The sequence below is a fragment of the Sebastes umbrosus genome, chromosome 7 (genome assembly GCF_015220745.1).
Source record: "Sebastes umbrosus isolate fSebUmb1 chromosome 7, fSebUmb1.pri, whole genome shotgun sequence".
Taxonomy (NCBI): Eukaryota; Metazoa; Chordata; class Actinopteri; order Perciformes; family Sebastidae; genus Sebastes; species Sebastes umbrosus.
The window spans coordinates 25,967,024-26,039,112 of NC_051275.1; the positions used below are offsets into that span (position 1 = coordinate 25,967,024).

The window sequence follows — 72,089 nt, forward strand, 5'->3', positions numbered from 1 at the left end:
ACACACAGTCAGCTTAAGAGGATGTCATATACCCCTGTGTGCACTTACAGCTTCTAACATACTGAGGGACTTCTCAATTATCTTGATTGACGTTTTCATCTCATTGGGAGAGTTGTCGTCACTGTTTTGGCATGTTTGTGTCATTTCAGAGGGTTTAATTTGCACTCGAGTTGTCGAGTTGGTGCTGAGATCGTAAGCCAAGAGTAAATGTGATGATTGCACTTCCAAAAACCATTTGCCATACTCTGTGAAAGACTATGTTTTATTTACATATGCACATATTTACACTTATCTGGTGTATTCAAAGGTATTTAAAGGCACTGGAAGTCCAAGGCATGCTGTGACCAATACTAATTTGACGTGTTGACGTCCCATTCACAACATGCTGAGCTGATGGTCCCGTCGGATTGATTTATTTTGGCCTCTGTGGAAATGTTCAGAGTGCCTTAGTAATCTATGGTTGAATTTTAAAGCTTATAAATCATCATCAATGAGTCTGGATCCAGTCTGACGTCATTAAAACACAAATTTCAAGTAAAGTCGGAACTCTCTTTCTATTCAAATTGAGTATGACTCACGTTTGAATGACCATCTCATGCATGTTCTGCCGTGTGTGGCGGCTGAATACCCTCACCAGTGCCCTTGAACCTCTAAATTTAGAAGCAAGAAGAACTTTTGTGTGCGTTTGTGTTCGTGTACGTGCGTGGGCAAGCATCTGCATTTTGCATTTTTACGTCTTTATTCATGCGTTAGTAGTTTGCACTACTTCCTCTGCTGTTGCCTGCTGTGGGATTGTGCTTGTGGCTATCCAACCTGCTCAAATTTCAGGTAGCTGCACTCCCTACCCCCAGAGGAAGGTCCTTAGGGAGGGCTTGTTGTTTGAACAAAACTTTCCACCGTGTCTTACTGTAAAAAGGAGGCTGCTTGCATATTGGTGTACACCATGCATGAAGGGAGTGGAGGAGAGAGAGAGAGAGAGGGAGGGAGGGAGAGCAGGACAGCTTTAAAAATATATCTGCAAAGGGCTTTTAACCAGTGCTGGAAAACTACTATAACACAATGAATGTATATGCTACTTTATGGATTACATTGTAACCACACTTACAGTGTTGCACACATATTTCAGTTCGATGCACATGCAACTTGTGAATATAATAAAAAACCCGACTACCCCTGCAAACCATACCATATTCTTCATCCACAGCTTGTTAACTCTTATCAGAGATGGTGTAATGAAAGAAAAGAACAGGAGAGGGGAGGTGGTAATAATGCTTCCTCCACCATATATTGGGAGCGGATGCGTAGCTAATGAAATGGACGACACAGACGACATGTTGCTGATACAGTGGTAATTACCAACTGCTGCAACTGCAGTACCTCCACTGCCTCGGTCACGTGCTCATAGCCCCGAGCATGACTTAGGCAATGCTCAGAGCAACTCTTCTCTCACTACTGCTCTCCCTGCCTGTCACTGCTGCTGTCCATCTCTGCCTCGCTCTACCTTTACTTTAGTTCTCTGCTGTCTACCTTTCTTTGCACAGGCTTCCATTGTGTGGCCAGTCACTGCATACCTGTGCCAAGTAACACTGCAGGGCAGTTAATAGGTTCCTTCTATAAATATTAAATGCATATAGAATAAAGTGTTATCTCATATGGGTCATTATTTCCAACACAAATGCATATTATTACATCCTGTAAATGGTACTATGTAAAGGGTACGGGCAGTGTTATTTTATCGTTTTATTATTGTTATCCAATCTCATTAGAAGACCAAAACTAACAATAAATTGATCCTATACTAAAAAGTATTGTCTACACAGCAAGGATCTGAAATAACGTATGCCTTTGTTCAAATGCTGTAAAAGTTAAAACCCCTGCAAACGTGGTTTCTAATCTTCTCTACCATTAAATACCCATTACTGAATAAGAAACGAGATTCAATTTAGTCACCATCTTTTATACTTTTTTTTCAAGTGCAGGTTCCACATTTGCCATAAAAGTCTTCAGTCGCCCTTCTCCATTCACCTATATCTCAATCAGACTACTATGATTTAAAGGTGTTAAATACGAGATTGGGAGTTTGGGAGGTAACGGTGCTAACAGCTGTGTAACAGAGATAACAGTGTTAATCTGAGGGGGAACCGGACTGTACGGCGTTATCAGCTGTAACCGCCGTATTAGAGCGATGCAGAACGGCGGCCGTAAACTAGCCAGTGGGGCACACTCGCATGCACTAACATGCACTAAAAGCACGCATGGCCCGGATATGTCAACAAAGCAAGGAGAAGCTCAGATTACAACACACACAGAGGGAGAGAAACTTCATCCTCTGCTCAGGTAGACATTACTCCTCTATATCTTTACATAACAGATAGTTGTTTGCTGCTACATTAATGCTCTGGATATCATATGTATCACCTTTAAGCTTGTGCCTGCACACTCTGGAGCCCTTACTTTAGTGCCCTGATTGTGACCCAAGTAAACAAAAGCGTTCATAAATCCAATGCAGTGCATAGATAGAAACTTGCTGATGCACATGTTTACTTTATAGTGCAGCAGTCTTTTGACAAATTTATTGCTGCCCTAGAGCCCTTAAAGCAAATATTCTCATTATAATGAAACATGTAGTCCATTTGAGGATCCCGTTGTCATAAACATGCCAAACATTGTAACCCAAGCCATTGCACATTTGTTTATCCAATACACAGAGACCATTTCTGTCAATTACAGTTATCGATATACGTACATGCATGTAAAAATTAAATGGAAATCTTGCTATCTGCATGCTACAGTAGGATCTTAGAATCCATTTGTGGATATCACACCATTAAGCTCATGCATTAAGGTCAGAAAGCATCTATACTTCTCCAGAACCGCTTTGTATTAAACAGTATAAAATATAATATAACCTGGGTGTCCAACAACTGCAGACCCCTGTCAAATGTTGTTACTATTCTTACTGTGTAAACTCCATTAGCTATGTGGCACACACACATCTCACTCATCCTAGTGTGATTAGCATATGCTAATATGGCTGCAAATACTTTGGAGTAATCACAGTGCCATGAGACAGAGGGGTTTTGAAATTACAATCCATTGATTATGTTAAACAGCAAAGATCTAACGGGGGGAAACGGATGCATGTAGGCAGTAGAATGTAGTTGTAAAAACCACAGAGATCCTGCACTGCAATGATTACATTGTGGGGTGAAAATGATCATGTGCTTGGACAACATAAGCGGTGGCACTTCTGAAAGGCAATCCCGTTTACCTTTCCAAACCCAACAGACGGCTCATTAAATGAAGAAACATGGTTTAGCAACAAACAATTATGCACAGAACCTAGCACTGTGAGTGGAATTGCAACACCTGCAGAGACCCTTAAAGCTAATTTGGGAGAGATCCTTTGAGTGAGACATTAACTCAGCACAAATGATATGAAAAGCTCAATTAACATTTAACCGAGTGATGAAATACAACAATACAAACAAGTGTGCCTCTGGGCGCAGTGGAAATAAGCCCTCATTAGCCAGATGGAAATTATCAAAATAAGGTAATAAGAAGACCTCCCCCAGTGCAAGGCTGTGCAGGGTTGAAAAGTTAAAGATGTTGCTTTTATTTACCAAAGATGAATATTAATAAGGTGGAAAATACTGTTTATCTCAAAAGTAAATGTAAACCAATTTGACAAACGCAAACAGGAACAAGGTTGCTTTATTTTACGGATAAGATTTCTCTATTTTAACGCTTTTTAATGGTGATTTCAATTTAAAACAAGATTCATTCCACTCTGCTAAACAATTCTTATGTCCTTATTTCAGTCACTGGGTTGCTGTGTAATAGATAGCAATATAGATCTCAGTGTTGATGGTCTTCGACCCACCAAACAGCTCACTTATCTCGTCCCTGCATCATAATGGAATTAAAACATTGGGAGCAGAGGTTGGGATCGCAGGGATCGCAGCGTTGCTACCAGAGTGGTGATGGTCCCAACCTTTTCCCCTCTCACGTGTCACCCATTAATAAAGTCATACATCATTGGAAGGACTGCTTATTCTGCTGTTGTCATTCCTGAACTGCACTGCCTCGAACATACCTGACACTTCCCTGACCCCACAGATGAATAAAGAATTGGTTTGGGATTAGCCCTCCATCATTGAAATCTCCTCACTCCACTCACTATATCTCAGAATCTGTTGAATTTGAATTTCAATCTGTTCCAGTCACTGATATTATTCTTCTCCACAGCCTGACAGTCTGTTGATATACATTCATGCTGCAGTTTATGGCTTTGTCCGGACTCTTTGTAAAACACAATAAAGAAAACAATAAATCAACGCTTTACATATCCTCCTGCACAGTGATGTGGTCGCAATATCCTGGTTGCCAAACTGGAATGCGCTGCCATAAAGTGAAGGCATGTGTTGCTATTAGAGCCACATGCAAGGCTATACAATATACAGATATGATTTATGGAACACCGCCATCGCCCCTCCGATTCCCATCTATATCCTCTGCTATAATTACACTCAACAGCATTTTTCTTGTACTTGCCGCACAGATTGATGTGCATAATTTATTTACTTTCAGACAGATTTTAAATAGGAAGCATCAAACCACGGAGTAACCTTGGCGCCTCGTCCAAGTGCAGCTACATCGCTGTCACTTCGGAGAAAACAATGTGTGAATATGCAAATTTATTTCCTTTTTAGACAGCCTTACAAGGGACACAGTTTTCACATGACTCCCTGTGTTGTTTTTATTAACACCAATATGAAAATGCAACAAGTTTATTGACACTACTCAGATTATAAAGTGTATATCCAGTGAGAATGGAGGCTTCAGAAAAAGGCTGAACTGATGCTCAAAGTCCCTGAGGTGTGACAACAGGTGCATAGCATCGCTTACATGCAGGGAAATGGACAGCAGCTTTTAGCTGACGCAACACCATGAATGAGCTGGTGGGGATTACTACTCAAGAACCTTTCAGCCGTATGAATGCACATGTTTTATCATGGAGATTGAATGTATAATGGTATAATTCAGTCTCTCTTATAACCCCGTCGCCTATATTAAAATGCGACTTTCTTGTAATTTGTTCCAACTCTGCCCTCCCTATAAATGGGATATAAGCCAGTGCCATCAATATATTTCCTACTGTCCAGTATTCCATAAACATTATCTGCTAGTTAATGTATGAACTGCTGCTTTCTGTTGCCAGAGGGACAGGACTTGCCCACTCATCTAGGGACACCAGAGAGAAAATATAAAATTAATATTTCATAGTGCTCCAACGCCCGTCACACAAATTTATGTGGACATCCCATCAATAAATGGTTGAAAGATTGATGGAATATGATGTCCCCGGGTGGAGCATGAAGCAGCTGGTGGCAGTGTTGATACAAGTGCTATTTTTGGAAGATCCCTGGTTCTTTCCGTTAATCTAGTGGGGCAGCCAACTCATGCATTGTTGCATGCATCAGTGTGGTTCTGGGAAAATGGAAGGCAGAGGGGCATGTCACAGGAAAGTCCCATCTCTGCCACAATGTGTGTAAAATTCATAGACTGTAAAAAATAAGTTCACGTAATCACTGTGACTTCACCGATTGGTTTGTGGACTATTTAGTTTTTTTGGGAGCCAGAAGTGACGCAAGAACGTGGAGCTAAGTACAACCGAATGCTGAACAACACATTTTTAGGCGACCAAAATGTTATAATTAACTTTCATGAACAGAAAACACACTCTGAAAGGGTTTAGTAGGTTGTAGACCATTATGGTCCCATTTAGAGTAATGATAGAGCAGGGTGTTCTTTAGGGCGTGGCTACCTTGTGATTGACAGGTCGCTACCACTACGTTGTCTGGGAGTAGCCCGTGTTTTCGTCTTACAATTTTAACCCTTTCGCAGTGTGTTTTCAGTTCATGAAAGTTAACTGTAACATTTTGGTCGCCTAAAAATGTCTTACTCAGTGTTTGGTTATACTTGGCTCCACTTCTCGTGTCACTTCTGGTTGCAAAAAAAACAACAGATGGCGACGGCCTAAAATCAAGATGGTGACGTCACAGTGATTACGTCCACTTCTTATAAACAGTCTATGGTTTGGTAATGCAATCAAGGTTTAACTGTTGCATAGCTAACTGAACACACTGACACAACTAGCATTAGCTTGCTAACACATGACCTGTTTATTTTGAAGAGTAATATCTGGCCGACACCTGAACAAAATGCTGTGTAAGAATTTATTCCTCAATTCATATCATTATTAATCATATTAGATAACTTAATACTATTACATCAGACTAAATGACTCAACATCATTGGTTAAAGCATAATGTGATATTTCCTATTCATTCTAGTTTGCATGGATGCTACTTCCTCTGAAGCACTTATTTCTCCATGTATATATACACAACAAAGTCACAACATTTACAAAGGATTGGCAGTTGAGTTTAATATATTGCTTTTTATTTTTAGCAGTTATGTGATATCTTGTGATGCTACGGTGACTTCCTGTTTACAGCCAATTGGTTTTGATAGGACAGCACATGGTTTCCTAGCAACTGACTGAAGTCTTTTACTATTTCAGGCATTTCTTAAGTTTTAGGCCTAATTGCACAATATAATATAGTAAATCACTATCTAGCAGCAACCCGATCCTGAAGTTGAGACCTCCAGAGACTATGTTTTAAAAGATTAATGAGCAGATATTATCATTTGCTCTCATGGCCTCTGTGACATTCGTCTTCCACCAGCAGGTCTCGGGGCGAGTGCCTAGAGGGTTGCCTGGAGGGCCACGGTCATCCATGAAATCTGAGGGGATTCTGAAATGGCCATTACAGAAAAAGTAAAGATCTAAAATCCTATTTGTTTATGCCGACACGGTGACTCAAGGCATGTTATTTCATAAACTTTAAATAGACTTTAATGATAAGGAAATGTTTTTGCTAAAGAAAATGTAAATCTGTGTTCAATTCTTAAGTACTTCTATATGTGTGCATCTGGTTTTGAATAATACATAATGTACTTCTCACAGAGTTACTGAAACAAGTTGAGTATGCAAGATAATCCATTTCTTTTTATCCTGAAAACCCCATATGAGACTAGCATGACATCAATTACTGTCTACCTGTCCACAATGTGGACGTTATTATAGTACCAGTGCACCTTTGGCAACGGAATAACGATTCATACACAACATCTGTCTCTCACCTCATTTTGTGGTAGTGTCACAGCTCGCCAACAACTCTCTGACATCATAAATAAAATAGTTGAATGTCTAGGCAAATGCTGAACGTTTGTACAGAGAAAAACCCACAAGCCAAAGATAGCGGGACCACACAATATTAGTTTTGACAATGACACATCCAAACCCCTGGAACAGCCTTCAATGGATCTGACATGGTCCCATCTTACCAGATCTGTCAAACTCCTCTTGAACTTTTCTTTCTATTATTTTGCGGTAGGAAACACAGTTGAGCCTGGAGCAGCTCCTGCATGGGTTTGAAGTAATGTGCTTTACCCTGACAGTGAAGATAAAGGGCCGGGGCTGGGGGTGAGGAGGAAAAAAACACACCAACTCTGAGGTCTCCAGAGAGCTTACTGTGAATCTGAAGGTTAGCTCTGCAGGTTTATGCCAATATAAGACCGGTATTTGATTCAAGCATCCCAGGAAGCTACTGCAAACAATTAATTTACACCATGAGCATCACACTGAAAATATTCTGAACTTCTTGTGCTCTCCATAAACACCCTTCACAGCCTCTCAATTAAATGACAAGGCTAAATGCGTTATTTCATTTGCATCACTGACTTCTTGGGGGTTGGCAATTTTAGCCCAAGCCTAGGGTATTTTAACAACTGTGAATATGAGCAACCGCGAATATGAGTTTTTTAAAACCACAATAAACAAGGATGATGATACCACCACTTCAGTGGAATTATGAAATTTCAGCTTCTCAAGTGCCATTTGATGGAGAGCAACTCCTATTTGAGAACAGCTGTGTTATCTCCTCTAAATGGAGGAATTTCCTTATCGACTATAAAACTAAAAATCTAAACCCATTCCAGTTCCTTCAATTTCTTCAACATACTGACACTACAGATGTTGGTCTGACTGACTGCAGGGTTATTTATCCAATGAGTGTCGTTTCCTCGGTGCAATTACGTAATTGATGGCAGTCAGAGCGCGCCAGCCTGAACTCGAGTGCAAATTAGAGGAAGAGTTCTAATCTGGAGGTTTTGCATGTAAAGCTAATATTTGCATCACAAGGAGTTGGCATAACATCCTCTGATCAGCTGATTACCATAGTGATGAGAATCTTCAAAGGGGAAACTTTCTTCTTCGGGGGTTGAGCTCAAAGTTATAGGTTATAAGCTGCAGTATTGACTGTCTCTGAGGGCATGTTCTGCTCAGCAGCAGGAATATGGGACACTCCACTGTTGATTATAATGAAGTGGGGAAAGCTTACTTTTGGAAGAGGAAAAAAAAAAAAAAGGAGAAGCAGCCTCTTTTTGACAGAGCTCATTATCTTCTCTGAAGGTGTTTGAGGTTTTAAAAAGCAGCAGCAGAAGCAGTAGAGAGAGGGCTACAGAGGAGAGGAGTTGGAGATCCAGAGAGGATGGAGATTGGTGATGTGATGAGCTTTATACTGTGGGGATCCATTTCCTAATTATTCCTCTAGGACAGCCATTTCCCCTCCACTCCCTGGCTATAAAACACCCTCCATATGGCACCTTTGGCAAAGGCCGTGATTCTGCTCCTCAACAGGCAGGCATCAGGGGTGAGCCTGGCCATCGGAAATGTGCTGACACCTCACTATTTGGAACAGTTAACGGGGTAGAGGTAATGGGAGGAGTGGGGGGTTAGAGGGAATAGTGTATGCAAAAGAAATGTCCCTTATTCTATTTGTTGCAACAGATGCTGCTTCCATGCTCTTAATCATATGCTGTAAGGTAATAATAGTCATTGGACACCCTCTGAAAGTGGGGAATAAGGGGGTAGCTGTTTGAGTTAAGTGATGGAAAAGTAAAAAGGGTTTTGGATGCCCTGCCGCAGTCCGTTTTGTGGTGTGGGGCTGATGCCAGACATCCTTCTCTCCCCCCTACCCCCCTCTCTCTCTCTTTCTGATACTGCTACTCAGCACTGCAGCACTGTAGCAACAGGATGGATCTCTCCCTTAATGTGTGTGTGTGTGTGTGTGTATGTGTGTGTGTGTGTGTTAGAGAAGAGGGGAGTCACACATATGAAAACGAAGTCACAGCATGTCAGGGCGGCAGCGACATGCGGCGCCGACATTGAGATAACAAGCATGTTGAAACGGGAGAGAAAACTGTAAAAGAAACGAAGCGGCTCGGACACCCCTCAGAAGATTTTTGCATCCATTTGTTTTAGGAGGGTGTTGAAACGGGGTGGCAGGCTGCCAGTGATGAGCTCTTGTCTGTGAGTGTGTGTGTGTGTGAGAGAGAGAGAGAGTCACTTCATCAGATGTGTCTTACAAAGTGAGGACAGAACATTTCCCTGAAGTCTTACACTTAATATCTGAAGCAAACCTGTAGAAATTGATTGATTGGAAATGATTATTACTCTACTGGGGAGTGGATGAGTAATGCTTAACTCTGCTCAATGTGTAGCTTTTCTCCTGTACTGCAATACACTCAGACCTGTGCTGTAATCTAAGAATAGTTCTGACTGACATAGTTAAGATTATAGATCTAACAAATCATATGCATATTGTATATTAAGTACATTACTATTGTTGGAGAGGCATAATGTATGCAGTATGTATATGCCACTTGCTCAATGTAAAAGCCAGCCTGTATGTATAGTCCGCAGTCCTGAATAATAAATGACATCCACCACAAAAGTGGTTCTCCTGTTCTATTGAATTAAGTATGATTGATCCACATTTTGCCACCGGAACCACTCAAACACCATCGCCATCAATGGAGTCTATTCAGCAGCGCAGGAGGTATAAAATAAAATAAGACTGCGTATAGGTGGAAGTTTGTTGCTGGATAAGCACTTATAAAAAAAATGTACAGGCCATTAAACGGTGCACTGGATGCACTGAATGGGAAGACGCTCTGCTGTGACATCACACCGCCAAAGAGGGATGGGTTAATTAAACTTTCATGCGACAAATATTCATGTGCGTTTAATGATCCTGAATCACTTCATTCCACATGAATTATGAATATTAATGAACAACAGTGAAGGGCAGCGGAAGGGTGTGTTGTGTATAGGTTGGAGCCCGAAAGCAAAGGGTGGGTGTCGGTGAAGGAGAAGGATGTGTCTCGCCACCAGTCAATCACTTCACAGTCCCGCCAAACCCTCCAGGCCAGAGGTCATAATTGGAAGTGAGCCTACACTGTGTGTGTGTGTGTGTGTGTGTGTGTGTATGTATAGCCTCATTACAGTAGCACTAAACCCTGATCTGACCAGAGCAGGGGTGGCTGCTGGTGGCCTATTTCTGGGGTCCGTCCCTGTCACTTCTCCCCACCGACAAACGCCCGCTGGCTGCCATCTTGCCCTTGAGCATTGCTCCCATTTTGTCATGCTTTTTTTTTTTTTTTCTTCCTCTATTAATTAAAACAATGCGGCCAAGTCTCGTGTGCAGGCATCCAAAGAACCCAGCCATGAAAACAGACACTGATGCACTCATGTTAATGACGCCGAGTGTAGGATGGGATGTGTTTTCGAGCTGAAGTGCATATCGCTGTTTCATATTTAGCTCCGAAAAGGGTTTCTGTAATTGCTATAAATTAGCACAACGGTTTTATGCTTGAGCACTACTTGTTTCCAGGGAGATTAAAAGGCATAACAGTGCTCTGATTGTCAATGTCTTGAATCATAAGATGAAAGTACAGCAATTTCTGGGAGTTTCAACAGTACATTAAGCTGAACAGCTGAATGCACGTGTGTTACGTAAAATATTGAGTATTCAAAAATAGTCTAGTGACATATATGATACGAACCACTGATCAAGTAGACTTTAACCTGAGATCTTTCAGTCAACTGTACAGTATGTCCAGTGATGTAATGTAACTAAGTATATTTACTTATTTATAAGTACTGTACTTAAGTACAATTTTGACATATAGTTGTACTTTACTTGAGTATTTCCATTTTATGCTACTTTCTACTTCTAAGTAAATATTGTACTTTTTACTCCACTACATTTACTTGACACTTATAATAACTAGTTACTTTTCAAATGATCAGATTATAAGATATAATGCAGTACTACTAATCTACCCAGTAGTATAAAAAGTATATCAAATTTGGCTCCACATTGACAAACTACAACATTATAGAGCTCTTATGTGTATTTGTTAATGATAAATGATAAATAATATTCTATGAAAATATAACACTGTGAAAGGAGCCATTCTGCATAATGACTACTTTTCATACTTTGATTACATTTTACTGATAATACTTTTGTACTTCTACTTAAGTAACATTTTGAATTCAAGACTTTTACTTGAAATGTAGTATTTTTAGGCTACTTTTACTCAAGTAAAAAATCTGAGTATTTCTTTTTTGTCAAATTGTATGCAAACTGGAAAACAAGATATTAGATGTTCTGATACGCGCATGAACAGCAGCAGAGGCATAATGGTATCCAAATATTACCATATTCCTGATGATGTCCAAAATGAGTACTGTAAGCGTAAATGTAAATCTTACTTACTTTCATGCAGGAACTCTGCTTAAACTAAAAAATACAATAGAAATAGTTCCATGGCCAACAATACCACCTCCCTAACAAGCCATTTAGGACCCTTTAAAGTTATGAGAAACCTGAAAGTGGGCTACAGGCTAAAAGAGGAACATGAAAAGAGGATATTCCTATGACAATTGAATCCAATTCCCTTCTCCACATAAAAAAACAACAACCAAACTCTTTAAATTCAGCATCTTTTTTCCTTCCATGGTGCATAGCAACCATCTGACATCCCTGCAGAGATGAAACCCCACTAATGCAACGCTGGCATAACCAGCATCACTGGATCAATGCTGCCATCTACTGCTACTTTTCAACCTCTTCAGCACAGCTTCATAAACAGTATTTAGAGTCTATTGAATCTAGTTCTGTTTAGAAAAGCAAAATGTCTTATTTATTGGCAAAGCAAAAATACATGGTGCTGTATTCAGTCAGTTTCTGTGGGCAGTAATGAGGGTTTTACAGATTCAGCAGGTCTGCCTGTTTTGTCTTCCAATTCACTTACCCCTCTCCCCCATTTCCACAATGTATACTTTGTCCTGTGGAACAGCACTTTCATAGTGCTCTCCTGAAATCCTTCCAATGGTTATAAAAGGGGAGGAGGAGGGAATACATCAGGGAGATGTATGGGGTAATGGCAATGTAGGGGAACCCAAAATAGATTCAAGGGCTTTAGTCATCAAATAGTGTACTGCACAGGTGTGGTTTTATGGTTTAGGCTTTTTTACTGCTTCCATTGCAACCTTGCTGTATTTTAAATCATAAACCTTTTGTGGGAAAGCGCCAATACATCCAATACGTAGTGTTAACAACTATGCACAGCAGCAAAAGGTCCCACAAGGAATGATGACAGCCAAGATTTTGGTGTTAAATTGCAGTGTTTATTGCCACGTGAGAAATATAAGTGACAGAAACAGCACCTTGCATGGAATAAATATGTCATATTGATCACAGGGTGTAGATTCTTCTATAATGGCTATAGCACGCAGTCCACTCCGGTCCTTTACGAATAAAACTAAAAGTAAAAGATTCAGATTCAGATTGTCGCTGATGTGCCATCCCAATTACTCTTACTTGAGCTTTAACAGGCCAGAATCTAGGAGGATATTTCCCAGGCATGAAGGAGAAAATCATTAGCTTAAATTGATCTAATTAATATGGAGTACAGACGCCGCGGCCCATCTGATTAGGGTGGAAGTCAAGCCTCTCATGCCGCTCACTTGACCTCCACACTCAATGATGTCGCAACCACCAGAGGCACTTGGTTCCAGGCGCTGACCCAATCACAGCGAGCCACAAGGTACAAAAAAAAGAGAAAACCTTATCGGTGTGCAACAGCCAGGCAGTCAAAGAAACTGAATTAAGCCACATAAGAGAAGAGAAGAGAAGGATATTAAAACAAAACATAAAACCATGCAGTCCACAGAACGGGTGCCAACAGGATGTGGCAACATGCATAACCTTCTGTGCTGACAGTCACACTACTGAGCAGAGCTGTTATTAATAACACCTGTGCTTTTCCTACTATGAAAGAAAAGAAAAGAAAATCACTGTTCTTTAATGAGGATTGGATGTTGTTTTGCAAGTCCTCTAACTGTACATTTGTAATTCAAGCAATTCAAGCAATAATAATAATTCAAGCAGTTTGGCCTTAAGCTTTAACATCAACCAAAAAAATAACCTGGTTGTAGTTATGCCATTTAAAAGACGTTCTCTCACTTCCACCTCCCTCACTTAAGCAAACGCAAACTGTGCGTTCCAATACCCATACTACCATACTATCTAGTATGCCAGAAAAATAATGAATATGTCCCAATACATAGTAGCCTATGTCTAATGTAGTATGCTAAAAATACCAGGATGTCTGACTACATCCACATTTTGCAGCAAGCCAGCATGCTTTCCTGGCCATTCTGACCCACAATCCTCTGCTCAGCGGATATACTGTATGAGCAAGAGGGTCAAAGTTCAAGGCGCAATATTATGACGAAGTAGTATGTCCCAATTGAATGCATAGCCCTACAACCTCTGTAGTGTGTACTACAATTAAAAAGAAAAAGTAGCCTATGCTATTTGGAACGCAGTCAACGTTTGTTGTACACATTAGAATTCAGACACACATCTATCAAACAATGGGATTTCTTATTGTCAGGAAAGAACACACACAATGAAAATGAGAATGCAGACACAAATAGTCATAGGCTATGCTGAACATATATGATGATGACCCCTAGAGCTACTATGGAAGAGTGCAGTCTTATTATTTATTTATTTATGCATTTATGCATTTCTTTTTTTTGTTCCTTTAATTATTTTCTACCCCCCCTTTTATTTTTGTTATTATATTATTTTGTTTTATAATTTAACTTATCTTTCCTATCCAATTGTGCCTTGTATGTTAGAAGAATTGAGTTTAGATTACAATGCCTTAATGTTTGTTAACGCTTTTGTCCATCAGTCCATCTTGTTGCTAAATAATAATGAATGTGCTGCTAAAGACATGTAAATCCAGAGGACAGATGGTCATTTTGTAATGAGTTATGTATTAATAATGGTGATGTGTTTTTTTTGTTTTTTGTCTGATGGGTCTTACTTGTTTTTTCTGTCTATGATAACAGTATGTCTATTGTATGTGTACTTTTTCTCAAACTGAGCTGCCTATGGATGCAAAATTAATTTCAGTGCAAACTGACAATAAAGTTGTATCGTATCGTAAATTAATTTTCTTTAAGAAAAAAAAAAGGAAAAAAAATTCTAGCATATATGTGACCTGCTCCATCATTATGAGTCACATTGACCCGAAACACATTTTGAGTTATCTGTCTGACTGTAAAGAGGAAAGTCTCAGCTTTATGGCAATACCAAGATTATCTTTCTACGACAAATATTCAATGAGATATGCTCTTTCAAAGTTCGACTGTCATGAAACATTACTTTTGAGAAAAAGGGCATTAAAGATAAGAATTCATATTCAGCCATTTTTTGCATTGATTAAAACACATTTATTAAGACTCAAGTCTAAATGAACACAATATTTCTTGGTCAAAAGTGACAACCAACATTTCATAATTTAGCCTACACATACTTTCATGCATACATGTGCACATAGTCACGAGCACGTGATGTGAACAGCGACAACTTTACGACATATACGGTATGTTATAACAGGCTCCAGCCACACGCGAGCGCGCATATGCGAACGCGCATGTGTGACGACCCGCTACATTTATGCGCGTACAAAGTTACAAATAGTCCCTTTAACTGGCTATGTTTGGAAAAACACGTTTGACTTTTGACCATCATGTCACTAAACTTGTCCCGACCTGCTTTCTCTAACTAAGAAACATTGCAAAAATCAGATGCATCTTGTCCTCCACGGATCTTGAACTATTAATTCACACTTTCATATTCTCCCGTCTAGACTATTGTAATTCCCTCTACACCTGCCTCAGTCAATCTGCTTTAAATCGCCTACAGGTGGTTCAAAATGCAGTGGCCAGGTTATTAACCAGAACTAGCCGTCGGTCTCACATCACCCCTGTTCTGGCATCCCTCCATTGTCTCCCTGTAAAATTCAGAACCAACGTTAAGATCTTGCTAATTACATATAAGGCACTGCATGACCTCGCCCCCAGTTACATTTCTGATCTCTCAGTTCCATATTCGACCTGTCGAACACTTCGATCCTCTAATCTCTGCCTTTTATCCATCCCCTGCTCAAACTGTAAAACAAAAGTTGATCGGGCCTTTTCTGTCTTAGCACCAACTCTCTGGAATCACCTCCCCCCAATCTATTAGAGCTGCTGAATCTATGGACAGTTTTAAGCGGTTTATAAAAAACCCATCTCTATAGGCAAGCCTTTCTATAGGCCTCATCCACATGTGTGTTTGTCTGTTTTTGTTTGATCTGTTTCTCATTGTTTCTATGTGTCATATTGTAATTTTTCCTTTTTTCAATCCGTGTAAACCTAAGTTTGATTTGACATGTTTTTATGCCATGTGTAATAGGACTAAAACAGACCTGAAATTATCACACTTTGCATAAAATAAAGGTTCAGTCCTGATCTATTTTATGTCAGACAATATGGCTAATATTCTGACTGTATGGCTGGTACTAAAATGATAGACTACTGCATCATCTGGTGAGTGAACAGCAGAAACATTGTAGGAAATAACAAGAAAGAAAACCCCACAATGGTCACTGAAATAACTTGAAACTGACAAAAGTAATAATAAATAAAAATTTACTGAAAATAACTAATGAAAATCAGCTGTTGCTTTTGAATTGTGGTTCAACAGAATCATTTTAAAAAAACAAACTGATGAAACTGGCCCAGACAAAAATGATGGTATCCATCATTTATGAAATATGTGTTCAGATTTTAACTAACCTCACACAAAGTTATGATACGCGGGAGTGTGGAAGCTCTTTTAAAGGAATCATTTAACGCACAAGTTGTATAAATCTTTTAATCTAACTCTGGGCAAGAACGCAAATAAGTTCCCAAACTGTTCAACTGTACATTTCTGTACGGCAGAGGAGCTTTTATATCACTGTATGGCTTTATTAAAGGATTCTTTCAAGTTAGAAATGGACAGTTTAGTTGTTTCCTTCTGAAACAAAACAAAAACAGTTTATAGCCAGTTGCTCCTGAAGCTCTCACATATTTTTTATTCTTAAAAAACAAACTTAAACTGACTTGATTTTTCTTTTCACACCACTGAAGCACGGGTTTATGAAAAATAATACTGTCACACAATAATGAAAATGAATGTCAACATCGCTTTTTAAGTTTTATGCAGATTTTCGGTATGTTATAACATACTGTATATGTCGTAAAGTTGTCGCTGTTCATTTACGACGGAAGCTCGGGTGTTAACGGCATTTCACTTTACGACAAACCTAGGCCTTCCGCTTATATCCGTGCAGAGCGCTTGTTGTTCTTTACGCAACACGTTTAGCATTCATATCGCTTAAAGAGGGCTCAAAACCCGCTCTAATACACAATGGGAATAGAGGAGGAAACGGACCGGACGCTGTTCATCAGGAATCTGGATCAGAGCGTGACAGAGGAGCTTCTGTTCGAGCTGTTTGTGCAGGTGAGGCTGTTGCTAAGGGGAGACACGGCTAGCAACGCAGCTAATGCTAACAAACCGAAAGTTAAAATGAAACAAAGTTAAGACGTGGTTCGCTCTTTTACAGTAAATGTGCCCCTTTTATTATAGATCTTGTAATGTGTGTTGTGCTGTAGCTGTGTGGAGAGATGTTGTTGATTCACTCACAGCAGCTACTCAGCTCGAGCTCGTTGTTGTTGTTGTTGTTGTTGCTTCCTCAGTAACGCTCACTGCTCAGTCTTTGTGTTTTTGTTTTCGCAGGCAGGACCTCTCATCAAAACGAAAATCCCCAAAGACGCGGATGGGAAACAGAAAACATTTGGTTTTGCCGTTTACAAACATGAAGTGTCTGCTCCGTATGCCATGCAGCTACTGAACGGGACGACAGTGCACGGGAGGACCATTCACGTGCAGTTCAGATCAGGTGAGTTTGTATTTTAACAGGTGAACAACTCTAGACAACATTGATTGATTGGAAATGATTCTTACTCTACTGGGGAGTGGATGAGTAATGCTTAACTCTGCTCAATGTGTAGCTTTTCTCCTATACTGCAATACACTCAGACCTGTGCTGTAATCTAAGAATAGTTCTGACTGACATAGTTAAGATTATAGATGCAACATTGACAACTCGTGTTTTAGCAAACATTCGTCACATAAAGGTAACCATCGGCTTCTCGAAAAGATATTTAAAGGGACTATTTGTAACTTTCAGAAATGCTTGTTAACAGCGACACCTGTGGCCGTGAAATCAACGAAAGTCAGCGTCGGGCTCGCGCTTGCTCGCTCTAAATATACCTGAACGAGCATCGCTCAAAACAGTGAGGCGACACACGTCAGCTAAAACCACAATATATATATATATATATATATATATGTCAGCATTCAACCACTCACACATAATTCATACACTGATGGCAGAGGCTGCCATACAAGGTGCCAACCTGCCCATCAGGATCTAATCTAAATAGTCATTCACACACCGATGGCTCAGCCTTCGGGAGCAATTTGGGGTTAAGCGTTTTGCTCGAACCGCCGACCTTCCGATTGGTGGACGACCTGCTCTACCTCAGAGCCGCCCCTTGTAAAAAATGTCTGTCATTTATCTTTTCCGTCAGCCTTAAAGGGACTATTTGTAACTTTCAGAAATGCTTGTTAACAGCGACACCTGTGGCCGTGAAATCAACGAAAGTCAGCGTAGGGCTCGCGCTTGCTCGCTCTAAATATACCTGAACTAGCATCGCTCAAAACAGTGAGGCGACACACGTCTGCTAAAACCACAATATCACTCTATATTTCAGCTGCTTGGCAGTAATGTTAGCTGACCAGACGAAGGTCTCTCCATGAACATGATTTAGATCTGATCCTAGTGTTGGCTTTTCCTGCCTAAGTGCAGGCTGAGGCAGCGGGGCTCTGCAGCATGTCTCCTCTGCTCTCTCCGCCCGCAGCCTCATAGCAGAAGCAGCAAAAAGAAGACAATTCTCTAGCAAAAATCTAACTTTCCAACACTCAAATATACAACAATATACATATTTTCGTAAACAATCTTAATTTCAATAGCAGACTATCAATAGCAGAGGAGACACCGGCACCCGGTCGGTAACGAGAGGGTAACATAACTCTCTGAAGAGCTCCGTTACTTCACAAGACACGGGAAAGCTCTGTTGGTCTGGAGGAACTGCAGAATTTATTTCTGCACAAACGTCCCCTGTGCATTCACTAGATATTCTCAGAGCTAAACTAACTCTTCTGCAGTGTGTAGTGAGCGCGCGTTCACGTCTAGAGGTGGAGCGAGACAGCGAGGACGCGCGCGCATTCTGAGTGAAGGAGAGCATGCAGCGGAGACGAGGCTCCAGCCACACGCGAGCGCGCATATGCGAACGCGCATGTGTGACGACCCGCTACATTTATGCGCGTACAAAGTTACAAATAGTCCCTTTAACTGGCAATGTTTGGAAAAACCCGTTTGACTTTTGACCATCAGGTCACTAAACTTGTCCCGACCTGCTTTCTCTAACTAAGAAACATTGCAAAAATCAGATGCATCTTGTCCTCCACGGATCTTGAACTATTAATTCAAACTTTCATATTCTCCCGTCTAGACTATTGTAATTCCCTCTACACCTGCCTCAGTCAATCTGCTTTAAATCGCCTACAGGTGTTTCAAAATGCAGCGGCCAGGTTATTAACCAGAACTAGCCGTCGGTCTCACATCACCCCTGTTCTGGCATCCCTCCATTGTCTCCCTGTAAAATTCAGAACCAACGTTAAGATCTTGCTAATTACATATATGGCACTGCATGACCTCGCCCCCAGTTACTCTTAGTTCCATATTCGACCTGTCGGACACTTCGATCCTCTAATCTCTGCCTTTTATCCATCCCCTGCTCAAACTGTAAAACAAAAGTTGATCGGGCCTTTTCTGTCTTAGCACCAACTCTCTGGAATCACCTCCCCCCAATCTATTAGAGCTGCTGAATCTATGGACTGTTTTAAGCGGTTTATAAAAACCCATCTCTATAGGCCTCATCCACATGTGTGTTTGTCTGTTTTTGTTTGATCTTTCTCATTGTTTCTATGTGTCATATTGTAATTTTTCCTTTTTTCAATCCGTGTAAACCTAAGTTTGATTTGACATGTTTTTATGCCATGTGTAATGGGACTAAAACAGACATGAAATTATCTCACTTTGCATAAAATAAAGGTTCAGTCCTGATCTATTTTATGTCAGACAATATGGCTAATATTCTGACTGTATGGCTGGTACTAAAATGATAGACTACTACATCATCTGGTGAGTGAACAGCAGAAACATGGTAGGAAATAACAACAGTTACCATTTAGTCATTTTCTTATACAATGAATATATATTATATATATTATACAATGTGTTCTTATGTATCACACAATGTGACACATAATAAAAGTACAAGTACTTGCACGGTATGTGTGGTGGGTTATTTTCAAACTGGGATTGATTTGTCTTTTACTAATAAACAGTTTTGTTCCCTTTGCCCGATCGTAGGTAGCAGTCATAGCAGCAGTCCAGGGAACTCGCAGAACACAAGTCCTGCAAATACCCCGAATCCGCATGGCCAGAGGTAAGAATGTCTCATGTCCAGCAGCGCCAGAAACAAAATCTGGTTACCAGTAGCATTACAGCAGCCACTGGCTCTTCTCCGCCTTTCTGTCTCAACTAGGATGGACCTTTGTGTCCCTCTAGTTTTGCTGATACAACTCTCATTATGGTGGTTTTTAGCTGCATCTCAAGCACTGATTTCAAGTCAAGCAAGTGGCCTGTTTCTTTGTCATCACATTTTTCACAGAGAAAAATATGTGGTGTATTTCATCTCAGCCTTGAGCTGCCATTTTTTAGTTTCTTGGTGCAGCATTGGTTACTTACAACAAACTCTTGAGTGGACTAATGTGTCTCATGCAGTCAAATACATCTATGTTACATCTATGTTGGGCTGTTGTGGTAACAGCATCACCACAGCGCTGGTTGTTTCAAGCTATCTGAGGGGATAGGACAAACAGCAAGTATTTTTTGTGTTTGTTTTATTTATGTTTTCTCCATTTTGAATTACAGTACAAGGTTAATAGTGTAAAACGTTTGTAAATGAATAATAACATTTAATTACTTTCAACGGTTTCTTCATAAGCTTAAAAGTCACTTTTTAAAGACGTCTTGGAGGCAAGTCACATAGTGGGATGATCTATGTAATATTATTCCCACATATAATAGTATGTGGTACTATAATAATAATAACAATAATAGCAAATGTACGCCTATTTTTGGGCTGTGAATGGAGCCTAGCTTGTCAGTGGTTAATACATTTTGAGGAATGGCACTACTGTATGTTTGTAATTGCTACCAGATTTTCAGTGTGTGTGTTGAATTAGTTCCCAAAGATGCTTCCTCCTTATTGAATATTACTCAGACATGCACGTTGTTCATGCTCTTGGCAGTGTCCTGTGCACAAAAATAGGAGCTCTGGCAAAAGATGTGGCATGAAATGGGATTGGACTTTTCTGTATTTACTCATATAGAAGACTGGGTGTGCAATCCTTTCCATGTTTAATGCCAAATGTCATGCAGCAGTGCCTGTTATAATGGCATTTGCTGGAAAACTTGAAAGTATTGACTCCAGAGTTAAATTAGGCAGTATCAGACCGGTGTAATGTATACAGTATATGCTTTGTTTGCAAGTCTTGCATTCTGTGGTGCTTAAATTATGTGAATTAGTTCAACTGCAATGGATAAAAAACAACTCTTAACATATTTTTCTTGGAAAACTGATACATGATATATATGATCTACATTAAAAAAATCACCTTGCGACTATCTGTATCTCCACAAAAGTAAAGAGAATAATGAAAAAAATGTTTTGAGGAACATTTCCACCACATTTCTGGACTCAGTTATGATTTCATTCTCAAAACACATTAGTTGGCCACAAACCAAACCAAAGCAGATGTTGTGACTGCTTCTGTTTAGTTGAGTAAAACATGATGTGGCATTAATGCATGACAGTCAACGAGGAGTCGTGAGTGATGGCCAACACACACGTACTCGTCTGTATCAGGAAGCATAATTTGAGGCTGATTGCAACATCGGTTATTGTTCAGTCCAGCCCCATGGAATTGGATGTGTCACACTTGGCCACCTGTATCAGTGCTGAGGGACTTGTTCATCAGATATTCCATCACAGATCTTGGCACTACTATCTTACCACTGAAAAATAATGTTTCATTACTTCAACAACAGCAGGCTATATCCAACACGGCGATTATCTTGAGCATTTTTCCCAGTTGATGCAGCGCTGGTAATATCTGGCTGACGTGGTTAAATGGATAAATTATGTGTTGTTAATTTATGATTTGGACTAGGTACTGATTGTTCTTGGCTTAAAGTCTGAGTTTGCACGATCTTGTTTACTAAGAGGGATTTTGTGCTTGAAATATTAAGAAATGTGTGTCTGCCCGTATTCACAGGTGTTTTCTTAACCTTTTACAGTGGATCTTTATGATGGTTATTGTGTGGTTGGATCACACATAATCACAATAATATGAACCCACTGAAGTATGGGCTTCCCTTTTCTGAAAACTTCATAGAGTGAGCCTACAAAATGTTAAAACACATGACCTTTCCATAAATGCCCGAGAGGTGAAATAAGGTCAAAGCATGAATCAAAACATCAACTAAAAATCATTTTAAATAAATATTCAAATGTTGAGAAGTCAAACATGGATTTTTTTTAGAAATGGGTGGCAGCCAATATGTGGAATGTGCACCCGCCACGATGATGTTGCCGTTTTTTATGAGAATAAAGGATTTGACAATTGTTTGCTTAACACTTACAGGACCCCGATCCAGTTCAGTTCTCCACCATATACTCCTCCTCCCCAAATGCAGCGGTCCCTTTCATCTCCCGATAATCTGCAGAAACATGTCGTGGTAAGTTAACCTTTTTATGCTTTTTTTTAATGACATCACTGCACAGTCATGTCAGTCTTATTTTAATATGCGACGTGTTCAGACCTGCTCTTTGCTTGTTTTTAGTTGTGTCTCTGTAACAAATGAAACGACGTGTACACCGTATAATTTGACAGGAATAGAAACAACTTTTTTGGCCTCCGTATGAAACACGGCTCATGTTACGTGTCTCTTCCTTCACCCGTTAGATGAACAACATGATGTGGCTCCACATGCAGCAGCTTGATCAGTTGAACGGCGGCTTCTCCAAGCCTCTGCAGAGGCAGCTGCCTGCAGGTGGAAATTCTGGCGGAGGTGGCTCAAGGCAACACGACAACAGCCCCTACCGGCACCCGTCCCAGATGAACAGCGGCGGCAGAAATCAGCGCCACTCAGACGAACCAGCTCCTCCCGGCCGTCATCAGCAACACGGCCAGAGCCGGAACAACTATCACCATCAGAACGACAGGAGCGGCAACCGTCACCAAGACAACAGAGGTGGCAACAGACATCACGACGATAAGGGTAGCAACCGTGGCTACCAAGATAATAGATGGCGACGATACTGAGAAATATAAAAGGACTTCTGTAAAGACTTCAGTTCTTCACACGTTTGTGGACAGCTTACTAAAAAAAAAAAAAAAAAGATCATGAATTATGTTGACAAATTCACATGTATACTCAGGTATTCACAGGCGGTTTGTACATGATCCTACCAATTACAAGATTTGATAACTTATGCCTTAGAGACATTTTTGTTTTTACTTTTAAGGCGTTTTTAAATTTGTACACTTCTTTCATGTGAGTTTTTCCTCACAATTGTCGCAATTCTTTTGAGCTGTATTGAAGAGAACAAGGGAAAAAAAAATCAGACATGTAATCATTTTGGAAGAAAAAAAAAACATGTATTTAAAAAAAAAGATTTAGAATATTGGCAAGTTTTTATGTTATGCAAAAAGTATTTAAATGGTGCTCCCAGCAAATGTTCAGGTACTTTGCAAAAAAAGAACCCAATTTTCAGCTAAAGATTCCACCAGCACCACTTTTACGGCAATAGGGCACCATCCTTTCTTAATTGACCTTGCTCTTTCTAGAAAACAGGCTTTATTTTATTTTTTTATTCTCAGTCTGTAAAACGAACTGTTTTAAAAATGGAACATTTTCATTATTATAAAGCTCCTTTCATTTGATCGTTTGTATTGTCTTTCATCTGGCCAACAGCACAGATGCCTGTGTCTTGGCTGTAAATCATGAATGCTATTTGCAGCTCTTTTGTGTATGCCCCTAACTTAACTAAGTGAGCTATTGTATGTTGATGCTACATGCTGTAATGCATGCACACATGGCCTTATCTGCACCTATAAATGGCCCACGTGTAAATAATACGCTTGTGCACTGGGTTATGAAGTAATCTACAGGTGGCGCCACACGCATCCTTTTATTGAATCAATTAAGATGTTAAATATAACTGAGCCTCATGATTAGCTCCTACATTTGACCTTTCTATTTAGGATGCTTTCAAGTCTTTGCATGGATTTGACACCCATCCTGTTCACTTTACAGCGTGCAATTAGATGTTACGGTTTATCCCTTGTTCACCAGAGCAGGTGATATCTTTTTATCAGAAGAGTCTTAACACCACTTGGCACAGTTTTTTTGTTCATTTAGATGTGAAAGAAGTGCCCCATCACCAGAATTAGCAGCACTTTGATCCTTAACATCTCATGTTGTTGATACCTCCAGTGTCTCTGTTCAGACTTGCTTACAGCAAAGTGATGATCAAATCCCTTAATGTCCGCGTTGAGGTCATAATCTACCCTTCCGAAAGTGCTTATTACACTAACGGCGGCTCCCGCGCTTTATCGAAAACTATATCCCCCCAATAAATCTCCCATGTGTCCAAAAGTGGAGGTGCATTTCAAACCCCTCCGCACTAAGCTCTTGTCTTGCCTGTAATCTGCCTCGGGTCAGATTGCATCCTGATGCTCCCAAATCGCTCTAATAGAGAGTATCCTATCCTGTGCTCGGTGTCAGTAGCCTGCTAGGAAAGGCCTTTCTAACGCTTCTGGCTGTGGCATAACTCTTTTAATTGGTTGATCTGCCTGGCGTCTCCAGCCCTGGAGCGGGCGGATTAGAGAGGCCGCTCGGTAGCCGCTGCTGTGTGGACTTATATAGAAGCGTGTCTGCTGAAATGATCCACTTCCAAACATCCAGGGACACTCCCTCCCTCTCTCTCTATCTCTCTATCTCTCTCTCTCCAGCAGCCCCGCAACGCAAAACCACAAGTGACAAGATGCCTGCAGCCGCAATTCCCGGATCTTTGCACCACCACCTCAGGTTGTTGGGTTCATTGGTGCCACAGTAGCCCCCCTGTGCGTAAAGCCCTGTGCGTAATTTAGCTGCGCCAGTGTTTGTCTTTTCCATGCAATCATAATTCCCTTTAAAATAGGTGAAAATGTGGAAATATGTCATATAATGCAATAAATGCAGTTAAATTGTTAGACTATTTTCTGACCAGAAAATGACACTGGATTAAATATATTGAAAGGAGGATGATTTACAATAAAATCAGTTCTTTAGTGAAACTGACCAGAAAATGACACTGGCATTAAAGATATTGAAAAAGGAGGATTATTTACAATAAAAATCAGAAACTGAAATTTTAGTTTAAAGATTTCGATTTAAAAATGTTTTAAGGTAAAAATCTTAAACACAGTTTTTTGTTTGCAGTGGATTCCCTCTTCTCAAAATGTGCTCCACAGCAGTTGTTCTCATCTCGCCCCTCTTTGATGAAACCTGTGAGGAGAAGAAGCCGAGCTCAGCTCCCATATTTCCTCCTCCATAATAATCCTCCTCCACTTTGAACACGGCGGCTTCAGAGGCAACAAGCCTCCAAGCGAGTTACATTTATTTCCAATTCTTTAGATGATAATCGGTTCTCCGCCTCAGGACACCAACTGTTACTTGAAACCCTTCGTGCACTTGGGTTTCCTCGCATGGATTATTCGTCTGATATTTGAGGTTCAATTAGGCTACAACATGTATATTGTTAAAAGAAAAAAAAAAAAAAAAGATCTAGACTACTAAACTCTTTCAAACAAATATGTGCTGAAATCTGCAATATCTGAAAGAGTTCTCACAGAAAGATATACAATAAAAAACAATTTTGCCATTATATAAACATAATTAAGAGGCAGAGTTATAGAAAAATAAAAGAGGCACAAAAGGTTTCTGTCAGAGATTCATCCAGCCTGTCAAGAGAAAGTAGACGTGTTGGTGAATGAGGTATTAATTTTCCTCACATTAATGTCAGACTCATCACACTTTTCTTAAAGCCGCTTCAATCTGACTGACAAAATAATAAGCTATTCATAAAAAAAAAAAAAAATCAAACGTATTTTGTGCCAAACCAGAACTTGGAAAAGAAACAGGTGCTCTTGCTCCTGTTTCGCGGTCGGCTATTTTATTGAGATCCAGTATTATTATTATTATTATATTAGTCAGACAATTATGTCTTTTATTCGGCGTGCCTTCATGCCATGCACGCGCACACGCAATTGTTTAATAATAACGATAATAATAATAAATTATAACGTGCGTCAGTTTCCTTTGGCACGTCGATAGAAAGAAAATGACACACTGACATGGCCTTTGACCGCAGCTACTATTTACTCCTTTATATGTAACCTCAATTAGGCTTTTTTTTTCTTATTTAAGAATTATACTTTTTCAACAAAACAAATATTATTATAATAATAATTATATTTAATACTAACAATAATGATATAATTTAAATAATGATAACAAAAACAAAGGTTACACAAATCAGAACACAGCCCCTTTACATGGTAAAGGTTTAAGAATTGGTAAAGAAAGAAAGAAAGAAAGAAAGAAGGAAAAGATGATTCTGCCTTTGGATCTGACTTTTTTTCAGTGCGAGTCCAAAGTTAATATCGAATAGATTAGATTATGTATTTTATGCCTAAAGCGATAAAATAAGTTATGCGTTAAGTTAATTAGAAAACAAGTCAGACAATCAATAGATCAATTAATGAACTGATCAAGACAAATAATTCAAATAAAGCGTTTGAAACAGGGACTTGATGTTGGGTATAACCTCTAATGGACGTCTTTTGATTTCATCTGAAACTTTGATAATAATACCAGATTTAAGATAAGACTATTTGTATTGATTATAAACATGTTCATTTTTTTTATTTTGAAAATATGACATAATTCTAGCACAACTTTTAGAGTCGAATTAACAAGTTGTACAACTAAAAAAAAAAAAAAAAAAAATCAGAGAGAGAAGCTTTTGGTGGTGGTGGGAGTGTTTGGGAGGTGCAGCCATGTGTGCATATACAGTAGGTTTCTGCTACAGAGAGAGAGAGAGAGAGAGAGAGAGAGAGAGAGTAGATGTAGCAGTAGAGATGATGCGTTCAGGCCACGGATGGTTTATATAGCAGTCAGTGTGGGTGTGAGCGCACAGAGCAGTCAGTTTCATTCCCACTGTGGCGCTCAGCGCAGCTCAAGTTAAAGGCTCCTTACTGATCTCCACGACACGTCAGGGAAGAAAGCTCAACTGCATTTCGAAAGAGAAACAATGACTATTTTTTTATACGTATGAACTACAGTAGTTGCAGCGCGGTTCAACCTGCATAGCCTCAGATATTAAGGGAACAAAAGCAGCCAATTGCAGCAGCGAAGAGATCGCACGGTGCACTACAGGGACAGATCATGCACTGTCAAGCCGAGCTGAGGCTCTCCTCCTCCGGCCAGCTGAAGGCTGCGAGGCGGCGCTACAAGACTTTCATGATTGACGAGATTCTCTCCAAGGAGACTTGTGATTATTTCGAGAAACTTTCTCTCTACTCGGTGTGTCCTTCGCTCGTTGTACGGCCGAAGCCTCTTCATTCATGCTCGGGTAAGAGGAACTCTTTTTTTTTTTTTTTTTTTTTTTTTTTAAGTAATTAAGAAAATAACAAATAAAAAAAAAATAACTGCAATTATAGCATTTGCAGATTTGTGGGAAAACAAATAAGAAGTCATTTGGAAATTTTACGCTCATTTACGCATGTGCGTAAAAGTGTCAAATCTAATATAAGATTACTTTCGTTAGCCTATTAATATACAGTTTTATTTAAATTAGAAAAAGATGAAAAACTTTAATGGTGCATGGATCAGTCCATCTTGTTGCTAAATAATAATCAATGTGCTGCTAAAGACATATAAATCCAGAGGACAGATGGTCATTTTGTAAAGGGTTATGTATGAATAATTGTGATGTTTTTTTTTTTGTCTGATGGGTCTTACTTGTCTGTCTGTCTATGGTAACAGCATGTCTATTGCATGTGTACTTTTTCTCAAACTGATCTGCAAAATGAATTTCAGTGCAAACTGACAATAAAGTTGTATCGTATCAGGACATGTGGATTTACAGTGCAGAACGTTTACATCCTATATATCAGATGGGTGAAATGTAGAATACATTGTGAAGTGTGTGTGTGGTCGGTTAATCTGGTGTAATGACAATATTTGTGTAGTGCCATAAAGTTGTAGGCCTAATTAGTTCTTTTAAAATCACAACTCCCTGTTTATTCAACCATGCATATATGGGGATATTCATATTTGTAACAATTTACAACGCATCATTAATTTATCACCTTCAGGTTTGCATCAGAAAAGTTTTTTGTTTCCAGGAAGCAGTTAAAAATGAATCACAATTAATTGATTTAAAAAGTTGCAACACCTTCCTCACTGTGTACTGTGTACATAAATCACTGCAGCTAAGTGTTGAACATCAAAGATATGCAGTAGAGTGAGTGAATGTCAGTGATGCTTCAGGGCTTTTGCTTAGCTGATGAATGACTGCATTAATAAGTCGTTGTAGTTATACTCAAAGGTCAGTGAAGTGGCAGTGGGACAGATAAAAAAAACATAAAGAGTAAAATCCCTCTCTGGAAGCCAGTACTGTAGTCTATCTCGTCTAATTTCATTTAATTAATACTGTTATTCTTTTTAACCAAAGGCCTTCTCTGATGAGTTTCGCTGCTGCTGGGCATTTGCAAATGGGAGGATTGTATCTTGTTTAGTGTAATACTATGACACAGAAATGTGTGTGACCTAAAGTTGTGCATGAAAAAAAAGGTGTCATTTACAGTGTGGCTGGTCATATCATCATACAAAAGATCAATTATGCTGCACACTGATTTATCTTAATTGATACGGAAGGAAATGTAGAATGGAAAAGTACAAATTAATGATTCAATTAATACACTTTAATGCTAATTCCTTTGAATGATAATCACTCAACCTCACAATTTGTACTAGCCCATGAAATGCTTTCTCTCATTTCCTGTTCAGTAAGATGCTAGAATTATCTAGATCTATATATATATATAGATAGATAAATAGATAGATGGATAGATAGATTTTGCAGCCCATTATCTGTTTCTTGTACTTGCTGAAAATGACCAAAAATAGTATGACAAAGCTCCGAGCTTATCCTGTCAAAACAAAGCATCTTGACTGATTCTCAATTGTAATTCCAGCTGAATCCAAACAACTGAAAGGCTACTGCACACTCCAGTAACCATTAGGATAATTGCTCCAAAGTCTGAAATAATAGCCACTGCAATTTGATGATGACAGCGGTGGGTGGATAAAAATAGGGGAAGCGATTCCCTCATCCCTCTGATATGGATTTGGTGTATGCGAGGGGGCACTACGACTGGGCTTTGGCACCCCTCTGTTCGGATGGATAGAGTAACCCGCCCTGCATATCAGAACACTGTGCCCACCACTTATTTGTAGCAGCGGGGGTGTGAGACACAGTATATTCCCTAACATCAATGGCTTTTAGTGCTGCATATAGAAGTTGGCAGGCTTGCAGGTCCCGGGCCAGAGAGAGGCGACTGGCCCTCTGCATGGTGCCTTAACAGTGAAAGTTGACTTCTTGGCTGTGCAGAGGAAGGGATGCTATGACCTGCTGCAACCAGCGGAGGCCGCTGACACACAGTGATGCCAAAAAATGCTCCCTGAAGGAGTTGACTACTAATTAATTGTTTGTTCTGTATTGTTTATCACCGGTATGACACTCAAACAACATAATTGCCTTCCTGTTTTTTGTGCTGTGACACTTTTACTGTGAAATACAGACCATAATGTTGTACAGTAAAAGAGCTAATTCCCTGTCAGTTAAAGCAGGAGGCCTGACCTGGTGCTGAACACTGAGCGACGTAATGGCAGGTTACAATATTTCATTTGGAGTCCCATCTCTCAGCAGGACCCAGGGCAGGGCTTTAGTGGTGCTTTCTGGAAGAGGTGAGAGAGATTAAGATCAACTGTGGTGTAATCTCACTTGACAGCATGATGAAAAATACAAACACACACACAAAAAAAGCAGGTGTGTGTGTAGCAGCCCGAGGGCCGCTGCGTACTGGTTTGGTACTGTCTTAGAGGCTTATAGAAGAAATGAGCAAAAGGAGTTTTATCCCATCTTAAACCTTAATCCGCTGCAGACAATAAAGTTTCCCATTAAGCATAAAGCCGGCTTGAGAAGTTTGATTACATGTCAACACACACATGGACAAGTATGCACACACAAATGCGCGCACGCGTTCCATCTTCAGTTAAGAATAATGTTTGACAACCTGTTTGTCACCTCCACACCATTTCTGCACAACCACTGCCATCAAATGTTTCTATCTCGACAAAAGCATTGGTAATAAATCAGATGTGAAAGGAGTGGTGCAGGCTGTTTTCAGCTGTGTGGATCAGGTTTCAGATGAAATTGTTAATGCTCATGTTTAATGTAACACTTAGGTGTACAGCTTCAGCCGAAGAAGTTTGTCAGCGTGCTTGGGAAATTACTATGACAACAAAAGTCAACAAGATGCTCCTGACACCTTCCTTCTACCATTCGCTGAGAATTGGCATTAAAGTGCTCCCATCTGTCATGACCTGAAGGTGTGAAAGTAATTAAAACAGTTCGTTAGGACAGATAAAGAAGCTGTGTGGCCTGTTGCCCTTCCCACCCAGATAGTGTTGGATTTGCGCTCAGAGGGCAAGGCCGACAAAACAAAACAAAACCTGTTTAATTGAGCAGCTTCCTAGCTGTCACCACTGTTTATACCCAAAACATGGCAAACGTTCATGTATACTTGTCGTAGCTAAGCAGTGAATCATCCATTTCATCATCCCATTGACAAAAGAAAGGTGTAGATGATCTGATAGGGATCAGGCTGATGCAGGAGATTCATTTGATAACTCAATCAGAGAATCAATAGAGCAAACTGTTTGTTATTTAAAGGAATGCTTAACAATCGGCTCTTCTTGATCTATTCTTAGCAGCTATGTCTTCTGTAATGGTCACCATTAGCACTTGTGCCGGCCCTTACATTCCGACTGTGATTATCAAGAGTATCAGTGTGCTTTTTGCAATAGGGCTGAGTTGTGCTCTTGCTGCTACTCAAACAGTTTATTTGTAGACTATTGACAGGACACTGGTGCTTGTCAACAGGATGTCAGAGACACAGCTTCGCTGTCAGTGGAAAGTCACAACGGCTGACATTTCCCTCTTTGCTTTCTCTCTCTCTTTCTTTCTTCCTCTCTCTGTGGCGCTCCCTCTGAAGGACTGTCCTGTCTGGAGACAACTTCAAGCTCTCTGTTGACAAGAGATTTCCTGACAATCGTGAAGACAAACCGAGATGTTTTCCCCCCCATCCAGAATGACACTTTCTCCTTTCACTTTTGTACCTAATTCGATACACATCCATGTGCAATTCCTCCTATAAAAGGAGCTCCGACATTAAACCAGATGATTCACTGATATCAGAAACATTTACACACCTGATGTACAGAGAGAAAAACGGCGAGCAATATAAATGGAAAGGTATAAATGAAGAGGAAGAAAAAAAGGTCTTGTCTAGACTTGTTCCAATAGCAGCAATCTCACGTTGGAGGATTAGTGATGACCTCAGCGCCTCACCATGATGTCATGATGAGCCCAAGGCAGTGTCTGGTGTGTGTGTGTGTGTGTGTGTCTGTCTGTACATGAGTGAAGAGCAACTGTGCCTACCTGTATGTGTGCTTTTATGCTGTATTTCTTTTCTTAAACAATCAAGGAGCAACGTTAATAAATCAAAGTCTGACTTGTGGTCTCCTGTGGGCATTAGTGTCTGTGTACGTTTCGTTTCTGTGTGTATAGGTTGTCTGTTGCTGTCGATGAGGAGATTAAGGACACAGATCTGCCACAGACAACCGGGAACACACATATTGTGTGTGTCGGTGTGTGAAAACCTCGTATTTTCTCTGCTCCATTGCAGCCTTTTATCTCCCTCATCTATATCTCCCACCTCTACTCCCATAATCCCCCCCGTGTCCTTTCTGCTGCTCCATATCAGCCCGTGCCTCACAGTCTGCACTGTGCTCAGTTGGCTTGTAAATTTTTGGTGAAGGGGTCGATTTTATATTTGAAGCCGTAAGGGTTTTTCTGGCAGATATTATATTCACTTTGGTTGACCCAGCTCATCCTCTCGGCCAACCTCCTGGTCTCCCTCCCATCTCGGCTCCAGACAAGTGTTACTTTTTATTGATTCTGGCGTCTTGCTGCTTCTGTCTGTGCTGATAAAGAGCAAAAAATGTGTGTGTGTGTGTGTGTGTGTGTGTGTGTGTGTGAGTACATACATGTGCAAGAGAGAGAGAAAAGTTTATTAGCTGAGCAGTGTTTGATTTAGTTTTTGGGGCTTTTATTACAGCTCATTCTGTGTCTGCCTGCATGTGTCCCTGTGTGTGTGTGTGTGTGTGTGTGTGTGTGCAGGCACACTGCTGTCAGACTCAATGTGTGCATGTGGTTTTGTGTCGGGAAACCAGTTATTATTTAACAACCTCTGAAAAATAATCATTCATTTGAAGGGGTTCAGAGGAGTGGTGTAAAACACAGTCTGCGTCATTGGGATCACAGCCCTCTACATGGACGAGGTCAAAAGCAAAACACTTTTCACAGCAAACAGGGCAATTAAAAATGAACCTGTCTTAAGCAATTACAGGCGGTCGATAATGGTACAACCGAGGTGACTGAGAGGCACATAAGAGCTCACTAAAAACTCAGAAAGATATCTCATCTTTCTCCTTTTTTTTTTTTTTTCCTACACTGCATTTCTCTGTTTTCTGTCATCTGACGCACTGTCTCTGCTCTTCCAGGCTCTTCGTCACTACGTGCCTACCCTCTCCTCTCGGTGATCACGCGGCAGCCCCCCAACCTGCCCCTCCACCTCCCTCAGCCGTCGTCTCCGGGCGGGGTCCCCTCACACCTGCTCTCCCCGCAGCATCTGCGAGGCTCCGAGCCGTCGCCCAGCCAGACGCCCCTCAGCATCAGCAGCGAGTCGGACACGGAGCGCAGCACGCCCCGCCTGAAGAAGCCGCGCCGCAGCCGCACCATCTTCACCGAGCTGCAGCTCATGGGCCTGGAGAAGAAGTTCCAGAAGCAGAAGTACCTATCCACACCTGATAGGTTAGTACCGTTGAAAAAACTCACATCTGATTGGATAGGCAACAACTCATAAAAAGCCAGTGGACAATTTCCATGTCTGAAAAGTTGAAAAGCCAATGCAGAAGTGCCTTGAACTTGCATTCTTTCTAATAGCCAGCAGGGGGCGACTCCTCTGGTTGCAAAAAGAAGTCTGATTGTATAGAAGTCTATGAGAAAATGAGCCTACTTCTCACTTGGTTTATTACCTCAGTAAACACTGTAAACATGAGTTTATGGTCTTAATCGCTAGTTTCAAGTCTTCTTCAATACAGCATGATGTTCATTTAGTAAATCATGGTCCCATTTAGAGTCAAATAGACCATAAAACCGGAATTGCTTTAGGGCGTGGCTACCTTGTGATTGACAGGTCGCTACCACGGCGTTGTCCGGTCTGGGAGTTGTCCGTGTTTTCGTCTTACAACTTTAATCCTTTCACAGTGTGTTTTCATTTTATGAATGTTAATTGTAACCATTTCGGTCGCCAAAAAATGTCTTATTCAGCATTCGGTTGTACTTAGCTCCACCCTCTTGTTTCACTTCTGGTTCCAATAAAATAAGATGGCGACGGCCAAAATGCCAAACTCAAGGCTTCAAAACAGCAGTTCACAAACCAATGAGTGACATCACGGTGACTACGTCCACTTCTTATATAGAGGTCTATGATAAAAGCACATCAATAAAAAATGTTCAATCATGCCTGCTAACAACGATTTTGTTACATGAAAGAAAGCAAATCACTGGAGCGTTAACGGTAACTAATCCCTTAGTTATTAAATTTCAACCAGATGTAAAAAAAACAAAACAGTGAGGCATCACTCAACTGTGACTTTCTGATAACCTGCATACCTGGCATGGAGTGCATTTTGAAAGTACAGTACATGCACAGGCACAAATGTACATTCGCAAAGCCACAATTGCAATTATCAAGCCGTGGTTAACCTAACATCATCATTTTTTGATTTATCCCGTGGGGAATGTCTCGTGTAATGTGAATTGGTCTCAGCCAGAGCATTACCTCAGCAGTCTAGTTGAGACAAGAGTAACGTTTTAACCCGGAGTCCTCAAGCAGCACTAAGCCCTGACAAAGAACCCACTGCCTTATTCAAGAAAGCAGAGGGATGGAGGCCAACACAAGCAAACAGAAAAGTATTACACTGATTTACTGCCAATCATTTCACACATGTGCAGGTGTATAAAAAGTACATTTTGACAATAACATGAAGTAATCTACATGTTAATATCTGTGTCTCAAGTTCCATTCTGTGGGTCATTTTTGGGACCTGACATGAGGTCAGACTGTATTTTCCAGTTTTATTGTACGCCTCACTTTTATATTTGGCCCGCAGGCTGCTTTTCCATTATAACCCAGAATAGTATTGAACCATATATGCTGTAAAAAGCTTTCATTCACATGCGCAGTAGGAATTTCAAACTGCTCGTGAACCTTTGGATCAGGCAGAGATTGGATGTCTGTACACTCCACCCCCATTACTCATCCATGTTTCAACTGAACGTAAATCAGCGGTGATTAAAAACACCAATAACTGGCTTCATGTACAGTACCTTCATGCATTTAGAGTCACAGTCTCGCACATTGTGTCCTATTTGCAATGTATCTGCTAACTACATCTAATCTGAAAAAGGACATTAGCATATTTGGAATAAAGCAGATTTATTTGTCATCCCATTTACATCCCATCCGTGGGGAAAACTCCCACGATGCATTATTAAATATATCACATCTTGGCATGCCGGGAGCCACTGGAAAGGCGCCATGCCTCATCTTAAAGCAGAAGCCCCGAGGCTGAGCACAACTCAGTGATCAAAACCAACCACCATTACGAATGGCTGTGCCAAAATACTGTGTCCTGTCAAAATATCCGATTCTGACACGGTGTTGAAAATTAATTAAATACCCAGCTAGCGGTAAAACATCAACAGAGAAAATCCCCCTTTAAAGCTCCACATCAAAGGTGTGGCGTGCTCCCCACTTTGGTTTGTTGTGATCCAAAGATAACTTTTCTTTTCTCTCTCTCTTTTCTTGGCTTGGAACCTCTGCGGTTTCAAATTGAGGCTATACGCACGGGGGCGAGACGAACCAAAATATCCCTGAAAAAGACTTTAATGAATAATGATTTTCATGCCACTTCAAATTATAATAATTAGTGTCTTAATAATCCTCACTGTCATAATCATCATCATCATCATCGTGAAAAAAGTTTTCAGTTACACCCAACACTCCCTTGTGAAAGGTGTGAGAATGGAACAAAATGGCAGTTTTGCAGTAGCCTGGAGGGAGTAACTCAAATACTGTTTCTATTGCAGTGTGTGTGTGTGTGTGGTTTCTCTCCATTCAAAACTAATGACCATAAATAAGAGGGGTGTTTTCCTTTTCTGCAATTACTTTTCCTTGCCTCCAGTTGTTGAACTGCTACAGACTGGGGCACGCATGATAGTGAAGTTTGATAGACAGCTTGATAGCCTGTGTGTCTGGTGTTTTCTGAAGCGCAGACACATATACGCACACAAAAAAACCACACACAGCCCTTTGCCGCTCTGCTTTTTAGATTCTGTTCACGCCTTTTCTCCGTCTCGGCTTCCACTTTCACCATCAAATGAAAGTCAGTTCCTTTCGCTGGGGGCTGCTGGTGGTAGCGGTGGGGGTGAGAATCCCTTCATCTGACTGTTAAAGACTGAAGAGCAGGGAAGAGGAAATCTCATTTAAAAAAAACAAAGCCCAGATAACCGCTCTTTTCCTTTACAAATGGATGCCTTGTTCACTTTATCTGTCCCTTCCTGAAGTATTACATTACACACCATCCAATAGCCCTATTAGTCATGGATCAACACATGTGGTGGATGCATTCAGAATTTCCTCCCAACAGCCCCAATCGTCCAGCGACAAGCGCAGTGATTGGATTACTGACCTCGGTACAGATGTTTCAATTCAAGCAGTGTTTCCTGAGCTGCAGGTGTACAGTGTCAAACTCTACTAGCTACTAGAAAATCAGCTTTGATGTGAGATTCAAAGAAGTCTTGTACTGTACTTAAGCTTGCAAAGCTGGCAACCTCTAGGCATGATATACTCGGTGAAAAGATAGAAACCATAATTAGTGTCAAGATTCTTATCATTTCTATATTTTCCTGTCAGTGGGAGTAAAAAAAGGCAAAGACGGATTCTACGTGGTGCTTTTGGAACAAGTGCTGATTTTTGAAAGCATCTGAATAATATGGTTTATATCGCCGGTTCAGGTTAAAGAGGACCCTAATTCAGAAAGTACATGAAATGTCATGGAAATGTCCAGCTAATGTGTTTTTGTTTTGTTTTGTGATTCTGCAGGTTAGACCTGGCCCAGTCACTTGGTCTCACACAGCTCCAGGTGAAGACATGGTACCAAAACAGGCGTATGAAATGGAAGAAAATGGTAAGAGACACAGCATCTGGGAACAATGATTGTTGAAAATGGTAAATGGACTTGCATTTATAAAGCACTTTTCTAGTTTTCCGACCACTCAAAGCGCTTTACATTACATGTCAGCATTCAACCACTCACACATAATTCATACACTGATGGAAGAGGCTGCCATACAAGGTGCCAACCTGCCCATCAGGATCTAATCTAAATGGTCATTCACACACCGATGGCTCAGCCTTCGGGAGCAATTTGGGGTTAAGTGTTTTGCTCGAACCGCCGACCTTCCGATTGGTGGACGACCTGCTCTACCTCAGAGCCGCCCCTTGTAGAAAATGTCTGTCATTTATCTTTTCCGTCAGGACAGGACTATTTATAACTTTCAGAAATGCTTCTTAACAGCGACACCTGTGGCCGTGAAATCAACGAAAGTCAGCGTCGGGCTCGCGCTTGCTCGCTCTAAATATACCTGAACGAGCATCACTCAAAACAGTGAGGCGACACACGTCAGCTAAAACCACAATATCACTCTATATTTCAGCTGCTTGGCAGTAATGTTAGCTGACCAGACGAAGGTCTCTCCATGAACATGATTTAGATCTGATCCTAGTGTTGGCTTTTCCTGCCTCAGTGCAGGCTGAGGCAGCGGGGCTCTGCAGCGTGTCTCCCTGCTCTCTCCGCCCGCAGCCGGAGAGCAGGGAGACACCGGCACCCGGTCGGTAACGAGACAATAACGTTTCTCTCTGCAGAGTACATTTATACGCTTAAAAGTTACAAACAGTCCCATTAAAAGTAAATTTTTTTCATCCAAAAGCGTGGTTTTGATTTCAGTGCTAACTCACTGTTTCATGTAATGCTGATTTGAACTATAACAGTAAGAGAGGCGAATGGTAGCTAGCAGCGTGACATGACGAGAGGGTGTGACCGATGATGACGGCAGGGAGAGCAAACACTTTTGTACAAGGGTCAACAACTCAGAGAACAAAAAAGACCTGAAATCATTAAAGATGAATGAGTTCACGAGGGGCAGCCAGCAGCAATACGTCTTCTCTTAATTACTGTAATAGCAAAGCATTGCCGTTGACTGCTGCTGCCATTTATAACCGGCCCCCTAAGATTGTCTCTGTGTTTTTCTAGGTGCTCAAAGGAGGTCACGAGGCCCCGACCAAACCCAAGGGAAGACCCAAGAAGAACTCCATTCCCACCACGGAGGAAATAGAGGCCGAAGAGCGAAGAGTGAAGGTGGAGGAAGAGGACAGGATGAGGAGGGCGACTAAGGAAGCAGTGCTGGCTCACGGAGGAGAGGCGTCTCAGCTCAAACCTCAAGATCTCAGTTCAGAAACTCACAATCCGGCCGCAGCGATGGAGGGATCCGAGCGAGAGCCGGCGCCCCTGGTGCAGCCAGAGACTCACGCCGAGAGCTAAGCGAGAACAAAACAACCAAAGACTGATGCCAACCTGAAAACAAATAGTGCCTCAGGATCACTGTAAAAAGCCTGTGTGGTGTTTAGAGCCATTCGCTTTAGGGATGTGACTGGAAACATATTGCTGGAATCCAATCTCTACCTAATGCAGCCTTTTTTATGTTTTTGTGTATTAGAAAATGTACCGTAAGAGCTAAAAATGCATAGACACTGATTGCACTGGTAGAAATTTGGCCGTTAAAAACTGTATTTGAGCAGGTCCCTGCTATAAGGAGTGTAAATCTGTCAAATCCAAGGTCAGGTGAGTCAAAGCAAAACACGTATCACCACATCACCTTATTGCGCAACCAAGAAAGATCAAACACAGCGTTTCAATCCCCCCAAGCTGCCTCACATAGTGCATGTGCCAAAATATCAAGATTTGCCTTACTGTGGTGTCTCTATGTATCTATGTATTATAAATCACTTCACTGCCAAAAATATTAAATAGCTACAGTGCCTTGTTGGTCTCAGAGGAAAGCTTTTAAAAATAACTATCAAATGCAAGTATATTTTTTACAGTGTACAAGTGCCGTTTTTGGAGACAGAGTTGTAAAGTTTTGAAGAACACTTCAGTGTTTACTTTGGAGTTCTTCTGCACTGCTTTAAGGCGCAAATGTGTTCATTATTTGGTCAGTAAAGCTTGCGTTTTTATTTTTTCAATCTGAAAAATCCATATTTCTGCCAAGCCATACACTGTATCATACTGTAGAAATGTGTATAAAGTATAAAGTATATGGTCTTTTTCGGATATATATGTAAAACAGTATTTTTACCTGCTGTTTAATTGGATTAAAATAGTTTGTATGTATAATGTTACTGCCGTCCCGGATCTTTTTTCTCCTTTCATGGGAGTCAGGATGACTCTGCTTTCAGCCACGAGGCCACTAAGACTCTTAAACTGTCAGAGATTCTCAGAGGGCATAAATCAAAGCCGATGCCAAAAGATGCACGGCAAACGCTGAACATTTAAAATCTCAGACCTGTTCAGCCTGCAGGGTTTTCATGAGTACCCCAATCAGTATGTTAGACTTGCATTAACATAACACTGTCTTCAACTGCCTGTCACTGACTTCTTTACTTTCTCACCCTCTAAAACATTTGTAATTAAAGAGTTTCACTTTTTGAATTATACAGATTTATTTTTATTTGTTATTGTTTCATATGAAAAGTGCAGTATTTTTCTGATGTAAATAATGCTTGTTTGGTAAGCTTGTTTTTTTTTTAGGTTTGTGTACAATCATTTTTACTATATACAAGTGTGTGTTTATGTATTTAAATGCACTTAATAAAATAGCAATCATTTGAATTCCACTTGGTATTATTTGGCGCAATTGCTTTGAGTTTTGCTCGATAAAATCCTGTTTTTACCATTTATTGTAAATGTCAAATGCTTCACACTGATGCTGGTTTCGCAGGACGCAACCAGAAATTCAACAAACTGCTGATTTGTGCTGGCGTGTCTCTGTATTGAAAAGAGTTCAACAACAAAGTAAAGTCGGCTACAGGTCAGATGTACTGTCACGTCATGCTAAGTGTGTGTGTTTAAATCAAACAGTTACAGTAGGCCTGGCAGGTTGAAGTTCAGGCAGATCCATTACTGAGGAAGCTTTGAAAGATGTATTAGCCGTAGTCAAAGTTCGTCATAAATCACGGTCAAGAGAACAAAGCATTTAAGCACTTTGTGTTGTGACATTTATCATCTTTATCTGTAGAGCAAACAAGATGGCCTGTAGTGCACCTGAGGGCTCCTCTGTGACCCTGACTGAGTCTGAAGTGTATTTTTAGTGCCTGATACCGGACATGGATGGTTTGTAAAGCAAACAGCGCAGGTTTGCACTGAGTTATGTGTACTGTGCTTTAACACCTTGTGTACACATTCAAGGTATGCTTCATATGTGTGCATTCAACGACAGGAGCTCCTACACTTCTTGGAAGTATGATTGAACATTTTATTTTTTTCAGTCTTAGTGAATAAATTGATTTATCACAGGAAAATGTTGTCAAAATGAACGGATTAGAATGAAAAACTGTTTTTTTTTTTTTTACTTTTCTCATTAAAATGTTTTTTTCTTTGCTTTGCAATACATATTCGTTGATGCAGCATCTTATTCTTCCAGTTTCAGCCTAATTAGAAGCATAATCAGCATAATTGGTGAGTGTGATTATAATAAATGTGAATATTATGTACATACAGTATATGAATTGGATTTGGTTTAGATCATAGATTGTATATAAAGATGGACGACATGACAGCTCCCAAAAAAGTGAAGCCAAAACATTTCGATCGCCCCCTGGTGGCTGGCTGCAGTATAGGTCATAAAGCCCACCCCCTCCATGTCAAAGTACACGTCAAATTTTTCCCGAAGATGATTCCTGTCATTTTAAGTAGTTCTTATCACGCTGATGTATGTTCATGTGTTAATTTTTCTGATAAGTTTGGTTTTAGTTAGTTATTTGATGCTATAAAAAGGTGGTGTGACGTCATGACTGGCAGCTGTGAGGCTCTCTCGCTGACAAGCTGTGGCCGTGCTCGGCTCGCGATTGGTTCGGGCGGGTGACCTCGATTCCGCGGCTCCACTGCCCGACCACTACTGCGCAGACTCTGGCTCCAAATGACGTCAAAATCTCAAAATGGCAGTCCCCCGTACCCGGGGGTATTTTGGCTTCACTTCTGTACATTGGGAAGAAGTGGAGACGCCTCGTCCATGTACAGTCTATGGTTTAGATTTAGTGCATTTGTCAGGAACAATCCACAATGATCATATCTTTACAGTGTTCAACAGTATGTAAGGGCCAACAAGAACAAATGTAAAAAACAATGTCAAATGACACCAATAAGCATTAGAGTTAAATATAGTTGGAACTGGTATTGGGAGCACTTGCGAGTATCAATCATTCTACTGAAGTTCTTCCACTGACACAAATACGTTTCCGTGTAAAATAAGCCATGAAAGGTGTGTGCATGGATTCCTACGAACAATGCAATGCTTTCAGTATCGTAGTCATTATTCTTTAATTGTGCTTAAACTGTTCTGAAGAACTACTTCCAACTGCCTGGTTAAAGAAACTTGCATTATGACGATGATAATTTATGCTAACAGCTGTTGGCATATACAGTAGCTATTTATTTGGAATATATTAAACTTAGATTATTCAGAATTGGCCTTGCAGCTTGCCAGGCTTACGTATGAGCTGTGACTCAGCCTCGCCACCTGGTTAAATTAAGACTACAATAACAAAAGCCTTTGGAGCAGGTTCAATGTATCTGCCTTAATTGCAGAGAATGAGCACAAACATTTTCCTATTAAATCTCCTTGTGAAAACACAGGCTCTGGCAGGCCGGCAGGGAGGCAGATCTGCAAGGAAACCGCACCTTGCAAGTCTCCACAGGCTGTTGAGCGCCTCCAGGCTAATTGTTGTGTGGCGAGGTGAGACACTGGCGGCCTAATTGGAGAACCTGTTATTTTCTCACAGGTCCAAGTTCAGCTGCAGGTCACAGGAGGAGTGGAGTGGTGTCAACCCTTAGCCAGCCCCCCTCCACCCACTAAGACATCCATTGCACACCTTCACCTGTCAGCTTAGCGTACGCTCGGGTAGTTAGTGGGGGCTGCTGTGAGAGGGGGAGTGGGCGTTGCTCACGGTCTGTCACCCTCATTTGTGTCACGGCAGAGGAAGTTATCTCTAAATGTTGAGTGCAGGAGCAACAGCGGGGCTTAGCTATGTCAATAAAGGTGGATGCTTTCGACAACATGCACAATGCTCCCCATTGTCTTCCATAACAGTGGAAGAGAAGCAGTAATCATCGGCAATGGCATGAGGATCACCTCCTCTCCGAGGAGCATATGTAAGACACGTGGCTGACTGAAGCTGTTGAGCAAGATGTGCGTTGAAGCAATTTCTGCGCGGTGGAATATTATTTGCAAATACAAATCAAACAGACATTAACCTTCATAATGTAATGTATAACTGTGTTAAGGCTTTTGGGTGTATTGCTGGGGAGCAAAGGACGTGCAGTGTCGAAGCAATACCAGGAGCCAAGCAATCAGCCCGTTCTGAATGGGCACGCAGTGTGAATGGGCACACACCCAAAAATGGCACGCCCCGAACGGGCACGCCCTGAATATGCACGCCCTGAACGAGCACTGCACTAGTTCTCATCATTCACAAATATATTTTTTTTGTAATTAAAGCTTTAACTCAGGTTTTCGAATGAAGCTTTGAATGTTTGTCGTTGTATTTTTATTTTTTTGACTACAGTAAAAAGGTTATTTTTGAAAGGCTAAGTGCCAACAAATATGGATTGAAGCACAATATTTCGTTAGATAAAAACAATTTGCGAATTTTAGAAATTATTACATCAAAATGTTTTCAATAACTTTTGGACTTCAGACTCGCCGCATTTGCTGAGAGTTTGCTTGTGTTTGCGCAGAGAGAGTCTGAGGGGAAGAGAAGGTGGACTACTGCAAGGAATGTTTCGGTAAGGTATTAATAATAATAATGATTTGAATGTCAAAGTTATGAATGAAGCTTCAACGCTTCAAACTATTTAGTTGGCTACAGCCCTGCGAGCCACAAAACACCTTTTTGAATTTGACAAACACGGAATTCGGACCAACCATCTCATTAGTGTTTTTTAGACCGCTTCTTCATTTATCTTATTTTCAATTTATGCCACATGTGGAATATTATATGGCTACTTAAAACGGAAGTTGTTCTATATTGCCGGAATTCCGGAATACGACCATATTGGCCATGTAAAAAAAATCTACTACACAATCACAGATTATGTGAGTTAATGTCAAATGCAAAGCATTCCGTTGTTTCAACCTACCCCACTGCTTGGCTGAGTTGTAACACTTGCTGGGGATAGATGTAACAACAAGAGGTCATTTGCTGAAATAAGATCCACGATGTCCGATTTATGCAAGAACACTACTGAAGAATAAAGAATAAACGATTTTTAAAGTGACAAAAAAACACTTATTTTTCATAACTTTTATAACTTTAAATTTAAATTGCTGTGTGTGTTTGTGTGTGGACTGCATTCCTAAATGTGCATGTGTCATATAGGCCTAAGGGTTCAATCATTGTCACAGTTGTGGCAAATGTAGATGGCTGCCACTGGGGTGCAGGCTTTGTGGGACCAGAACTGACTTTTTAATAAACTGTTACAACTATCCCCACCCCAAGCAGCCATTACATCGCTGTTTTGGCATTTGTGTTTGAAGTTAGCATGAATGCAAAGCATTAAATTACAGCAACTGCTACTTTATGTTATGTACGTCAAACCATTGTATCTAAAAAATCATTGTGAAAAATGGTCACTTTCTTACCTGAAAATATTTTTTTTGGGTCGTAACAAAATGAAGAAGATAACTTGGTGTAACAACCAAAAGTTTTTTTTCACAAGAAGCATCTAAAAATTTAAATTCACAACTGGGAATCAACCCCAAGAAGCATTCATGTGCTGCCAGGACATTACGAATCTGATTTTCTTTGAATCGCTTCCGTCATTTACGCAATCATCCTTAACACAGATGCTTTGGGACTAAGTGCCCAAATCATTTCTCAGTGCATCCCCTGTTGATGTGCTGTGGGATCTTTCAGCCTAATGTATTTAGTGCGTTAATTACAGCGCTGCCCGCCTCCCTGTCGTCTTTTGATAGCTCATGCTCTGGTCAACATGTCTGGGAGACGACGACACTGCCTCCCACCTCCAGGCTCTCAAGCTCATAAATCAACCACTGAGTGTGTGTGTGTGTGTTTGTGTGTGTGTGTGCATGTTTTGCTGCAGGGATATTGAAGGGCTTGTTATGGAAGTCATGATCACTGACTCAGGGGTGTATATCTGCCTGCTGAGATGGGCGGTAATAGACCTGTCAGTTGAGTTTTACCCAGAAGCTACCGTGTGCTGCTATGTCCAAATTACTGCCGACTCCTCAAAACCCCACAGACCTCCACGAAGATCCCTGTCAGTAATGACCTAACCCCTACACTGGTAACAGCCCATAAATGTGTGGATGTAAAGGATAGTGTGTTTGAACGTTTTAGCTCCATGTAAACGTTTTTGCAGACCATTTTTAATTGCATGTCTAGTTTTTTTTTTATGAAGAGAATCTAAGCTCAAAGGTCCAATGATTGTCCGATGATTTTTCAAGCCAGCCCAGTATCCTTAGGAGTAGCGTTGAACTATTATGCACCTCTTGATTTACATCTTGTGCCAACGTACTACCTGCCAATGCAAACAGTAGTGTGCCGTTGATGTAAGGAGGTGGAAGGTAAGGGTGTGGCGGTGATGGTGATAGATGGGCCTGTAGCAAAATAACCTCGTTTTTTTTTTTGCCTATTGCCATATCTTAACAATACTGCAGTGCAGATATTGTCATTGAACATTATCTGTGATTTTACAGAATCAGAGGACAAATGGAGCTGGCTCAGGTGTCATCATGTGACCTAAATGTGAACTTTCAGTCACGTGACAACATAAATCGTTCAGTCAACCACAGTCTTAGACGTTTAGCTGTATTTAAGCAGCCATTGGGTTCCATTCATTTCTGTGAAAGCCACAAGACTGTTGAAACTTGCTTGAAACTTTTAATCCATTACAATGAACATCACGGCAACTTTTACATTTTTTGAGTTACATTATCTTTGAGTGGCAATGTAGCTTGAGTGCGGATTGATTTGACAAAAAAAAAATAAATAGACTTGACGTTCATTGTGATGGGTTGGGAAGTTTCAAGAGACTCTTGGTTTTTAACATCATGTTGAAATGAATTGCCGCTAGTGGCTGCCTGGAAAAGGTATTAAAAATGCATTAGGATTTCACACAGCATGCAGCATACAAAACCACTTGTATGATTATCAACTGTATTCACAATGGAGTGCACAGGACAACTCCACAAGCCGTCAGACAAGTTCTGAACGACTCTTTGGGAAGTGAAAATAAATGTGAAGGTTAGAATCATCTCCCGAATTGCCCCTTTATTAAATCTTGCAAAGAAGCTTCTTATTTCAACTTAGTCACACTCATGGTGCTACTGCAGTTAATGGTAAGAGGAGATTTTAGTTTCATCTGAAATTAAGTGGTTTGGATAACTGTACTGGAAACTCATTGTATTTGCTCTGTTGTTGGCGATGTTGATGCTCTCCAGCAATAAACTTATTATATAGAAAGATGGTCAAAAGTACAAGACCAAGTGTTACGATTTAAAATATCAGGCTACTACTTTACTAAATGCATGTGGTGTGCCCGTGGTACACTATACCTGTACTTCCAGAAAATATTTTATTTATGACAAAATGCATTCAAACTACAGCAACTGGGTAGAAAAATCCCAAGTGAGACACGGGCCATGTGGGTGGTGGGTACTGTCAGAGTTTCTCACTGATCGTAACTCATTCTCAGGGACAGCTGAGTACAAGGGAGTCATCCACACAAAATCCAGCAAAGCCCGCTGTTCAGATTTTTTTTTTTTTCTGCCGTGACCTGGTCTGGCCTTTGAGAGATATACTCTCATTTAAGACGAGGAGTTTTATGGTGCTCCTCCTTACTTTGCTTTACAGTAAGAAATCAAACCTTTAAGACAGAAATAATGGTGTACAGGGGAGAATGTTTACAGCTGGCAGCAAATCGATTGCTGACAAGATACTGTATATCTGGAGTTTTGTCTCCCATACTTCCATGAGGAGGCAGAAAGTTGCAAAGTTGAAACACTTAATATTCCAGAGGCAAAAATATGTACTTTTATATATTTAATATTTTTTAAAAACAACACTTTAATGTCTTTACCAGTTCCCTACGTTTCACAGAGGGATTCTTCCTCACAAATATAATTTATTAACTTCTCTTTCTTATCGCATCTCTTTGTATTTACACCGCCCTCTCTCTCTCTCTCCTCTAGGCTTTCACTCAGGGTTTTCCCTAATGGTGAAGAGCAGCTCCTAATGCACTTAATTTAGGCTACATGAAAAACTGAGCTCAATAGGCTTGTAATCCACATTTTACACCGAGTCTTGAGTTTATAAAGAAAGCCGCTGTAAAAGCCAAGGAAATGTCAAAGGGAGTCGGGGAAAAAGTGCAATAGTGCCGGCTGTGTAATGTGGGATCAACCGAGTGGCAGAATGACTGAGCAATTACGTATTTGTTGAAAGCTCATTTCATAGGTCTGTGCCCAACTGAAATAAAACGAAGTGAACCAAGGAAATGTGTGTGTGTGTGTGTATTTTTTGCCGTCTCTCAGAGACTTTCTTGGTTCTGTATTCACATCCAGACACCTTTTATCAACTGATGTTTTCTCTTCTCTGAGAGCTCTAAGAAAACTTCCTCCTTGTCAACATTTCTTTGAATAAGACTTCTTTTTTTGACACAAATCCGTGCCAGGACTCATTCCTGTGCTGACAGTCGACTTTCCTTTTCTCTACGGGTGGACACTTACACCCTCTTCCTGCGGAGAGGAAAAGTGTGTGTGTGTGTGTGTGTGTAAAAGGACTTAATGTCACTTCAATTGTGTTGTGTTGGGCCAGCAGGCAGGTAATGAGCTCAGGTGAGCGATCTGTCCTCTCTTCAAATATTTCCACTTGGGGAGAAGAAAAACAGAGAATGGGTATTGGTGATTGGCAAGCTGTGAGGAGCTTCTATCTTCTCAACATGTTTAGCCTCTCCTCTGTCAACTGCTCTGACAGCAGAGCATGTCAATGATCCCGTGAAGGGGCTCGGCGCTTTTCTGCCTCGGCTGATGTCAGGGAGCAGCCAGGGGTCATCCGTCAGCTCCAGGGCTGGATTTAACAGAGTGAGGGGGGTGGAGCCGGCGGACTGGCATGCTTCACTAGCGCATACTGAATCCCATATGTGGTTTTGTGAATGAAATAAGCTCAGTATTCTTTTTAATTGTATCACAACATATCTATTCTGATTATTTCAACATAATTGCGGCTGTCATTAGAATGAGATTTTTGCTGAAACAGCTGTGCTTATGGCCAAGGCACATACAAGCTGCTACACGTGAGGCAGATGCATGCGTGACTCATCTGTGGGTTATTCAAAAGGAAAATATACCACATATTACTCATGGTTGTCATAAATAACAAGTGTGAATTACAAATCATAGACAGAGGTTGACATGATTAGTTTTTGTGGGCAACTTCAGTCAATTTAATCACACCTAGATGTCCTAAAAGTCCCGTAATAAGAGTAATTCAAAAGGCTATGCACTATATGCCTGACAAGAGTTAAGTTAGAAGGAAATGGCATCGTAATAACGTACAATTTGCTTTACAAGGTGTAGTTTTCAGACATAAATACAAGCTTGTTGCTGCAAAAGATATAGCAGATTAAATCATAATGGCTGTTGTTTCCAGATTGCACTAAAGTTATATGAGAGGATGCATGTTAGTGAGTTTGCGTTACACTTTCAATCCCTTCTCCGCTGCAGACAAAACCTTCTTTATATGGGACATGCTTAAGTGAGTCAGTTCCTCTTGACTTGCTGTCATAAGGCATCAGAAACCACAGCTCCATGAAGAGCGAGACCTGCAGGCCTGCCAAAGGTTCATCCCTCTCCACCTGTTGTGGCGCTGGTTGCTATAAACATTTGAGTAATTTGAATTGAGTATGCAGTACTGTAATGTTTCCTTCAAGATGTTATCTGCCTGCTTTTGGCGCCGTGCCATGCACTCAGGGTGTATGCACAGGCCGAAACACATACACCAACAGTCACTCACACAAACACACGCACACACACACACACACACATACACACACACACACACTTGCACAAAAACACACATCCTCGTGTTGGAAATTTATAAGAGATGGTGGAGAAGGATATAAAGAAAGGAGGAAGATGAGGAGGAGAGCGCAGCGAGGATGAGGAGGAGGTGCATCTCCGTCCTTGGCCCTGACAAGGTGAGCTCTCTTTGCCCCGAGGACTGACTGCACAAACAACATTGTTGGCTTGTGAAGCAAAAGGAAAAGGCTCTGAGCCATCAGTGAGTATAGATCATTTCATAAGCACTTAAAGGTGATGAAACACAAGGGCATGGCAGATGGAAGAGAGATACGTTGGTGTGTAATAAGTCCTAGAATGTGTGTGTGTTAACTGACAAAAAGACAGACCCACTTTATCAGAGTGTCAGCATGTGTCAAAAGGAAAGGCCAGTGAAAGAAATACATTCTTTGACAATGCACACATCCTGAGACAATACTGGTATTATTGTTTTTGCTTATTTTGGTTGAATCTCTCCGCATTAACCCCGTGTTACTGTTTCCACATGTTTTGTTTACAGGCTCAGCAGTGTAGTAGTGACTCGTGATCTGATTCACTGTTCATTCAACATTCATTCAGTTTTTTCTACTCGCTTAATCCTTTTTATTCTTCGTCAGTCCACTAAATCCATCATTTTAAGACTGGGACCTTACTGTAACTAAACCTAACTAAACTGTATGTCACATGTCCAAGACTGGTCTCAAAGCCTTTACACAGTGGTGGCGTGACGAATAAACAACATGAAAATGTACAATACTCAGCTGCAAATATTTAGCATCAAAACTGCTCATACCGGCAGCGATGCGAATTTGTGACAGTTGCAACACTTTTTCAATCAAAGGTTCAAATAGATTCGAGCAGTCAGCGGCCAAAACCGGAATCCTATTGACCCAGAGCAGCGTCTGGCAGTCTGTCTGAGGTAAATTGTTGTAAAGCCTAAACTACTGTATTTTAGTTTCCTGTTAGCGAAATGCGCGAGTGAGTTTTCCTCTGGTAAGTTACGCAGTGTACTGTGTATGTGTAGGGCTTTTGTTATTTATATTATCTTACATATACAGTATTCATATTATTAGGTGAGAACGGAAGGAGTGGATCTGATATGTGCTGCCTTTGTAAAGGTTGAAAGGAGTAAAACATTTTTCCGGTCTTGGATTGAACTACGGAGCCTCCATGTTGTTGTACACTATATTGTACGTATTGAATACGTCCCGTTCGGCACAACGTAATTGACTGACGGCTTTATTCACGGTGCAAAATCTCAGAAAAAAACAGCCAGGTCACGAAAAATAAAATTACAGGCCTTTAGAGATGGCAATGGAGCTGATGATTTCTAGAGATGCCTCAAGTAACCTCATCTGACTCATCTGTTTGTTCTACACGATCCAGGCTACTCTTGCTTTTGCACCAATAAAAGCCACTGTATTACTCTAATCACCATTAAGAATAATCGTCACTTAATTGTCAGGAAGTTGAGCTTGCCAACGTGACACATTTACAACCTCTGTTTTTACGATGTGGGAACATGTACTAGCATTATATTATTATCTCATCCAGGAAATTATATATTTGGTTGTGTGTGTGTGTGCACACATGAGTGCGTGTCTGTCAACAGCTAATCTTGCATACTACTGGACCCATCAGCCTTATATTACCTCTCCTGATTGCGGTGATTCACACTTTTTGAAAACATATTTTATTGACTGTTTTATACCGTCACTGGCTGCTGACGCAGTTTTGGTGAGTTTTATTTTGTTTCTGTTGAGTTTGAATACGGCAGCAGGGGAGGGGTTGTGTGCGCCATGCCGCATACACAAACACACACACACCAACCTAATGTGGGCCTATAGCTACGTGTTGCTAAATGACATCATTACTCTACCGAGAAAGATTCATCACTTGACATAACTGTCTGTCCTGACACTCACTCCACTCGACCATAACATATGAAGGTTGTGCAACGAACTGGCAATGACTTGTTGTGAAGTAAATGCAATGGAACGGTGAAGGAGAATGCGACATGCTAGTGGCTGAATGTTATCAATGGCACCTTTAAGATCATTTTAAATCACAGTTTGTGAAAAGAACTAAATGAGCTAAAAGTAATCATTACTGATGAAGCAGAAAAGGATCAGCAATGTAGGATTTGTTTAAATGTACATCATTTATAATATCTTCTAATAGTGTGAATATTTTTGGGAGAAAATAATCAGTTCCATAGAGATATATTGGGACATTTCCCAGTGGGACAGTTATAATTGAGCTAAAACATGGACATCTTCAAAGGTCACATCTCAAGCCAACTCGTTTAAGGAAGATCAAAGCATTATCATTAACCCCTCGCATCTGTTAAAATGCATAATGGCAATCACTATAAATGCAGCCGCAAAATGCATTAGGCAATGATGATGTTTTTCTTTCCTGTAGTGTGGGTGGTAATGATTCGATTTCCGTGATGAATAGGGACTAGGTGCTTCCTGATTAGCGACCAAACTGAAGGCGAAAAAAAGGGAAGAAGAGATGAAGAAATGATGAAAATGGCCTCACTATTAGGTTTGGGAATGATGAAGCGAAGGAACAGCCGAGCTCGTTGATCACCGAATGAAAGAACAAGAGAGACAGAAAAAAATGTTACTGCGCTATTTTCTCTTCCACCAAAGGAACACGGTAACAGAGCCTCAGGGGGGATTTTCCTCACAGTCGAGGGGCTTATTTGAATTGGATCTGCTGTTGATTGAAATGAATCGGCCCAATATCACAACTCCTTATAACTCGATCCTGGGGACAGATGGACGAGTCATCTGAGAGGACACTTTCTCTAATCCTCAGTCCTCTCATGTGCTGTGGCATTCGGGGATGTCGGAGTGGGAAGAAAGAGGATGGAAGAGACCGATGACCCTTCGGGCCTTCAAACGTATACACAGATACATGCACACACACACACATTCGCAAAGATTCATCCAAGAGGCATTTGTGAGTCTTGGCTGTGGGGCGAACTGATTTCACGGTGGACAGGAGAATGAGATCAAAAACAACAGAAAGGTGTGGAGGAGAGTGTTTTCTTAGTTTCACTTCTCATCCAGCAGTCGCGGTGGCAGGGTGCTTGTGTCAAAGGTCAGCTTGTCAGACGAAGTTATCTAAACGTGGCTTTGAGCCTTCCTCACCTTTGACTGGGTTGAATTTCAGTGAGTCTGAAAGAAAATGCTTTTTCAACTGTTGAAGGATGGGATCACTGCTTTTAGTTTAATTCAAAGCAAATGCGCCTTTGTTTTGTCAGATAGAAGCTACATTGACACATTTAACGTTATCAGATTGAACATATATTTGTACTTGGAAATGTTTTTTTTAAACTAATATATCAAAGAAGGATTATAGTATAGGTGTGATGTCTTTTTGCATCTCAGATATGATATTGGAGATGGCACAAATGGGCCTTTGTCTTACTGGGGTTTTCAACCACACAGCTTCTCTTCTTTTCTTACATTTGGGCTCTACTTTCTTTCCGACCGACCCTGGTATTTCAATCTCTTCTCTCTCCACTCCCTGCTGTTAAATCACTCTGGTGCTGTCAGCACCACGGATTCTGGGGCTCACATCCACTCATCCCTCTCAGCAGAGCGTCCGCTCTGTGGTCAAGTTATGAGAAGAAGCGCTGTTGCAAATTTATGTTTTGACTGCAGAGACACTTAAAGGTATAGGGTAAAGATTTTAGGGACATTTTTTTCTTATATGAGTTGAAATTGTCATTACATCTCAACAGCAATCAATAAATTAAAATGCTCTGACAAAAAAAGAAAACAACCTGGTATCTGCAGGACTGTAACAAACCAGCTGGGACGAATGAAATGATTGGACGGGCTACCTGCTCGCTATCTGCCCGTGCACTCATTGCATGTCACCAGAGTTTTCCACAAGCTGCTAGCTTGACAGCTATGAGTACTAACAATAACCACATTTATCATTCACATTCATTATGATATGATTACATACATAATGATAATTGGGAGGAGTGGCTTTGGAGGGAAGCCAGAACAGACGGATTGCCAGTGTTGCCAACTTGGCGACTTTCTCTCTAGAGTCAGGGACATTTGGAGCTGCTAGCTACTTTCACTGGAAAACAGTTGACAACGCTGGGCTCGGTTTTTCGGTTGGATCATTTTTAAAAATCTAGTGTACTCTTGCTAATTTCTCAAGATCACCGACTCTAGCTTTAAGTACATCAGGGGAATCCACTGATGCTGACTTAAAAATATTATGACAACCATAAATAACTATTATTTACCGTTGTGAGCTATTTTTGTTGCTGTGATTAGTTTTAGAATTAGATTAAATTACATTTTTTAATTGTTTTCTACAATTTTAGTTTACAGTTTTAAAAAAAGTTTACAGTTTTAAAAAAGTGTCTTTAGATTTTATATCTTAAAGCTATACATAAATGTGTGTCATTGTGCAATCGCAGAATCCTGCACGTCCCAATAATAAGAATCTTTCTCCGGAAAAGCCATGAGGTATCGTGGTGCTTCACCTGCACTGTTGCAAAATGTTCAAGCAAATTTAGCATGAAGTTCTCTCAGTAGTGACGCATCACTTAAACTGGTATTCAGGGTGAGTCAGTAGAAGACAAGACACAATGAGGACTATTGTTCAGGGACGGCCGTGGATAAAAACTAATGGTTGCTATCTTTATCAACACAGGCTCAAAACACATCTGGTAATTTTCTGTTGGCTTGATTAGCAACGCATAAAGAAAACCAGTGTTCCGCGTTTCTCTGAGACATAAATGATTTACTCAGCCTTTAATACCGGGGCAGGGCACCATGCATGTGCAGCATTAGGCTGGAAGAATATACCTGTATAGACGCAAACCTGCATCACTTATGCATGCATGCATTCTACATGTGTGCAGACTGTGATGCATGCACTGCACATCTTTATGCAACAGACCTTTACTGACACATGCACATTATGAGCTCATGCAACACATAAACATGCACAACCTTCATAATGTAAATACTCATGCATTACTCATACAGGGTATTATGGCTTTGTGGAGCATGTGCACACTTCATTGTATGTTGTCGTCAGTGTGCAGGGTTACCCAAACAGAGCACCAGCCAAGAGATACAGCGAACAACACCTGATACTTCGGTGTTTTCCATTAACTGTCATCCATGACACTCAACTCTTTCCGCACATTGAGCAAAATGTCTTCACAGTAAATTTCTGTCCCAGATCTAAATACGTATGAGTGGCACGAGGTCCTTTTGTGATGGCTTTGTTTTGCTTTTACAGTCATGCACACAGGCTTTGTTTATCTTTATCTATTTTACTCTGAAATGCCTGATGATTCAAAGATTAAATAAAAGTACTATGTTGGGTCTCTTAAGTGTTTTTTTTTTTCTTCCAGCAGTTCAATCAGTGAAGATCTCATTTATAAAAAGAGGTCTGAGTTATTGAGAGCAAAGGTCTTGCAGACTCCTCTGGCACAGAACTCACATAAATTACTGTTTTCTTAATTGGATTAAAACCTCAAAGTGAGTTTGGAGACCTCCCACATCCAGACAATGGAAAAAACAAGCTGGATCATTGTAGATTTCCATCTCATAAGGGCTTCAGTTTCTCAATAGCTATTAGACAACGATCCTTGTTACAAATTCTTTTTTTTATTGCGACAATAAATCTATCATCTCTACAATACAGAAGGAAATAAAAGCGTTTTTTTCTTTTGCTCTCTTTCCCTCTGAGAAGATGTTCCATATAAATAAACAATTGGTATCTTCCCCATCATCTTTTTTTTTCTCTTCCTCCCCTCTCCTTTGTCCTCAGGTGAAAGGAAATTGTTGGCACATGTGCGCGGATTGCTCAGGCAGTCATGATGTACTAACCTCTCTGACAGTAATCCTGGCTGATCTGTGTGCATGTGTGTGTGTATACATAGGTGTGTGCATTTGCCGTACGTGTGTGTGTTTGTTTGCGCGGGTTTTGGTTTGGGCACTTGTGTGTGTTGACAGCAACCTGCTGGGCGAGCTTAGTGCTCAGAGGGAGTTGAACTGATGACACTGTGACACATGTCAGCAGAAAGCATCCTGTTCCGTCAGCAGTCATTTGTAACTATTTATTGACACCCACTCAGGAAGTCAAATATACAGTTGAGTATTTATTTGTTTCTCTTTTGACGAGAAAGAAGAACACGTTCAGCATGACGAGCACATCTAAGTAGGTTAATGCGGAAAAATGGAACACTTTTGCCTTTTCAAAACAGTCTCAAATAGTTTACAGAAGAATAAATATATAAGGAAATGAAAAACTAGTGAGCATAATCACAACATAATTTGACATTTTTTTTATTTATTGATAACTATTCAGTTACAATTGTTTTTAACTATTCCTTTCCAACATGTTTTCTGAAAAAAAAATGCTGGTGTGATACATTTTATATGCAGAAACAACAGTGGCAGTTGAAATAAATAAAAATAACTAATCTATATTGTTTAACATTGAAAGTAATGCAAGTGCACCACAGCATCCACACTATGAATCTGACTGACTCAACTGTTTATTCCCTGCCAGTGTTTTTTTTTTTTTTCCCATGATGTATTGTGTTTTATAGGTTAGTCAGTCGCCCTAGAGATCGATGAAATGAACAGCTCAGTTATTGCAACTGTGACAGTTCTGAGTGAATATAGTCATCCAGTAAAGACTTTTTATTCCATGGTAGGAAATCCAGCTGTGAATCACAGCTGGATTTGCTTTTCACTGAAGACAGTATACGCTGAAATCAGAGGAAAGACTTTAGTATGCCGTGTTTTTGGGGAAGATAGATAAAAAAAAGAAGAATTGTTGTAGTAGTGATTGACATACTCTCAGGGAAATGAATATTAGACGTACCTAAAAAGAGGGAATCCGGAAAAAATGTGGGCTTTTTTTGTGGGTTTTTTTTCGACTGCATGTGGAAATAAGTGGATCGGTGTTGTGTGAAAGGAAGACTTCTGAGAAAAACTACAAACACTTGTTTTGTAGACAAATGTGGGAATTTTAAGTTCAAGATCTACGAGAGCTATCTGGCCTCGAGCCGCTGCCTCTTGTATAATAATGACTGACCAACTGTCTGTCTACATTTGTTACAGCCCGTAGAACCCCCACCTATCGTCAGACCTCACACCCACACTCTATTAAGGTGCATTTAGACGTACAAGACCTACATCTTACAGTGCAGGAACTCCGAAATACAGACAGAAAATATTCTAGTGTCAAATCAAGAGAGTGGATGATTTACTCATTAATCAAAACGCTATTAGAATAATCCTCCCATCAAGGTACAGCATATGTTTGAATGAAAATTATGTTGTGTAAAAAGTAGACTTGTTTTTTTAAACAATGGATTAAGAATACTAAAATAAATCTATTCCAATAAGTGTTTTATGATTTGCAGATTATATTGTTTTGGAACATATTTTAAAAATATTGCAAAATGGCTCAGTCACAGTAAATAACTTCATGTAGCTTTAATAAACATTTTACACATTGTTTTTTTGAAAATGTTGCAAGAGCTTAAACTAGCTTTATTTTCAGTAGTATCAGTGTACAATATGAAGAACCCATGTGTGACTGTACATCCAAACGTGATATATAGTTTAAGCATATTTACTAAGATTTAATATCATGTTACTGAGTGAAAAAACGTCTGCTCTAACAGTAGCAATGCCGCAAGCAGCAGTTGTTTTTACAACCGAAGCCCTGAATACGGATTTTGGATGTGTAGACTAAAACCGATTTAAAAAAAAAAAAAAAAGAAAGACATGGATGAAAAAACAAACCCGTGCCTGGTTTTTCATGTAGAGCCAATATAGACGTATTCAGCTCTCACACACCAGCAAAGGTTTCCACTTGCTCATCTGAAGAACCCAATCCTCCCTGAATTACAGGGAGATTAGGGCTGGATTACGCTGCCTCTGAGAATCCCAGCCAGAGAGCAGCTATTATATCCATCAGAGGAGACAGTGGGCCGCACCTGTTGCCACACAGCCGCGTGGAAGGGGACAGTTCAGGCCCAATTTAGGATACTTTTAAAAGAACAAAACTAAAATTAAGGAGACCTTATAAGATTAAACTCCATGTTGTTTTAACCTTTCTTATTTATTCTCCAAAGGAGCGATTTTACTTTAAAGCACCATATGTGAAATGTGTTTTGAATTTTATAACATTACTTCATACCCTGGCAAAAGATGTCTCCAAGAGAACATGAATGTGTGTATGGCCCAGGAGGTGCTTTATTGTCCCTGCAAGCACTTTACAACCAGCCGTGTGTGCAGTAATTCACTTAAATGCAATTATCTTGAAAAAGTGGACCATAAAAACAAGGCAATTTAAAGAAAACGGTGTCAAGAAAAGTTAATAAAAATGGGAGTTATTTACATGGATAACTGTGCAAATGACTGCTAATGCTGCAGTAATGGAAGGGAGGCGGGAGTGAGCGCTCACAATTAACTGCCTCTCTTAAAAGTGCTGCCGACTCGCAGGTGGAACATGCAAGGCCCTATTAATGTGTGCATCTTGTGGAAATAAAATACGAGAAGTCACTGTTTGCTTGAATTGCTTGATCTTATAACATATTATGACACTATTGGAACGTTTTTATGCAGTTGACATAATGCTGCGTAAAACAAAACGCAGCCCAGTGGACTCACATTATCGTTCCACTGAGTGAAAACTTGCTGAGACAGAAAATTATGGGGATGATAGATTGAGATTTGAGACAAATTCGTAAAACAATGACAGGATGAGAAAGGGAAGAACGCAGATCACACCCGACTACCTTCCCAGGTCCACAATGCAGGTTACTCAACCTTAGAGTGGCCACACCTAACTCTTGCACAAACTCCGAAGATGTATTTACACGGACAATGAATGCCTTTAGTCATGCCAAGATTGATTGAGCAAGCATGTAATGGTTTAGCATTAATGCATCAGCGAGCCCCACGGCTTGTCAGTCAGAGCGCTGCGGTGTATTTTACTCTGTTTTGATAAGAGCAAATAAAAGGATACGAGACTGTTACTTCAGGGTTAAAGCTCTTATGAAAACACCAAATTACAAGGCATTTGTTAACTGAAATACTGCAATTACCACAAAACAAACTGCTGCTGTAACACAAGTGCATTTGTACCATGTGAACAGTAGGTTACTCAGGTTAAACTGTCTACAAGTGATGGTCTGACTGCAGACAGACGGACGTTTGTTCTTTTACCAGGAACGAAGATGCAACCCGTCAAACTGTCCCCAAATACAACAATGCTATTGTGCAATTAATAAGATGAGACAATTTACTATGCCTGTCAGGAGACAAACAGGACAGGTAACAGTGCATTAGGAAAACAACCTGCAGTTGCTAAGGAACAGGCAAACAAACAGAGTGGAGAAAAGATGTGGTTGGGTGTAAATCAGCCTGAAGGGACAAGGGCCCTCAGTGAAGCACAGAGAGCCAGTTTCACAAGGGAGGCCAAGCCAAGTATCATCCAGCGTGAAATACCAGCAACTAATCGTTTACCTTTTTTCTTCTCTTTCTGTCTTCCTCTCTTTCTTGTTATCCATCCATTTCTGTCTCTTTCTTTAAACAGGGCAGCAGCTACGGATCGTCTTTTTGAAATATTAGTATATTATCCGTTAAAACTCTCTAGTCAACATTTGCTGCATTTAAATGTGCTACATGAATAAATTGACTTCCATTTGATGCAATACTTTTTTTCCCACGCTGCTTTTTCAAAAACATTTTCAGGGTGTGAACTAATGAATGAATGAATACAGCTCTCCTGTTACATAGTCACTTATAAAACGGGTAGCTCAAATCAAGCGTCTGATTGGCTCATAGCCGTGATATACCCACATACCACTACTATGATGTGTCTAACCATTGCACTTATAGTATCAATCCGCGTCTGAGAAAAAAAACAACCTCCGGGTCTGAAAACTGAAGCCAATGTGGAAGTGCCTTAAACTTGCATTCTTTCTAATAGCCAGCAGGGGGCGACTCCTCTGGTTGCAAAAAGAAGTCTGATTGTATAGAAGTCTGAGAAAATGAGCCTACTTCTCACTTGATTCATTACCTTAGTAAACATTGTAAACATGAGTTTATGGTCTCAATCACTAGTTTCAAGTCTTCTTCAATACAGCATGATGTTCATTTAGTAAATTATGGTCCCATTTAGAGTCAAATAGACCATAAAGCAGGTTATGCTTTAGGGCGTGGCTACCTTGTGATTGACAGGTCGCTACCACGGCGTTGTCCGGACTGGGTGTTGTCTGTGTTTTCGTCTTCCAACTTTAACCCTTTCATAGTGTGTTTTCAGTTTATGAAAGTTAATTATAACCTTTTTGGTTGCCTAAAAATGTCTTATTAAGCATTCGGTTGTGCTTAGCTCCACCCTCTCGTGTCACCTCTGGTAGCAAATAACCCAGATGGCGACAGCCAAAATGCCAAACTCGAGGATTCAAAACGGCAGTCCACAAACCAATGGGTGACGTCACGTTGACCATGTTCACTTATACTGTATACAGTCTATGGAAAAAACACGTTAGAGCAATGTGTTGTCATGGTTGATGCTAGTATCTAGTTACGTTCCATAGAAACCACCTCGGTATGTGCAGGCAGGAGGGCCTATTTTAATGTGAAGATTATTATTTATTAATAAAAAAAACTATTTAAATTGGAATGTGTCTATAACTTTCATATTGCCATACTTAATGACCGTTTTATAAAAGCTCAGTTTCGCGTCGGGCCGAACAATGCCCCTTAGCTGTGATATAATCACAACGTACCTGTTGTGAGCTATTGGTTAACTATAATCAGTTTCTATTGCAGCTCTACTCTAACGATCTTTTTTTTCAAGAAATGTGGCAGCTTCAAATTAGCCTGTCATACTGTAACCATAAATTTTAATTACTGCTCTATTACCCTGTTCAAAGTTGTTCAAAGCAAAAAGCATTTCACTTTGGCACGTGGAAGGTTAACTGTTTCATTTGACCTCTCGAAGCCAAAGATATGCTTTTCGAATTACAGCCACGCAGCAGCACACATGAACTTTCGGCTCTCAGCTCGCAGCGTGCAATTTTCTTTCCGCTTAAGTTGCTCCGGCGGATGACAGACGAGTTAAAAGGGTAAAGTGAAGTGAATGCGAGATGTAGGTATCTGCTCTTAAGCGTGGCCTCTCAGTATCAGCGCTCGGGCTGAGGTGATACTTGCTCTCCGGTTTCGATGCTGCTCCGCTCGACCGGGCAGACTGGGGACATTCCTCAAAGGAACAGGGCACACTTAAACACACTTGCACACACCCCTGTCACATGCTTAATTCATACCCACGGGGACAGCAGCATCTCATAATGTGTTTCTCTTCTTGACATGTTAAGCTGAAGAATGTGTGTGAAAAGACGAAGGCGAAGGCCTCGTCAAGGCTTAGTGGCCTGTTTTTCAGCACCTCTGGATCGTCTCACTGTGACAGTCGTACATTAATGACCGTGCACACACCTCTTTGTGTTGAACATTTCACTGTTCGCTACTTCTGCTCGAGCAGCATAGTGTAAAAGAACACTTTACATGAAAGGATATATTCAATTTGCATAAATTTCACAAAGTGCATTTAAAGAAGGGGGGAAAAAAATGATTTAATACGGCCCGTAATGACCTGATATCTTAGCAGTAACTGCCAAGTCGAGTACAAGAAAAAGTTCAAGGAAGTGAAGTCTCTGATTACAAAAGAAAGCATGATTATAGACATCATAAAAGTAACCACACAAATAGCAAGTCCTATTTATAGGCAGGCTAGAAATAGATTTTATCAATGGTGGCATGCAGGAAGCTTTAAAGAAAAAGCCAAGGCCAGATATTGACACATCTCTGAGTGTTCATTTATGATTTTTTTCTTAACGTATTAAATGCCAGATGTTTCATTTGACTGTTTTGGTTAAAGCACAGAAAGTGGTTGCTTTTCTTGGTCACCTTATAGCTCCTAACCTCATGCGGGCTGAATGTTGTCAACCCAGCTGCTGGCAATATCACTCTGCACCAGCGGCGTGGTGCCGTGCTGCGAAGTGAGCTAATGGGCCCCGCGTTACTTCATCGCACTTCTAAGTGTTGCTCCATTTAAGAGAAGCCGGAATGACTGCAGAGGCACTAATAAAGCCATTCAGAAGAGAGAGCGTCCGTGGGGATTTCATGGCTCTACTTGTGAATCGTTGACAAGTCTTTCCTGAACGCCCAGGTGTATCCTTCAAAATGGAACTTTCACTCCTCCGCTGCTCGTTTAGATACTCTGCAAGGCCCTTAAAAGGGACTTTTTTGCAGATGCAATAGCTCAATTGAGCACAGTGACTTCAGTTTGTCGAATTGTCTGCTGTGTGATATATTGTTTGAAAAAGTTGCATTGTGTTTCATGAGAATTGGATATGAACAAACAAAGACTGCATGCTGTACTGGCTTTAATCACCAAAATGCATGAGGTTGTTTGCTCACAAATGAAAAAAAAACAGCAAAAAGTAGTAATATATATATAGACGTTTGGTACAATGCAAATCTACAACTAAAATTTCAGAGCTCAGCAAAAAAAAGTGCATTGCAGTGCAACAAAATTTTTTGTTGGTACTCCTGTTTTGCCTCCAGGTGTGCCCCCCACAGTTCTACACAAGGAGACATGTGTCTGGGGAACTGGGACAAATTCTTTAAGCACCATAAACCGTAGAGAAATGGCAAAATTAATGTAAGGATTCATGGGGATGGAGACACCTGTCTGGGTGTAATGCAATACTGTTTCTACTTTTTCTACAAGAACGGGAGCCATCAATCATCCCCTGTTGTGGAGAGATACGTGCTGTATGTGAAATGTCATACGGCCCATGCATAAAATCCCTCGTCACTACACCCTGCAAACTCCTTGCAGCCTGCTTTTGCAGCTTGCGTTTTGCCTGCGGGGCATCTATAAATTAGATAACAATTACACAACTGGCTGACAAAGCACAGAGTTTGTGCTTGACATTTTGGCATTGCTGTCAACACATGAGGCTCGGCCGTGGCTGGGTGTGAGCAGTGGTTTGTAAATCATCCTCTCTGGAGAAAGAGAGCGAGAAGAGAGATGCATTGCTTTTAATAATCTGCAGAGCTTGGCTTCATAATACACTCACAAGCTTAGCTTAAAAAAACTTCAACATTCATTTTTTTTCTCTTCATTGCATGTCTACATTTAACAGTAGTCACTCGCTGCTATTAATTCATCAGATGTCTCGATGAGATTATCAAAGAGCTACAAGGAAACTATGCTGTCTTGATTTTGGATGCAACGCCTTAAGGCAATCTATCATGAAGTATAAACTGTTTTCCAAGTGCTCAATCAAACAGGTGAGATCACTGCGTTGGCATTGATCCTCAGGACTGGACTCGCTCGGCTCCCTTCTCGCCAGGTGAATTAAAGGTTGTCTTTATTTTACAAGAGGGGTATGCTGTTTTTTTCCACTGCTCGATGTTATTTTTCCCCTGTCACTGCGATGCCAGTGAATTCACGGGATCAGATCCTCACCTATCAATACACGCCACTCATTTTTTATGTCCCTCTGAAAACTTGACAAATAGGTGAAAAGATTTAGAGGGGTTTAGGAGTCGTTGCTAAGGAGCGATGCAGGAGAATCATAACAAAAAAGACCCCGGAGTTAATTTCAACTCGTTTTCACCTGAAGGCACCAGCTGAGATCTCTGTTGACACGTTAAGAGGACTGACGAATATGAACTGCACAAGATGCTGAGTCCTGTCCAAACAATGAATAATATTTGCCTTGTGCAAATGTGCATAGTTGAGATTAACTAGAACCTTGTGACAGCGGTGTATACAGTATTACAGGATAATGCTTAGTACAGTAGGTTGGATAAAGCCACTGTGGACAGATTGAATGCTCGGACATCTCACTGTGCAAACTGAGTACAGTAAAGACTTAGCCTCAATCAACAGGTACATTAGTCATCATGTAGATTTATCATAGGATGGTGATACCAAATGTTGTTGGAGACTGAGGTATTCACAATGTTAAGAGTTCAATACTCAGTCATGACATCACTACCAAAAAAAAAATATTATTTAAATTAGGGCTCAAAGTTAACGTCATAATAACGCATAATGCAAATTCATTTTAAGGCCACAGATTTATTTAACGCATTAACGGAACTTTTGATTTTTAAGTTGTATCGACACTAGCTTGTTGAGAAGGAGGCTAAATATCGCTCCAAACTTACGCAAAATATTGGCAAGGAAAAACTGACATGATGAATTTCGAAAGGGGTCCCTTGACCTCTGACCTCAAGATTTGTGAATGAAAATGGGTTCTATGGGTGCCCACAAGTCTCCCCTTTTACAGACATGCACACTTTATGATAATCACATGCAGTTTGGGGCAAGTCATAGTCAAGTCAGCACACTGACACACTGACAGCTGTTGTTGCCTGTTGGTCTTGAGTTTGCCATGTTATGATTTGAGCACATGTTTTTATGCTAAATGCAGTACCTGTGAGGGTTTCTGGACAATATTTACCATTGTTTTATTTTGTTAATTGATTTCCAATAATAAATATATACATACATTTGCATAAAGCAAGCATATTTGCCCACTCCCATGTTGATAAAAGTATTAAATACTTGACAAATCTCCCTTTAAGGTACATTTTGAACAGATAAAAAATGTGCAATTAATTTGCGATTAATCACGATTAAATATTTTAATCGATTGACAGCCCTAATTGTATTTAAAGTAAAAAAGTACTAAAAATATGTAATATATGATTCTGAAGCGCAATGAAGTTTCATAAAGTTTTGGAGAAAAGGTCAAGTCACAGGGTTTCCAGTAGTTTATTTCAGGGGTCAGGGGCCTGTCTGACTGTACATTTACACAAGTACCGTACTGAAGTACAATTTCAAGGTAATTGTGTACATTTTATGCTACTTTATACTTCTACTCCACTACATTTAAGGGGGGAATATAATTATTTTTGCTCTACTAGATACATCAGACAGCTGTAGTCACAAGTTACTTTGCACATTCAGATTATATATTCTGTACCCGGTCGCACTAAATGACGTATAATTGACACGGTAATTGCAAGTCGTTTTATGTGTAATAAGAATGCCGTTCTTGCTTTCAATGTATCATTTGTACACCATGTATTGTGTATTGAGTTCATTGTAACCGCATTTGCATACCTATGTCAGAGCTAGTGACGTAGAATACAAAGCAAGAAATGTATGCGTCAATAATATTGATCCAATAATTATTATATATAATTATAATTATAATAATTATATATCATAATACAACATTGAGAGATGAGAACTTTTACTTTGTATGCAAATTTTCTAAATAATACTGCTGTACTTTTAGTTATAACAATTTTAGTAATATTTTGATGCTGGGCTGTTAGTTATTTAGTTTTTGAGTCATGCACATACCAGTGCCAAGCCCAAATGGACGTAATATTATTACATTATTCAGTTAACATTATACAATTTTTTTCATTTTGCTCCTTTTCCTTAAGAGTTGAATCCGTCTGAATTAATCTTTACAAATATGGTCATTTGAATATTTAAGTCATTTTAGTTTTGAAAGAGAATTGTGCGAATGAATACACTCAGTAAGCTTTTCATTATTTTATCTTTTGTTATGTTTTTGACTGACAGTAAAAAAAAAAAAAAAGCAACAACTGGATTAGAAAACATGAATAACTCAAGCAAAATCAAAGTCAGTGTCAACCTTGACAACACAAAATGATTTGATTGCAAGCTGCTCTCAGTTTAGAAATAATTTACAAGGTAGTTTGACAAAGAATAGTTCTTCAGTTTGGAACATACAAAAGCTTAGGCAATCCTAAAGCTTAGGATCTCTCACCAAGCGCCACAGGTTTATTTCCCTCAGCCCTACTCTGTTAAGAGTTCTGTTAAGTTCAAGCAAAGACATCTACAGTATCTGCCTCCGGGGCAAAGGGTTCGAGGAAAAGGAAGCAAGAAAAGCACCTATTCATAACAGTTAAAAAACAGAGCCCTTCCTCCAGGCCTGAGCCGCTGATAGACTTACGCCCATTGACTGATAAGGAGGAGGGCATCTTTCAGCGTGCATTCTCCTGCGGGGCTTACTTAGAGAGACATACAATTCACCATTCAGCAGAGAATCTGGTGTTACACACGTCCATCTGTCTCTCAAGTGGCATACGCGAGGTGAGCACTGGCATAAATAAAAGATAACCTGTCAACCTCGCGAGGAGGACTGACAAACTGTCAGCAACAGGAGGGCAAACGCGGTGGCCATCAGGCAACGCAACGCATAGGAAAAGTGTAAGAAATGTTTGCATCTGTGTGCAGGGCGAAAAAAAAAAGAAGAAAGAAAGACAGACAGAAAGAAAGTTGGCAGGCAGCCAAGTGCTGTCTGGCTCACATCCAGTTGGAATGATGTAATAGCGGGTTAAGTAGTTCAGCGAGCTACAGGAGTTGGAAAGGAGCTTTGTATTTTTTGGGGTGACTTTGCAGCAGGTGAAACATAACAATCGCTGGATTCATTTCCCGTTTACCCCTCAAAAGGGGGGACAGGGCCTTAAGACGACTCTGAGGAGGTGGTGGGTCATTAGAAAGTTCTCTTTCTCCCTGTTTTTCTCTCTTTCTCTCCCCTGACTGTTGTTCAGTGTCCACACGGTCCCAGATAGAGGCAGTCAGTTGGTGCGTTCAAGACCCAGTGGCCTTGTCACTCACCCACACTCGAGTCGGATGAACAACAAGCATTGAACTCAGCGTCCAAAATCATGACAAAAGTGGGGAAAAATACAGCTTCTAAAATGACTAATCAATCTGAAGTTGTCAGAACATGCATGTTGTTTTGAGTTTAAACTTAATACAGTAGCCTACTAACATTGCCATACCCTATATTACCACAAAGGGGCATTGCATTGTGAGTGTTAGTGAGCCCTTTTAAAAACAAAAGGGAAACAAAAATATTTCAAAAATATAATTGCTTGTTTACTTGATTGTAAATCAGTCAACTGGCCAATCATTAATCCATTCATTCATTCAATAAATCTGTCATCGAACCATCAATCCACAGGTTACAAATACTACAGGCATGCGACACAAGCGGCAGCAAGCGTGTTATTATCTATGACCTTCACATGACAAAATGTCTTGCAGGTGCATGCAGAGGTAACCTACTGAGGAAATGAAAAGGTAGCTTTCTTTTTAAATTGGATGTAATGTGGGAATTACAAGAGGAAAAAACACATCCACCGTGTGTTTTCGCCCTTGTAATTTTATTTTGAGGAGATACAATGATTAGATAATGCATCCGGCTCTGTCATGAAAGCCGGTCAGCGTCGGTTTAAACAAGGTATACTTACGCCATACCTGAATTACACAGTGCACTGAGTAAATGAGTCACACTGCTGAAAAGGAACTGTTTATACAGCAACCGACAACGCGTTGTCTGATTGCAGGGTTCAGTCATGCCAGGAAACTCAGAATGAGCCTTTTCTTTTAGATCTTTCTGATTGTGGAGATAAATAACCACAAACTATGGACGGTGAATTACTTACTGTGTGATGCACGTTTCATAACCCCACAAAGTAAATAAACACGTTTGATTACAACTCAATAAATATATATTATTATATGATTATTGATACATATGTGAAGCAACATTTATGAATCATGTTGTAGACTACTAGTAGTTTAATTTTCTTTTCTATTAGTAGGAGGAGTTGATTTTTGACAGCTGATAATTAATTAAATAAGCTTCATATAAACTTCATCAACTGATGTTATAAAAGTACTAGTAAAAACATAATAAATGTAAATACTAATATGAGAATTAATTCATTTTTATTGATTTTCCTAATGCTCTTCTTCCTTCAAAATATTTAATTATTTGACTAGTGTTTTAGATTTTGTATTAAATCAAAGAGTTGCAATACAAAGCAAAGAGTTCTGATGCCATTGACAATAAGTGATTGTTTTAAATCCCGCACCTCCCAAACAGCCCTCAAGTGAGTGACTGCTCCGTCGAATACCAGCTCTGTAAAGTCACTCTCTTTCTGACTCAAACACAGTCATACTCAGTGTGTTACCAAACAGTCAATGTTACTAGGGAAACATTTAAAATGACGGCATACAAGATTGAATAAGAAATGGGATTTAATGTCAACAGACGGAGGTGCCAGGTAGCCCAATATTACTTGTTGGTCGGAGTCTCGGTAGTATTTAAAGCCACTGATATTAATGGCGGTAGAGGGAAACATTATGCTTAAGTCCTGTGGTTGAATTGAGCGCAGAGACCAGAGAGGTCTGCCAATACATATGCAGCTAACCCAGTCTAATATCCAAATTACATTATGGCACACTCAATCAGGCCGAGGGCTATTATTGGTCACAGGAGAGGACATAGGCACATTTGCGGAGAATGGTTTCATTTATGAAGCAGGTCGTAAAAAGTTGGGTTTGGAGGGGGGGTGCGGCAGGGCACTTAAAAATATCTGAACAGGGGGACATGTCATTGCTGTAATAGCATTAAGTTAGCCCTTTAATCTGCATTGAAGTATGTTTACTTTCCAATTATGTCGAAGTAATAGGCTTCAATAGATCACAGTTGGATATTTTAAAATGTACAGTACTGAGTCTTGGATTATTTCAGAATAATATATTGAACAGACCTCTGACAGCTTGAATGTGGACCTGTAAAAAGAGTGGAAAGAAAGAAAGAAAGAACATTTAAAAAGGGACTAACAAGTCAAATGACAGTCCGTCATATTTCTTTTCTGACGTTTGAACAGTTTGCTTGGACCCAGTATTCAAAAAATATATTCCTGTCTGTTTTTCCTGGTGATGGCGAGGCTTTACAACTTCCCTCCAACGGGCCCAATTGGTCACTTTTACATGCAAATCTCAGACAGATTTTTGTTCTCTCCAACAACAACAGAGACAGTCGAAATGTCCCCTGCTTGCACTCGTGTTTCAGTTGGACAGAACTTAACTACAAAGTATTTATGATCCTAAAAACTAAGCCATGGCCATTATGCAGAATAAAACAGAGGGCTTATTTATGGTACAATTTTCATTTTGAGTTAGGATTTGTATAATAGTTACCGATTCCTCCCTCAATAAAACACAGTTACTGAATTTCAGCTTATCAGGCGCCTAACTCTCAATATTTGAAGTGGTACAGGAGCTTTTTTACTGTTTGTCAAAAGAGGGTATTCATTTACAAAGCTGTGACATCGCATATTACACGCATTATTTTGAAATCCTCAATGGCCTGAAAACATCCTGGACACCCCTTTCTGAAAGTTCTGTTTAAAATGAGCATAACATGAGAGGCAGCAATAGACCTCTGCTTTCATATTCACGTCATCTTTTTTTCCCCTTTACACAGACGAGAGGGTTTGGAGCGTATTAAGCCATTTTGCTTCAGTGTCATTTAGCAATTACGCGTCTGTCGAGAGGAAATAGGACGGAAATCCTTGTGAAGGAGATGAAAGGCCGGCTCGGCATCAGAGGGACTGAGCTGAAACCCAGGACTTGCTTTAGCCGTGGTGGTCTCTTTTCTTCTCACTCATTTTCTCTCATCCCTCCCTCTCACACTCTCACTTTCCCTCAACAATGTTTGCCAGAAGTGGATCCCCCCTCCAACTCCCCTGACCCTCCATCTCCTGGCTCTCTCTCTCTTGCAGCCGTCTCAGTGGACTATCAGCAAGTGGCCACCTTTGAGCATGGCACTGGGCTGCCGTGATCTAACAGCTATAAAATGCCAAATAAAACTTATGGACAGCCATTGCCAGAGAGCTGCAGCCTATACAACACAATGGATCATTGTTATGGAATGGATGATGTCATGGCTGCGTCGCGCTTAGTGCTGCTCCTCTTCATTTTCTCCATTTATATATAAAAAAAAAAAGAGAGAACAATTATTATTATTATATCTGTATGTATCATTGATGATGTCATGTCTGTTATTCATTAAAGCTTTACACGACTCTGCGACTGTTGAAGACACTAGATAAAATATAGGAATAGAAAAAGAGTTTAAAATGTGCTACTGGGTTAAAGATATGTTAAAACATATTCACAAACTTGGGGAGTGACTGAGATCATGAATCTCAGCTTGATTTTTTACAAGTGCTTGTAGGTTTTTATTACTAAATATTGGGGCTGTCAATCGATTAAAATATTTAATCGTGATTAATCACATGATTGTCCATGATCGCAAATTAATCACACATTTTTTTATCGATTCAAAATGTACCTTAAAGGGAGATTTCAAGTGTCAAGTATTTAATTCTCTTATCTCCATGGGAGTGGGCAAATATGCTTTATGCAAATGTATGTATATATTTATTATTGGAAATCAAATAACACAAAACAATGACACATTTTTTGATTAATACGTACAAACAGTGTGACTTAGATTAATTCAAACTGTTTTACCATGAAAAGTCTGAGACAAGTGAAGCGTTTACATTTCACGAGAAATTACAGAGAGCATATGCGCATGAAATAATTTATGTATATTTTAATATTCAACATTTGATTTAAAAATCTGAAAAAAAATAATAACTTTTTTTTAATCAAAATACTGCTTCCAATGTCAAGAATGCTCAATATAAGCTTGTGTCTACTTATGTTGGTCCATGTTATGCTAAAATATCTAAGACTTTAGATACGTTTCAAGTGGTATTATTGTCGCAAAGACACCCGGATTGCTCTCTGTTTTTCTCACTGCACTGCACTGTTTTCCACAGTTACTTTGTTTGTTCTACCATCCACCATTTCCACTACTGGGGATAGTAGCTGTAAAGAACTTGCATACTCTTTGGTAACTGGAGATAGCAACCGGTAGCTATTGGGGAAAACAAAAGCGCTATCCTCTTCCTGTTCTGGTTGTGCAATGGTTGACGCACTTCCTTTGTGCTCTAAATCAACCCTTCATCTTCCTGGACGAACGTACCCAGTGGCAGTACATATTTGCATATTTAAAGCGAGGTCTATAGGGAAGCAATCTAAATGCCGATGGTGTCATTATTCTATAGCCATTACCTGCATTACGTGCAATCATCATTTACTTCATAATCTATAGTAGTCTAATAGTATATTGTCACTTGAGGGTATTACAATGTGAACCCAGCCTGAAGCGGGCACTACTGCAATCCTGCCTTTAAAAACACCTGCATCGATGAATAAGGACAATTAAATAATTGCATACTTCCCCACTAGCATCATCACTTCAGCAAATCATGGTAGTCTTCTTGTCAGTGCTCATTTTGCAAGCTAAGTAACAATTTGATATGTTGCCCTGATATGGTTAGAAACATAATAATTCACCCGTAGCATCATTGGGCAGGTAGTAATTAAGTTGATCAGCCATAAATCTTTTTTAGGAACTTCATGTTAGAAGCATCTCGCAACAGGGGTTAAAAGGTTTCCGCTTTCCTTCCCTGTCGAAAGCTATAAATTAAATTGGAGAAGTATGTGATGCTTTGTGTTTGGATGCCGGATGCAATACACAGGCATTTATTACGCACTTCTAAACAAAGGACTTAAACCAGTGTGAGCTCTATGTTCGTAAGCAATGATATGTACAAATGTTTCAACAGTAAAATTGTTGACGGGATGTTTGAGACGCTTTTATTAAAGACGTATTTTAGCTTTGCTCGATGTCAAGGACTCTTGGTCAATTTTCAATTAATACATACAAACAGTGTGACTTGGATTAATTCAAACTGTTTTACCAGGGCAAGTCTGAGATGAGTGAAGGGTTCAAATATCATGACACATTATAGAAAGCTGATGTACTGCACATGAAAGCATTTATATTAGGGCTGTCGATCGATTCAAATATTTAATCACGATTAATTAATTAATTTGTTCAAAATGTACCTAAGTATGTAATACTCTTATCAACAAGGGAGTGGGGAAATATGCTTTCTTTATGCAAATGTGTGAATAAATTTATAATTGGAAATCAATTAACAACACAAAACAATGACAAATATTGTCCTGAAACACTCACAGGTACTGCATTTAGCATAAAAAATATGCTCAAATCATAACATGGCAAACTGAAGCCCAACAGGCAACAACAGCTGTCAGTGTGTCAGTGTGTTGACTTGACTTTGACTTGCCCCAAAACTGCATTTGATTATCATAAATTGTAAAGGGGAGAGTCATGGGTACCCATAGAACCCATTTTCATTCACATATCTCGAGGTCAGAGGTTAAGGGACCCCTTTGAAATGGCCACGACAGTTTTTTCTCGCCAAAATTAGCGTCAGTTGAAACATTATTTAGCCTCCTTCGCGAAAAGCTAGTATGACATGGTTGGAACCAATGGATTCCTTAGGTTTTATCGTTTCATAAGATGCCAGTATCTTCACTTTATCTTTGAAACTGAGCCTGCTACAACCTAAAAAAACGCAAATTACGTTAATGCGTTAAAAGAAATTTACGACGTTAAAACAAATTTGTATTCACGCGTTATTATCACGTTAACTTTGACAGCCCTAATTTATACATTTTCAATATTCAACATTTGATTTAAAAACTCAGGAAAGAAAAATTTGTGCAGCCACGGTGTCTGTCACAGTCAACGTCTGTGTGATTTTTTGGCACTAACTTCATGGAACCCCCCACCCTGTGTGTGTGTGTGTGTAACCAAAGAACACAGACTTTGGCCACAGCAGCACATGCACACAGCCTTGTTCTCTCTCCCTCATCCCACTGTGCCATCCCCAGTGGTCCCCGACGTTGGACCCACCAGCCCACCGGCAGCACCAGCCGAGCCGTCCACCCTTCAGCCATCCTGCGCTCCGTCACCCTGGCGTCGCATGACATTCTTTCCCACAGGCAGCCACATAGTTCCAGCGTCTCCTCATGCGAGGGGGCCTGGGACCCTGCAACAGGCGGGGGGCACTTCAAAGGCCGGCCGGCCCACAGCTGCAGCCTGTCGCTCCAGCAGCCAGCTCCAGTTTGTAATCATTATTAAAGGCTTGACCTCGGAGGCATCTCTGCCGCTGTTCACACCCCCTTCCCACCCCTGATAACGCTGCACGGGGCTCCTCTCAAGGCGACTCCAGTTACCCATCAGTTGAGTGGACTGGAAGGGATGTGGCGGAGGCATTGTTTCATGCTGTTGTGATGGCTGAGTTTGAGGCATTAGTGGTTTTCAACAAGGACCCCTTTTCTTGGACCTCTTCATACTGTGAGGCACCTGTATGGCATCAGGGCAAGAGATGCTTCAGGGGCTGGTGACGATGCCGGAGCCTTAACCAGCCGGCTACAAATAAAACTGTGAAATAAATGACAGCTTATTCCACTGCGTGTGATTTATATGTCACTACACTACATCTGCCATCTGAAATCTCATATGCAAATTTCAACCCTGATATTCATAAAAATTAGAGTTAAATGTCAGTGGAGTGAAATTGTTCCACTTTTTAATTAGGCATTATTTTTTTAGAATTGAATATTGATATCTTTTAACAAATAAAAATCAGCAAAATCACTGCAATACTGTAAAAAAAAGACAACCAGATCTAAATGTGTGAAATTATTTTTCTCACTGGAAGTTTTTCATTCATTTAAAGAGGACCTATTATGCTTTTCCCCTTTTCTTCAGTGTGTTATATCGTGTTTTTGTGTATGTAAAAGGTCTGCAAAGTTACAAAGCCCAAAGTCCACTCCAAAGGGAGTTACTCTCCCCCACAGAAACACTGCTCCTGAACTGACTGAAACGCCTTGTCTTGCATCTGCCTTTTTTTCCGTAACGAGGTGATGTCACCAAGTAACACATTTGCATAATACCTGCCTAGCGGCTAGTTTTGCACACCCGCAAACAAGGCTAGTTAGAGCGGAGCTGGAGCGGAGTCCGAAGAGTTTGGTTTGGTTGGCCAATCACAACAGAGTGGGCCAGCTGATCAGTCAGATCTGGAAAGAGGTGCTGCAGCACAGCCAGTAAAGCCTTTTTTGAAAATTAAAGCATGTAAATATTTCTGGACTAAGTATTAAACTTAAAAATTAAAATTACTTCACATCAAGATTTTTCTGCAATGTAGGTTCAAATATGTCACAGCACCTTATGCTTTATATGTGGATCCAGAATTTGATCATAACCTCCGGGCTCAAGGAAGGCACTATGCACGGACCCTGTACCAGGTCACAACCAACGTAAAGCTTCAGTGAGCAGAATTTTTTTTGCCATCATTGGGCAAAAACTCCATAATAACCTTTCAGCATATTGTAATTCAAATGTTCTAAGAAAATTAGTCTTCTGCACCTCCTCATGGCTCTGTTTTAAGGCTTTAAAAAATCCAGCCCCTGACTGGAGCCAATTACAGGTCATTTCAGAGAGAGAGCGTTCCTATTGGCTGTGCTCCGGCTGAAGGGCGGTGCTTGGTATTTCCTCAGCAGATCTCAACATGGCTGCCGGGTCACAAACTTTCTCATACAGCTAAGCAGTACACTACAAGATGTTTCTGAAAACATTTGAGGAGAGAAATAGGCATTACAGTAACAGATTATTGATTCATATTTGATCAGCTCTGCCTAG

At 40.3% G+C, this 72,089-nt stretch overlaps 2 protein-coding genes across 2 annotated transcripts; both read left to right on the forward strand.

The window, feature by feature from the left end:
- The first annotated feature begins 16,574 nt into the window (after positions 1-16,574).
- Positions 16,575-23,507, forward strand: rbm7 (RNA binding motif protein 7). The gene is made up of 5 exons (XM_037775947.1): positions 16,575-16,826; positions 17,103-17,265; positions 19,867-19,942; positions 22,206-22,299; positions 22,527-23,507. The coding sequence occupies exons 1-5, from the start codon at positions 16,734-16,736 to the stop codon at positions 22,884-22,886; spliced, it is 786 nt and encodes a 261-aa protein (XP_037631875.1). The 5' UTR covers positions 16,575-16,733; the 3' UTR covers positions 22,887-23,507.
- Positions 23,508-26,542: 3,035 nt separating this feature from the next.
- Positions 26,543-42,337, forward strand: barx2 (BARX homeobox 2). The gene is made up of 4 exons (XM_037775946.1): positions 26,543-27,241; positions 32,521-32,830; positions 36,189-36,273; positions 37,399-42,337. The coding sequence occupies exons 1-4, from the start codon at positions 27,055-27,057 to the stop codon at positions 37,684-37,686; spliced, it is 870 nt and encodes a 289-aa protein (XP_037631874.1). The 5' UTR covers positions 26,543-27,054; the 3' UTR covers positions 37,687-42,337.
- The last annotated feature ends 29,752 nt before the right edge of the window (positions 42,338-72,089 follow it).

Bases quoted from the DNA above. Each gene is read 5' to 3' on its own strand.
- barx2 (XM_037775946.1), top strand. From the start codon at position 27,055: ATGCACTGTCAAGCCGAGCTGAGGCTCTCCTCCTCCGGCCAGCTGAAG. The intron at 32,831-36,188 runs GTTAGTACCGTT...GTGATTCTGCAG, and splicing joins TACCTATCCACACCTGATAG to GTTAGACCTGGCCCAGTCAC. The intron at 36,274-37,398 runs GTAAGAGACACA...GTGTTTTTCTAG, and splicing joins GTATGAAATGGAAGAAAATG to GTGCTCAAAGGAGGTCACGA.
- rbm7 (XM_037775947.1), top strand. From the start codon at position 16,734: ATGGGAATAGAGGAGGAAACGGACCGGACGCTGTTCATCAGGAATCTG. The intron at 16,827-17,102 runs GTGAGGCTGTTG...TTGTTTTCGCAG, and splicing joins TGTTCGAGCTGTTTGTGCAG to GCAGGACCTCTCATCAAAAC. The intron at 19,943-22,205 runs GTAAGAATGTCT...TAACACTTACAG, and splicing joins CCGAATCCGCATGGCCAGAG to GACCCCGATCCAGTTCAGTT.